This window comes from Lissotriton vulgaris, chromosome 11, assembly GCF_964263255.1.
Source record: "Lissotriton vulgaris chromosome 11, aLisVul1.2, whole genome shotgun sequence".
Taxonomy (NCBI): domain Eukaryota; kingdom Metazoa; phylum Chordata; class Amphibia; order Caudata; family Salamandridae; genus Lissotriton; species Lissotriton vulgaris.
Genome location: NC_141699.1, coordinates 956,248,227 through 956,320,315, shown reverse-complemented (window position 1 = coordinate 956,320,315; position 72,089 = coordinate 956,248,227).

Below are 72,089 nucleotides of genomic sequence, written 5' to 3'. Positions count from 1 at the left end.
ACTCCTAAATTCGTTTTTCATTATTGTGAGACCTGCCCCTCCCATAGGATAAAACTGGATATTCCTTAATATATTTAATACAACGTCATTTGCAATTTGGAGCAGGTACTGATGTCTTGTTTGGCATCTCTGGGTTAGTAATTAAAAGCCCCATTTAATGGTGAAGTCAGTTTTTTTTTACAATTTTGAAACTGTTGCTTTTAGAAAGTTGACACTTTTCTGCCCTTAGCCATTTTGTGCCTGCAGCACAAAGTCGTGCACTACCAGTGGAGGACCCTTGGAAGTGGTGCTGAAGGTGACCAGATAGCCTAAATCCAAAAGAGGGGACTTCAAAGGTTTTTGGCTAAAAACTGGTCTGATAACCAGGAAGCAATCAGGGCCAACATGCTGTCCTATCCGCCCGCTGTGCATCGATTGTCAGATTGAGTTTGTGGCTTCTCCCACTACGTTATTCTCTGTAGCAGCAAATCCTGTTCAGTGGTCCTTCCCCAAATGGGTATCAGGCCTCATGGACCTTGCTTGGGCCACAGCCATCTGCCTCGTCCCACTGGATATTTTCGATTTCCATTTCAGAGACTAAGTCTGAACGTAGAAACCTTCACCATGGCTTCGAACCAAGGCTATCCAACGGTGACGCTCCCTCCTCAGCCACTTCCTGCAGCCTTGCCCTGTTGAACTTTAAATTCTCAGTGCATTTTTCTCAAAAATTCTTCTAAGTCTAAAGGTAAGTGCTGACCAGGTCCAAACCACTTCTTGAATCTGTACCATGCTCCATTGCAGTCTGCTATATTTTTCAACTTTGACCCTGTCTCGCACAACTAGATGTCTGCGGTTGGTGCTATTTTTTACTAGAAACTGAAAAATTCATAACTCCAGTTCTACTGATTGGATTGTTGTCATTTTGGTTTCAAATACTTTATTAACATGTACTCTATATTTCTAAATTGGTGTGGGATTTTCTGTGTGATAGATTTTCACTGGATTGCTGTTTGTGTGCTGCATAAATATTTTACACATTACCTCCAAATTAAGCCTGACTGCTTTTTGTGCCAAGCTACCGAGCAATAAGCACAGAATAATGTATTGACTTTCTTGTGGTTCATCCTGCAATGGATTGTTGCTTTTTCGTGACCAGGGTTCACACCCCAGTCAACCAACAACCCAATTTCTCACAGCAACTAGATTTTCACTGGATTGCTGTTTGTGTGCTGCATAAATATTTTACACATTACCTCCAAATTAAGCCTGACTGCTTTTTGTGCCAAGCTACCGAGCAATAAGCACAGAATAATGTATTGACTTTCTTGTGGTTCATCCTGCAATGGATTGTTGCTTTTTCGTGACCAGGGTTCACACCCCAGTCAACCAACAACCCAATTTCTCACAGCAACTTTGGGCACAATAATTCAAACAAGCAAACAAAGACTGAAGAAATTTCAAGACCACAGAGATATCCTATAAAAAGGAACATTTTGTTGAAGGGGAAATAAAGGTCTGGTACCCTGTAATAACGTGAAAACTAAAGTATGTCCACCCATGGGGTGATCTGCAAGTAGAATATGACTGTCAGAAATTGCAGAGCAACAGAAAATCACTATCCTACAAGAAAGTCAGTCAGCCACTAAAAATGCTAGGACATTTAGAACAAATATTACATCTGCTGCATTGAGATCCAAATCTTGTTCTACATACCAGTGTGTACCTCTGCACTGAGCTGATCAGTATCTCCTGAGAGTTGAACAGGACCAGATTTCGTTGTTGAGACTAAGAGCTTGTTGAGAAAGTCCTGGCACTTGTTAACATCTCTGGGAGGTCCCCAGGCCACAAGATGCAGTTGATGTTGCGTTATCAATGGGTGGTGCTGTACTCCTAGGTCTCAGGCAGTGAGTCAGAAAAACTGGAGGGATGAAATGTTATTTACTAGACAACTCCAGGTGAAGTAGGAACCAACTCTAAGTTCTCCACAAGATAGACATTAAAATAATTTTTACTATCTGTTTCCTTTCTTGAAAGGCTGCTCTCAAGAGCAAGGAGAATAGAAGAAAAGCAAAATTCAAACCATTCCAATCCCGTAAAAAGGAAACGGCATCTGTTGGCACTGCCAACAGATTTGTTCTCCAATAGTAAAAAATGGTAATTGCAAGGTCAGGCGAAATGCAAAAAGCTCCATCTGACAAAGACCCTATTTCCCCATTATCTTGAAAGACTAGAATACATTTAGTTTTACATTTACTGTAAACCCAGAGGTCTGCCACTGTTCACTTGCTTGGAAAATGCATTACCAATGTTGTGAGTCAGACAGTGGTACCAAAAATCCTTGGCAATCTGTGCTTATAGACAAGACTTCATTGACCACAGTTCACATACTGCACTGACAAAACATTGTCTTTAAAAATATACAAGTGTGTCTGCGAGGAGAAATAACAAATCATAAAGGTTCCTTCCAGGAGCTCAAGGGAGTAGATCTGGAGAGAGAACTCTTTTTTGGACCATCTACCTCCCATTGTTACTTCTCCACAAATCCACCCCAGTTGAAGAAGCTGGCATCCAAGTCGATCAACATGTCTGAAACAAGACGGAAAATGGCCCTTCCATTCCATGCCTCCATATGATCAATCAACCAACAAAGTTCCTGGCACTCATCTGTTGAAAATTGCATCTGATCTGGGTATGAGAGACCCTTCTGTAAGAGGATGAATTTAAACCTCAGATGTCACAGTAGTATGATGGCCCTTGGAAAACTCTTGAGTGGAAGAGGCTAATAGACCTACCAGTCTGGCTGTCTAAGGGAGTGTCGTTTGCCAGAGCTTTGCAAATCTCTTTTCTGTTGGCCAGACCTTTTGAAGTGGTAAGGACAAGGAAGTTAAAATAAAGTATTTGGTAAACCACCGAAAAGAAATCTTGTTGGATGAATCTTTATATCATTTGTCTTGGTTGATAATAAACCCAAGTTCTGTAAAAGGGAGATTATGATGCCCAGCTAATGTTTGAGAAGAAGGGGCCTCTGGCCTGGTCGCCCCCTCGCTCCTCACCTCTCCTGCCACAGAAGCCTCCTGCTGCCTAGAACCTCGCGCCTCACCGCCGACGCCGATAGCAGCGCCCCAGCCGCCGCTGGGCCGCCCGCTCTGCCTGCTCGTGTTTTCCCGCCGCTTCCTGCCTGCGGCCCCGCCCCCATGCCAGTCGATTGGGCAACGCGATCCCGCCTCCCAGCTGACCCGCCCTCCCAGCTCCCTTCTTATGACGCCCCCTCAGCGACCGCGCAGCGGACGAGCGCAGCGGGAGCGCCGACTGAGCGCAGAAGGTGCGCCAAAGGTAAGCCCGTCTGCGCCCGTCCGCGCCTGGACCGCGCCCAGTGCCAGAACCCCTGGCCCTCGCAGACCCCAGCCCACCCGCCGGACGTACGACGCCGCCACCCTCAACGCACTCAACGCCGGCCGATTCCCGAGCTGCTACCGAGCCACCCCGAGACGCACCCACAGACCCTTCTGCTGCAACTCCTGCAAGTTCACCTGCATCCGGACCTGCACTACTCCACCACCTACCAAGACCAAGACGAGCAACAGCAGCAGCCACCTGAAATGCATCCTGCTCAACACCCGCTCCGTCCACAGGCACGCCATCGAGATCTGGAACCTGCTCGACAACACAGCCCCAGACGTCGCCTTCCTCACGGAAACCTGGATGAACGCCTCTTCAGCGCCCGACATCGCCATCGCCATCCCAGACGGCTACAAGATCATCCGAAGGGACCGCATCAACCACACCGGAGGAGGCATCGCCATCATCCACAGGAACACCATCCACATCACGACCAACACCGACGACACCCTCGCACCCGCCGAGCACCTGCACTTCCTGGTCCACATCAACCCCAAGACCACCCTCAGAGGCACCCTCATCTACAGACCCCCGGGACCACGCACACAATTCAGCGAAGACATCGCCGACTTCATCAGCCCGCACACCCTCTGCTCCGCTGACTACATCCTCCTCAGGGACCTCAACTTCCACCTGGAGAACAACAACGACCGCAACACCTCCACCCTGCTGGACAACCTCGCAAACCTGGGACTCAAGCAGCTGGTCACCACCCCCCACCCACTACGCCGGACACACACTCGACCCCGTCTTCTCATCCAGCAAGGACATCGCCTTTAGCCACGCCACCGGACTCCACTGGACGGACCACAGCTGCGTCCACTTCAGCTTCAGAAGGACCACGATCCACCACCACCAGCAACAGGTTGCACGCAGAAGCTGGAACAAAATCACAGCCAACCAGCTCGCGACCTCCCTGAGCATGAACCACCCCACCAGCACAACGAACCCAAGCCAGGCGGCCACCAACCTCACGAAGTGGATCAGCGACTGCGCAGACGACCTCGCCCCTCTGAGGACCCCGCCTAGCAGACCCGGCAGCAAGAAAGCCCCATGGTTCACCGACGAACTCAAAAGCTCCAAGAAGAACTGCCGAGCCCTCGAGAGAACCTGGCGCAAAGACCCAACTCCGGACAACATGGCTGCCCTTAAGCTCGCCACCCGAAAGGACCACCAACTCATCCACGCCACCAAGAAAACCGCATTCAAGAAACGACTGGACAACAACACACACAACAGCAAGGAACTCTTCAACATCGTCAAAGAGCTCTCCAACCCCAACGCCGGAAACAACGACATCACCCCTTCGCAAGACCTCTGCAACTCCCTCGCCTCCCACTTCCACAACAAGATCGTGGACATACACAACAGCTTCAGCACTCAACCGACACACGCCACGACCAAACCACCGCCCCCCACCACCACCCTCCGCGCCTGGACTCCGATCAGCACCGAAGACACCGTCCGCACGATGAACTCCATCCACTCTGGATCTCCGACCGACCCCTGCCCTCTCCACGTCTTCAACAAGGCCGACGCTGTCATCGCACCCCACCTGCGGGACATCATCAACACCTCCTTTGACACCGCTACCTTCCCGGAGAGCTGGAAGCACGCCGAACTCAGCGCCCTACTCAAGAAGCCATCAGCCGGCCCCACCGACCTCAAGAACTACTGCCCCATCTTGCTGCTCCCGTTTCCTGCAAAAGTCACCGAGAAGACTGTCAACAAGCAGCTAGCCGCCTTCCTCGAGACGAACGGATCCCTCGACCCCTCGCAGTCTGGCTTCCGGGCCAACCACAACACCGAGACCGCCCTGATCGCAGCCACCGATGACATCCGAGCACTACTTGACAACGGAGAAACAGCAGCCCTCATCCTCCTAGACCTCTCCGCGGCCTTCGACACTGTCTGCCACCGTACCCTAGTACAGCGCCTCAGCAACGTCGGAATCCAGGAGAAGGCACTGGAGTGGATCATCTCCTTCCTCGCCGGAAGGACACAGAGAGTCCGCCTCCCTCCGTTCAGATCTGAAGCCACCGAAGTCATCTGCGGCGTTCCCCAAGGCTCCTCGCTCAGCCCAACCCTCTTCAACGTCTACATGAGCCCCCTCGCGGACATCGCACGCCAGAACAACCTCAACATCATCTCCTACGCGGACGACACCCAGCTGATCCTCTACCTCACCAACGACCCCGCCACCGCCAGAGCCAACCTTCACGAAGGGATGAAAGAGGTAGCCGAATGGATGAAGAACAGCCGCCTGAAACTGAACTCGGACAAGACGGAAGTCCTCTTCCTGGGATCCTCACCCTCCGCCTGGGACGACTCCTGGTGGCCCCCCGCCCTAGGCAGAGCACCCAAACCAACAGACCACGCACGCAACCTGGGCTTCATCCTGGACTCCTCCCTCAGCATGACCAGACAAGTCAACGCCGTCTCCTCGTCGTGCTTCAACATCCTGCGCATGCTACGTAAGATCTTCTGGTGGATCCCCACCGAGACCAGGAAGACGGTCACCCAGGCCCTCGTCACCAGCCGTCTGGACTACGGCAACTCCTCCCTCTACGCCGGAACCACCGCCAAACTCCAGAAGAGACTCCAGCGGATCCAGAACGCCTCAGCACAACTCATCCTGGACATCCCCCGTCGCAGCCACATCTCCGGACACCTGAGAGACCTGCACTGGCTCCCGGTCAACAAGAGAATCACCTTCCGACTCCTAACCCACGCACACAAAGCCCTACACAACCAAGGCCCAGGATACCTCAACAGCCGCCTCAACTTCCACGCTCCCAAACGCCAGCTTCGATCGACCGGCCACGCCCTTGCCGCCGTCCCCCGCATCCGAAGAGCCACCACAGGGGGACGGTCCTTCTCCTACCTCGCCGCCAAGACATGGAACTCCCTCCCGACCCACCTCCGCCTGACCCAGGACCACCTCGCCTTCAGGAAGCAACTCAAGACCTGGCTGTTCGAGCAGTAGCGGACCCCCCTCCCCTAGCACCTTGAGACCCTCTGGGTGAGTAGCGCGCTATATAAATGCTTTGATTGATTGATTGATTGATTGATATTAAGTTATAAGCAGAATAAAGTCTAAAAATTGTATGACTGACTTCAGGAACTTGGTGAAACACCAAGAAGTGGAAGCGGTTCCAAGCGGTAGTGTCAAAAACGCGCAGGTTGTCTGTCTCCTTTGAAACTATATGAAATGTCAATGTGAATGAAACATTTAAATCACTAAATAGGCATCCTGGAGATGCCTTCTTTTAGAAGGCCTCTCAAAAGATGTATGTCTTCCATTTTGAAATGCTTGTAGTGGATCCAAGCGTTAAATTACTTGAGATTGATTACTAAAGGGAATACTCTGCATTTCTTGACCTCAAGGTAAATATAGCTAAAGAAACCAGTGTGATGAGGGGTACATGGTTGGAGTTTGAATTAGCAAAGGCATGTCAAGATATGTAAAGAGTTATTTCTGCATTGAAAGAGGGATCTGTTTGGGGGATTGGTCTGGATAGGGTTTGAATATAATTTGTAATGAAAGCAAATCACTATCTGAAGAATTCACACATCGTGTGTGATCTTTTCCCAGTTGTGAAGAATATAATGACAGATTCTCCATCCTAGTTCTAGATGGAAAGAAGTCTTTGTAGGTAACCTTAAAAGGCAGTATTGGATGACCCACTGCAAAGGCCTTTGCATGGGAAATGGCCCATGTAATCTCAGCTTCTTGAAGGGTAGAAAGGGGTTCCCCTTTAGTGGTTGTTACAAGAACCTAGAAGGCAAGGGTTTCATCTGAAGGGTGCATGTACTATAAGTGGCTGGCTAAATGCTCCCTGCCTTTGCCTACCCTAGTGAAAATTAGAAATTGGAAGACCTTTTGAGAATAGCATGGGCCTTTTAAAGACATGTAAACATGTGTGCAAATATTTATACCTCTTTCACAAGAGGATCCCAAAACCATAGGACACCCGCAAAAGTATACACTTCATTTGTTGCCAGTTTTCATAGTTTACGGTTTTTCCATAAGAGGATGGAATGTCAGCATTCTGAAGATAATACACAATTGGCATTGCCCAGAAGACAAATGACCATCTGGTCCCAACCTGACAGGATTTTTGGGTAAATTTGGCTGCCCTGATCCTTAATTGTGAAGGCCAAATCTCGGATTTTGAAAAGTGGGCTGACAAGTCTAGAAGTTTGCTTTGGAATACATCCCAAGACCTATCAATACCCTTTTTAGGATCTTGATAAACTTGCCCAAAATGGTGGTCAGCTTGGGATTAATGTTTGGAGTCATGGCCACTTGTCCTGAAGTGAGCGTCTAGGACATTCAGCACATAGTCTACTGCCAAGTTCTTTGGGAATGTTTCTGGAGTCTGCTCTTCACATATACAGCTGTTCTCTGTTATGGAAGTCACTCAAATGAGCGGGAAGAATGATCTCTTATATATAAAATGTATCTTGAAGCAGGGAGGGTAAAATCTAATCTTCTGCCTCTTTTGGACATGGGTAGGCAGGAAAAACATTATCACCTGAGACATCCAAGTCTACATCACCATCAAAGTTTTTCTTGACAGAAAGTACGCTATCTGCCCTATCTGCTTCATTTTCCTTCCATGGGGCTGGTGAGGCATTGGGCAATGTGTCCAAATATGCCCACTGTAGGTTTTCCATGGCACCTGTTTTAACCTGTGATTATTTGCCTCTTAGAGTGTTGTTTCATGAGCTCTCAGAAGGCATCTGGGGTGAGGGTTAGGTAAAAAGGATATAGGAGCTTTAATTTGTACATGTGTTTGTAATATTTGGTCTCAAACTTACCGATCAAAGCCAATAACTAAATTGGCGGGCATTATCTGTAGTTAAATCGACCAGACTGTTTAAGGGATTTCCCAGTGACATGGTTTTGAGGTAACTATTTGATCTGGCAATATCAATTAAAGTTCCCAAGTGTTAGTAAAATATCTCTTCCTTTTACGAATATGTAGGCCAACGAGCCACTGACTCAAACAAGACTATAAATGGAGGGTAGCATCCTTTGGTAAGGTACAATAGCTGGCATAGTTCCTAAAGCAATTGTTGCTACAGCAAAAACTGTATATCAATAATTTATTGCAACCTTTAATCAGGTCATCTCAATGTTCAATAAAGTATCCTTGTGTGAAGGGCTAATGTGGTCCTATGGAGGAGAGATAGAACTTGCCAAAAGCCTCTCCCAGAGGCTGGATTATTTCCAGTAAAGGTGGGTAGAGGCCGCATTGAATACCAGTACATTCCCTCTGGGATGGGAGATAGTCGGCAGGAGGCGGGATAAGGGCCATGCTGATGCAGCTTTCCTAGGACTATGGATCGTTATTGATACATTAAAGAACAAGTGGTTAAGCAGTACAGGCAGATCAAGACAACTGCTGTGGGGGACTAGGTGCTCCGGGACTGCTTGCCTGATGAGAGGTCAAAATGGCAACAAAGCACACACTTGAGGGAAGATTTTCACAATACCAGGCCAGACCATCGGGGACAATATCAAAATACCATTTTATTGCTGCTTCGATAGGGTCCATGTGCACTTAATGAGATTACAAATCCTGTTAAATGAAAAATATATACATAAGCCTGTAAATAATAACAATAAAAATGACATTAAAGAAAATGGTACTGAACATGGATGCCGAGCATCAAAGAAAAGGCATTTCTTAAGTTACTTCTGTTGTTTGTAAGTGTATGGAAGCTGTTATTGGCAATTGAATTGTAAGCTTTCATGGGACTTGACATTTTTCTTATAAATTTATGAATAGTGTCATCCCTTTTATCCATATGTGTTTATGTTACTGTAACATGACTGCTAATAATAAAAGCACAGAGGAGAATGCATTATCTGAAGCCTCTAGTCCTGTCATAAAATTCAGTTGTGAAATAAAATGTTAAAAGATGGCTTCTAAATGAGGGATGCACTGGAGCAGACAGCCAAACTACAATGCAGCAGAAATTTCTCTTGATTTGAAAGAGATACAATGATGGACTCTATGGGTTTTGAAGAACCACTGGTCACCCTGCTCCGCAGGTTACATACTGCCACAACGGTTCTGGTTAGATATGGCCGGGGTGGAGAGAAATCGAAACCTATATTATCCACTGAAGGTGTCCGACAAGGATGTATTTTAGCACCCTTTTTATTTCTGGTCTATACAAACGGCTTAGAAGGCTTCTTGTTAGAAACATCTGCTGATTTTCCAAAGATAAACGGAAGAAGAATCCCAATGTTGTCTTATGCAGATGACACTGTTTTAATGGCACTTACCCCCAATAGCATGCAGATTTCCCTGAATGCTTTTGATACATTTATGGGCAAACTAGAATTAGGTGTTAATTTTACTAAATCTTTTGCCATGGCATGTGGTCAAAAAAATGTTAGAACACGGAAATATGTGGTGAAGAACGCCACTATTGAGAAAGTGGATAACTTCTGTTATCTGGGTAAACTCTTTAACAAAAAATTGAGCTGGGAACCTTTGCTGATAGCACGGGTTCAGAAGGTTGCACAGTTAATTGAAGCTCTCTTCCGCTTTGCCAGCAAATTAGGCCAGCGACGTGTAGCAGAAATTACATCATTATATAAAGCCAAGTGTGTTTCTGCCTTGACCTATGGTGCAGGGGTTTGGGGTTCGTATAACTGTGAAAAAATACAAATTGTGGAAAACAAGTTTGTTAAACGCTTATTATCTGTCCCAATGGGCACATCTAATATATTTTGCCATGGAGAAGTCGGAATCGAGTTTGTAAGTGATATTATCCACGTTGCCCCTTTAACATTATGGGCTAAGATTTGGCAATCTGAAGAACTGAAACTAACAAAAGATATTATTCAAGATTGCCTTAAGCTTGATTATTACACCCAAATTCCGTGGCTACGATATGTTAGAGAGACTTTTAATAATATAGGTTTAGGTGAGATGTTTACAAATCCCGAACTGCTTGGTAGGGATGCCAAGGAGATTATTAAAAATGCTTTTAGTATTAGTTTAGGTTCTTTTAAGACAAATACCCATGTATCAACTGTACGGGGAAAACCAGTTCGCCAGTTCTATTTGTCATATATTACGAACACGCAATGGCGTTTTTATCTCACAAGATTTCGCCTTGGCACCTTACATTTTTTATTTGCTTTCCCAAAGCAGGGGGGTTGGTGGGAGAAGTTACCCTATTGCCCTTGTAACAATAGGGTTTCCCAAAATACTCTCCACCTTCTGCTTTTTTGCACTCTGTACAAAGTGCCAAGAAACACTTTCCTTAAACCATTATTAGAATAATTTGATACGTGTTATTATAAAGAAGCGTATGATCACTTGTTATCCTTGTCAACTGCACGTATTTGTAATGCCGTTTTAAACTTTATTAGATCAGCTTTGGTAATTAGAAACAGATATTGATGGATTTTGGTAAACATGTATTGTGATTTTATGGTTGATTAATTCTAATGTCTTTTTAAAATCGTCTATGTATACTTTTATGGTTTCTACATGAAATCGAAATAAAGTTTTTGAACCGAACCGAAAGAGATACAAACCTATGCACACAGAGCTTCCTCCATATACAACAGCTAGCAATGTTGACTTGTACCTTATTGTTACTGGAAGGTGGCATTTGTAAACTGTTTACCCACCTCTTGGCACTGAATAGATCATCAATATTCCAGTCCAACAGTTTTCCCCTACGGTTCCACCTTAGGTAGAGGCCTGTCGTATTCATATTAGCCTTGATTCTGACCCACTAGTAATAGTTCAGCCTGAGTTGCCAGACCATGTCCCCTTTAGATATGAACACCAGCAACTCCAGACCAGTGTCAGCCTAATGAGGTATGGCTTGAGTCATATGGCAGAGAGCCATGGACCCACATTTTTGCATACATCGTTTGTCACCCACTGTGCCACTCTAGACAGAGACCAGCATATGCAAATAGGGCTTCATTCTTCTCCAATAAAAACCCTCAAACCAGAACTGCCAAACCAATTCCCTTCCAGATGAGAGGCCAATTACCCTCGGATCAGTTTCAACCTACTTAGGCTATCTTAGTGAGGTATAGCTTGAGTCCAATGGCACCATGAAGAAGGACTCAAATTGTACCTTACTTACAAAGCCTAAATAGACCAAAACTGGTTTTGAGTTGCTTGTGTACCCATTCAGAGCGGACCTGACCTGCCAACTGAGGCTGGTGTGTACCTACTGGAGCAGGACCAAGACTAATTTTCACATGGCTGGTTCCTGGTTGAGGTAGCATGTTGAACAAAAAATAATGGACTGAATTGTGGCCAAGAGTAACTACCAGTGGTTGAGATAAATGTCAAGCGATGCGGGATGTTCCAAGATGCTGCGAGGCTGTGATGTGAGGTACTGCATTGGCATTGAGGATCCCTTTGATGAGGGCTTGCGATGCGAAGTCGGACTTCGGGGATTCACAATCGAGGCAATATGTTGGTTCCAAAGAACTGTAAGACTGCGATGTGGAGTCCAGCATCATTGTTGAGGCTGTCATCAATGGGGATGCAAGGGCCTACGCCACAGATGTATTGCACAGCAGCAGTTCTGAAGAGGCTGCAGTAGCGATGAGGGTCTTTGTGATGGGTCCAATCCACCAAGCAACATGCTTTGGTTCTGCTCTGAGTTACACCATGCAGCAGAGGAGATGCACCGGCTCTGATCCACGGAGGTTAGCAGAGCACCTTAAGCTCATTCACAAGGGTCCAGTACTGGGGTGGCATCACTTGGTAGGGTAGACTCAAAATTGGCTGAGTCCAGGTGCAGGTGCAAGGTTGTTAGTAGTCTGTTGTGTCCTTCAGGAAGCCTGCCAGCTAGGCCTTGAAGTCACTTAGGGGTTCTGGGTTCAAGAGACGCAGGTTCAATCCTTCTCACCAAGGCAAAAGGGCAGAAGTCCTACAGAGCAACAGTCATCAGATTTGGCAGTCTTTGAAGCAACACAGTAGTCCTTTTTCCTGGCAGAGTAGCCCCAGGTCCAGAAGTGAACTGAAGAGTTTGTCTCGGAGGTTCAATATTTATAACTAGTTGTGCCTATGAAGTGGGGAGAAACGTCTAGATGCAAGCCTTTGAAGTGCACACGTGCCCTGCCTTCCTGGCCTTCGCTCCAGACTAACTACAGGAGGTATGCAGCCCGTTGTGCGGAGGAAAGGCACAGCTATTCAAGTATAAGAGGGTCTGTGCCCAGCTCCTTCCTCCCATCCTGTTGGTGATAGCCCATCCAGGCATACCTAAGCTCCCTATTGTGTGTCGCTATCTAGGAGGAATAGAAAAGCCCAACTTTCAACTACATCTGGTCATGTGACCCAGAGAGAAGCTGCAGGCACTAAATGGTTAAAACAGGAATATGGCAACTTTCTAAAAGTGCCACTTTCAAAATTGTAATTTATAATCTGACTCCTCCATACGTTAGGATTTTCCATTACAATTTCAAAGACACCAAACATGAACTGGGTACCTGCTCCCATTTGAAAAGTACAGCTTATTAAATGTAACAAGTTAATTCCAATGTTATCCTATGACAGAGCTAGGCCTTGCAATAGTAAAAATCGAACTAAGAGTTTTTCACTACCAGGACATGTAAAACTTAAAAGTAAATGTCCTACGTTTTAAATACATTGCACCATGCCATCTGTGCTGTCCAGGCACTAACCTAGGGGTGACTTATATGTATTAAAAAGGAAGGTTTGGGCCAGGTAAAAGGTTTATTTTGCCATATCAAAATAGCAGCTCAAAACCACACCCACATGCTGCAATGGCAGGCTTGAGACATAATTGCAGTGCTACTTTAGTGGATGACCAAATCAGTGTTGCAGGCCCACTGGTAGCATTAAATGTACAGGCCCTGGGTATAGGTAGTGACACCTTACTAGGACCCTGCAGGTAAATTAAATATGAAAATTGGGTAGGAGACAATGTTACCATGTTTTAGGGAGTTAGCGCATGCTTTAGCGCTAATTAGCAGTGGTAATATGCTAGTCGTAATGCCGGCAAAAACGAGGTCAACGAAAATAAGGGGACATAGGCGAAATGTTTGGGGGAAGACCACCCTACGGCTGATAGGTCCAACACACAATTAATGAATCATTTTTTGTTAGCATAAAACCTATTATTATTGTGAATGCCTGCAATGATAGTATGATTAGAACCTAAAATCATGGCTACAAATGTAAGTTTTCAGGAACTGTCATCTGCTCCATATGTATGAAAGAAGTGTATAGACACCCTATACATTAATAGTTAAAATTATCCTCCCTTGTGGCAGTATTTTTTATAAGGGTGGAGGAATTGGAAACATTTGATGTATTTGGGTAAATGGCAAGTCACCGGATTGCTGCTGTTTATCACTTCATAGCACCTACATACTTAGGTGTCAGTTTTCTAGAGAAGGTCATTTCCAAATATTAATATATGGCCATACTGTTCTCCTACTGGGAAATCAGGTACTTTAAATTGATGCCAATCAGCATATTTCTTGTATTAATGACTGCCTATGTATAATTGCTTCAATAGTGCTCTATGCAAGGAACTGTGGGGTAGTGGATGAAACTCTAATATTAGGAGGCAATGCATCAGGTACTAGACATGAATAAAATCAAAGGGTGGTACAAAACAGGAATCTGTCATGGATTGGTGTGAATTGCTAGAGATAAGTTTTGCCATACTTAGTAGACCACAGTAGGTTTCTTGCTATTGTACGATAAAGAAATTAGCATGCTGCTGCATCATCTAATGTAAGCTCTATATTTTGATCTATTTTACGTACATAGAAGATAAGTGCCAGCAACCCACTGAACTCAAACCACAAAAAACAAGTGATATATCTGTCCAACCAGAGACAAAAAACAGTAACTAGACAAAGTAACCAAAACATTACTTCAAGAAAAGGATAAGCAAGAAGAGTGCCACTAAGCTGGCCACTAAAAAGGATCAAAAGACCATTGTCATTGGGAAACAATGGGACTGCAGTATCAAAGGGTTTTGCCTATTCTCTGTCTATGGGGAAATATATAAGGTACAATATCTCTGTAATGAAGGCATGAGAAAGCATTTAGAAATGTTTCCTCAAAATGGTTGATGGTAACAGCTGCAAATGGTATCAGAATTTATTGAAGCATTGGAATTTTGAGAGTTCCATTGAAAACAATAAAGTGTCTCACGGCCAATAATGGTAGGCAAAGGCCTTCTGCTCCAATATTCAAATGTTTGGCTTTTTGTTTATCTCTTTTTAATTTAGAACATTTTACCCTCGATGGGAAGATTTTGATTTTGAGGCTTCAACAACCAGTAAGCCCTTTGGTAACAGACTATAATGCTTTATTTTCCCAGCGTCTGCCACTGGTTCTTGTTGTTTGATTTACAGATTGACATAAAGGAAGATAGACAATGAAGTGTGCGACCATGAAATAGCAGGTTTTATGATCTATTGTGCCAATCTCTTATGCTATTAATAGTGATGCCACTCTAAATTACCCTTTGGTGTCCTCCTCATCTTCTCTCTGTTACAATTACCCTCAAACTTCCATCTCTATAGATTTCAGGGTTGGTGACTAGTGTCTGGAAAAACAAACACACAAAAAGTCACAAACATTTTTGAAACAGGAGAGGGGCATCACGTCACCTAACCCACGCTACCATTGGTCATGTTGTGAAAGTTCTGAAAAATTATCACATTTTCTTAGTGCAAGAAATGTATCCCAAGACCTTACGCTGTACTCCCATATTTACTGTAAATAGTGTGGTTTATTTCGCCTAGGTCCTGGGCATGTGAAAACTAAAGCTAGCTGTTTATATACCATATTAGAACATTAGAATGTAGAGCACTCCATTAAAGACAAGGGAGTGCTCTGTGCTTCTTCGGGCCGGTAAAAGGCCTGCAAAGCAACATTCCAATGTTTTCACAAAGGCCTCTCGGAGCTCGAGGGGATTTAAATCCCCCCTGCCTTTGAGAGGCCTTTGTTTTAATTGTTAGCACATTCTGCCCTCTAGTGGCAGAATGTTCTAATAGCCTTATAGATCTTGATTGCTGGGCTATACCGGCTATTAAAGTCCCGCTCCCTTGTTAAAGGCCCTCGCCTTCGGCTCAGGCCTTTAACGCTCGAGCAGGCCTTTAATAGCCCACTACGGCAGGCTATAAGGCTATATTAATCTTTTCAGCATCAAGATGAAATATGAAGCATTGCAAATGAGGCTCTAAACCTGCTAGTGTAAGATTTAATTGTATTATTATAGTTAGGCGTGCACTAATACATGTAATTGCAAGGAAAGCCAATCTAGATGCCCTTGGTTGAGTCCACTGGGGTGGCATTGTTCCTATTCCAGTGTGAGAGGACTTCAAGTAATAAAGCATGCCATGATAAGTTAAGGGTGAGGCAACTTCATAAAAATCTTTTGATGACCCTCTCCGAAGCAAATCCTAACTACTAATGGATGGCAGGGAGGTTAAGTAACCTCAAGTAATTTTGTGTATTATTGGTTTCTGTAGGGGGATATACTTGAGGTTGTACCTCCTACTCTCTGTGTGAGAATATGTTGTTTTTTTAATCCTATTTGAAATAAAAGCAATATTTTACATTTTTGATGCTGTGTTTTTTTAACACTTTGGTGAGTTCTCGGGACAGAGGCCATGTCGTTGCTGGAGAAATTCAGGATTCATGGATGGATTACTACTAGATTTTTTCTCTGAATTTCACTTTGGATAATTAGTTTTCTTTTTTGTGATTTTTTAAAAACATTGGGCCTCATTACGATGGCAATCGGTTTACTATCTGACAAGGAGTGGGAGGATCTGCCCGCCCTATTTGGATATGATCACCGTGCAGGCTGTCGGCAACATACCTTTCTCTATTGCAGATTGTGCTTCAGCCCGGAAAAGGGTAGCAGCACAAGCTGCAGTAGAAAAAGGCATGTGTACAAACTACAATGCACAACATGCCAGGCACCATGGGGTGCCTGGCACATGGTTCATGGATGTTTGGGGGGCAGCATATGTACCCCTTGGGTCATTGAGCAGTGGCCCAAGAAGAACAGGGGCTCTGCATGGGTCACCAAAGTCCCTTTCCAACAGCCTTTACATGGTGCTGGGACCACCATGTAAAGGCTGAGGGAAACGGACCTCATAATCCCTACGGCGGTGCCTGCACGGGCACCACCTCCATTGTAGAGATTACAGTCTGACTGCCGCCTCGACTGGCTCCTTGAGTCTGTAGGAGGCGGCGGCCTGTCCCTCCGACCGCTGTGGTCCACCAGACCAGATTGTAATGCAGCGGTCACAGCCACAAGCCTGCATCACTGACACACATGCACAGCTTTGAGGAAAATTAAATTTTGGCCATGTTGTGTTCCCTAGCGCGTACCCCACCGACTCCATGTACCAGCTTAAAGTGCATGTAACTTCCCTCCTGTGCCAGCTATGAAGACGCAAATACATTTGCGTCCACCGTTAACTTGTCCTCTTTCAGATGCACCATGAATGAATTATATGGTCCGTTCCTAAATATGCTATGCCAACGTCTTTTTGTAGTACACTTTTCGCTTTTTCCTGCTCTAGCCAGAGTAGGCCCTGAATTCCTGCCATCTGAACCTCTTTTGTGGCTCCTGGCTCTGCCCAGGCTACCTCTGTACTCATGAACTATGCCCTATATTCAGCGCGGCCCCTTGCGCTCAGCTCAAGCCTGTTTTCTGCCAAGACTGACTATAACCTTCGAGTTATCTGTTCCGTTCCCCGAGAATACATTCCTGCCTACTAGATCCTGTAAACATCCTCTCCAGCTGCAGAGCCAAAAGGCCGACCTGTCTTAATGCAAGTAATTCATAGCCTCCGTTGCCATGCTTCCATGGAAGGCCCCGTGCCCCCACGCTTCACATGTAGACATTCAGGCGCTCATACACGCATCCACGGTTAGCATAGAATAGCTTCTACCCTAGAGACCTTTCCGCCCAGATAGTATAGTTCCTAAACATCAGATATCAGATATGATAGAAGTACAAGTTGATCTGACATGCCAGACTTCTGTCTCTTTCCGTCAGTGTAAATGTCAAGACCCCTGCACCCCGTCAGTCACACGTCATGCAGCTGCGCGCGCATCCAAGCTTCCGATTTCTGCTGACATTGCAACATTCTGTTAGCACCACCCCTTGGTGCCTCCCACTTGCGTCACCTATCAGTGACGTTCCTAGCACACACCTCTAGTTCACGCCTAGTTTACGCCTCTTGATGATGTATTGGTACCACGTGTATACTGTTATCTTGTCTTCTCTCAGCTGTTACACCTCTCACATTGAAACTTATGATGTAAATCAAGTATATAAGCTATGTAATGTCAATAAACGTGAGCGCGCTCATCTATCCCTTCTGACACCCCTGTGGTGGTCAGAACATGATATCCTGATTCCTTTATGAGGAATAAAACCCTTAGAAACTCTAACACCACGGACTCTGTTTTCTTTCCTTCTGATTGAGTTATTATTGATTAAGTACTTACCTGCATAGAAATTAAGAGAGTAAATTAATTATTTACGTCATTTTGGCGCCCGAACAGGGACCCCTCCCCCACCTCACGCGCCGGAAGGTGCGTTGCAATCCGTGTCCCCTGCCATCAGTTAGACGGACAACACGTGTACTGGCAGGATTTCCTGCATCCCCCTCTGACACACGGAGGTGACGAAGACTGCGATCAGTGCCCAGACGAGGCGGTGAGGAGTGCGGAGGATCCCGACCAGAGCCCAGCCGAAAGAAGCAAGGTCCGAGGTGTGAAGAGGCCCACCAGTTTTCCGAAGTTTTCCGAAGTTTTCCGAAGTTTTTCCGAAGTTTTCCGAAGTTCCGAGTCGAGTCCAGTCGAGTTTTCCGAGGCCTTCTGTTTCCGTGCTTCCCGGTGAGTACCATTGCTGGGTCGTATCTAGACGGGTTTGGGTACGCAAGTCCGGTCTGCACTGTTTTTAGGCAGTGTATCTGTACTGTTTAGCAGTATATAAAGTATTCCGAATTTTTGCACTGTTACACCAGTGTATCCGTACCGTTGAGCGGTACATTCAGTGTAGGGGGTAGTTAGCTATGTCTTCAATGTTTTCATGTGATTAATGTCGTGGTATGAATGTGACTGTTTTACTGTGTATTATTGTATTTCTTGTATCAACTAGCAACTCGTATCAAGGAATAAAGATCTAGCGTTCAAGTAATAAATAAACAAGATGCCGTTCCTCAGCAAGTTAAAACAGATAGGAACTAGGAAAGGGTTATTAGAGGAAGAAATTCCTATCCCCCCTAGGGACACTCCAGGCAATTTTATGTATCAGAAGCACGGCATAGATGCCATATTATATCTAGATTTATGGGCCGATTACACCAAACACCTAGACGAGAGACACAGATGGCCTGTTACCGGAACGTGGGATGCCGAGTGCATCATGAGGGTAGAAGAAGCATTATGGAAAAAGAAAGCTAGGCAATCTCAGAAGGATGCCATAGAGTTTTGGCGTAAGGAATCACGTAAGCGTGCTGACAAAGCACTCCGTAGAGAAGACAGACTTAAAGAATCAGATAAAGAGCGAGAAAACGAATTAGTTACTGAAGGGATCCGAGTAAAAACAGAACAAATAGACCGCGCCCGAAATAATCTTGTAAACGGTATGTACCTCGCAGCAGATGGCCCATCCGAAATTGAATCAGAAATACCGAAAAACTTACCGACACCATTAGTTCCAACTAAAGTAATGCACAAGACTACTAAAGACATATTCCTGAATTCGTATCTAGAGGATGTAGCTCCAGCTTACACCAATCTGCCTGTTCGTGCCCTGCCTACTGACAGGGATGGGGGTGGCACTACGCCCCCAGATCCAGTTCCGCCGGTACCGCAACAGACCTCTCCCGCTCCGCCAGCTCCGCCACCCCCCGTACTTAAGACAGACCTACCGAAACCAGTACTACCTGATCTTACTAAAAGACAGATTCAAGTCCAGATACAGACTCCGCGGAGAGATAATGCCCAAGCATCCGCCTCAGGAGGTGCGACAGCGGGTCTACAGACCCCGCCACCGACACACAGATTACATTTAAAGGACACACAGAATCCTTCCCAGTCTCCCTATTCAGCCCGGCTAGACGCATTCAAAGATAGGATGTCATTCTGCAGATATGATCCAGTACCCGGAACAGACGATCTGATGGTCTTAGCATCACTACGCTTAAGATCTGCCACCGATAGCTTGCTATGCTATGTAGGAATGCAGGAAGCTCTCGACAGACTATACAAATTCATACAGACGGGGAAAGACCCCGACAGTGTTAAAGCTGCCATGTATAAACAGAAAGTTGACGTACAAAAACAGATTTTAAGATTCTTCATAAATTGTGTGATAAGAGAACGAGACAGGCCCGGGACAGATCAGAGTGAGTTAGACGCATTAAACAAGTGGGGCCAAAATATAGCAGACGCGAAACATGACAAGCTATCATGTATAGCCACTATATCCCAGAAAATTAGAAAGGCAGTATTAACTGCACATCAGGAAGAAACAGATAAAACCTCCTCCGGGGAGGAAGATGAAGATGAAACATCAGAAAAGTCTACAGATATAATAGCGTATGTAGGTAGGGGAAACTACCTTAGGAAAGGTGTCCGTCCGGAGAGCAAGAGAGTTCTTTTCTCCGCTTTAACAAATCCGAATTCTTCAGAACATCAGTTCCAGGAAACTGATAAAAGGCTTCGAGATCGAGTAGGGTATCATATACTCAATTCTATGGATGAACAGGAACTAGCCCGGTCCGCCGTGTTGTGGGCCGAAAACGCAGACATATATAATGATGACACGTTAGTGCAGACATTCTTGAACCTTTCCCCAGAAGAGCAGAAAATAGCAGGCGTATACATGATTCAGCACCTCCTCATCAAGTTCAGAAACCATCATTCTGATCCAGGTCCCTTACACGAAACATTAGAAGCACTAATTATGGATAGATGGAGAGGTTTTAGTACCAAATTAATACAAATAATTCTAGAACAACGACGTAAGTATAACACTTTCCTGAGCTCTGAATATGTTCCCGCCCCACCTCCAGAAAGAAAAATGTACCACATGCAATGCGGTAGTGGCATTGAAAGTCAGAATCCCTTACGTGAAGTACATCCAGTTATGGGTGCGGACCAACGTCTGAAACGTGTGTATGTTCACACACCACTGACTAAGTTAGAACTATTAGAAATGAAGAAATTAGTTCCATGCCATGATAAAGACCCTGCAGGTTTTCACAGAGAGCTTAAAGACATGTTACTGATGGGAGATTACACGTATGATGATATTATGAAAATGTTGAAAGTACTGTTGCCCACGGGCATTTACGAGAAATTAAAGGAGAAGGATTGGGAAGTGGGAGAGTCAAAGATAGCATGGGCAGAGATAGAAGACGAAGAAAAGAAACGAGTCCCAGGGTTAGGCCTTGGGGATCTGACTAAAGCATTACCAGGTTTAATAGTACAGGTTCTGCCAAGATTATTGACAACTAGAAAGGAAGATTGGGACGCAATCTCGTCCTGCAAACAGAAACAAGATGAAGATACTAGTGACTTTTATTCAAGATTCGAGAAATGTTTCATTATCAATAGTGGTCTAAAAACAAGTAGCGAGTCATATCCACACCTTTTTGTAACAAAATTAGTAGAGAACGCCCTACCACTGGTTAAAAATAGAGTGTACAAGGTTGAAAGTACTTGGCAGGCAAATACGCCATCACAGATGTTACAAATGTTACAATATCACCAGAATAGAATTAGGGAAGAACAAGAGCAGGAACAGAAACGTATGAAAGACACGAAAATGAAAATGTTAGTGGCTCAGACAATTCCAGCCGAGGGTCATAGAAAAGGTGGGGCTCAGACAAATCATTCTGCTGCTCCCGTTAAAGGGACATGTAATTATTGCAAACAGCCAGGTCACTACGTACATGAATGTCCAGTCCTGAAACATAACATCGAGACAGGTAAAACTAAAGAAAGACCGCGTCCGCCTAGACATGAACAGGGTCATCAACAGACCTCACAGAACGAACAGCCAATGCAGAATACACAGCCTATGCATGATCAGTCCCATACCGTACAGACAGTAGCAGTACCGCAGCCACAGCATGCTCAGACACAGCCCGCTGCTGCAACTAGAGAAGTCTCACAACAGATGTACCAGTATGCCCAGTCGGCATATCCGGACTATCAGCGTTACACATGAAACAGCCTAGGGAGGGAAAGTGATTTGCCTCTTATTGAAATTCCTGTAGATCAAGAAGGTCCTTATGTACATAGTCACGTATTAGGAAAAGACAGAAAGTTTTTAATTGACACAGGGGCAAGTCGCACTACTATAAGTCATAATGAAGTTCCAGGGGCACCCCTCTCAGGCTCACAGAATGTTTCCCTTGGTTTTTCAGGACAGCCCATTGTAAATGAAGTATCAGAACCAGTACCACTAGCTGTGGGTCCATTATCTCGAGTTACAGACTTGTTACTTACGAAATCATGTCCCGAAAATCTGTTAGGAATTAAAACACTGAAGGCTCTAGGAGCTATAATTTGCTGTTCCCCGGAGGGAGTCAGACTCTTTCTACGAGATTTCAAAGGTCATTATGTTCTACGTGACTTTGATGTTAGATTGAAAAATGTACCAGATCACTTATGGGCAAAAGGCCCAGCTGATGTAGGTTGTATGCATATCACACCATACCGTGTTACACTCAAGACAGGTGTTGTTCTACCCAGAATCAGGCAATACAAGTTACCACACGATGCTGTAGTGGCCTTACTGAAAATAATTGAAGAGCTTATCGCCCAAGGAGTGGTCGTAGAGACCGACTCCAATATCTGTAATTCGCCTATCATTCCAATTCTTAAACGTACAGACCGCAATGCACCGCCAGTATACCGGTTGGTGATTGATCTTCGAGAACTGAACAAATGCATTGTACCACAGTATCCTGTGGTCCCCGATATCTCTTCCCTGTTAACTGCTATTGATTCAGAAGCAACGTTCTTTACTGTAATCGATCTCAAGAACGCTTTCTTCAGTGTACCCATAGACCCGGAGAGCCAATATCTCTTCGGATTCAGTTTAAATGGACGAAGTTTCAAATTTTCCCGCGCACCTCAAGGATTTACAGAAAGCCCCAGCATCTATAGTCAAGCACTGAAAAGACAACTAGATTGTATCCAAATGCCAGTTAATACAGCTTTACTACAGTACGTCGATGATCTACTGATCACCGCACGAAGTGAGCCCGAATGTGAACAAGCATCTCTGATAGTTTTGCATTTTCTGGCCGACAAGGGACACAAGGTGTCTCCTTCGAAGCTACAATTCTGTGTTCAGCAAGTTGTGTACTTGGGTCACTTGCTGTCCAAAGTGGGGAGACAGCTCACTCCCGATCGCATTCAGTTAATTGTAAACATGCCCCGACCCCAGTCACAAAAAGAAGTGCGGGCCTTCATAGGCCTCACCTCGTACTGCAGACAATGGATTCCTCAATATGCATTTCTAGCTAAACCACTCATCCAGTTAACGACACAGGAGGCAGCGACTTCGACTGTCCTCCCTTGGACTCAGGAACACACACAAGCCTTTGAGGAATTAAAGAAAGCTTTATGCCAAGCGCCAGTTTTAGCGACACCATGTTACAACAAACCGTTTACACTTTTTGTTACAGAACGTGATGGTACAGCGTTGTCTGTCCTCACTCAAGATCAAGCAGGTTCACATAAGCCTTGCGCTTATTTTTCAAGCACATTGGATTCAGTAGCACAGGCACTCCCTGCATGCTTAAAGTCAGTAGCAGCAACAGCATTAGCAATCAGACAAAGCGATTCAATTGTTTTAGGTCATCAGTTAACAGTACAAGTTCCACATTCTGTAGAGGTTCTGTTAAACAGAACCCAGACTCAACACTTGACTATAGCACGATTGACAGGTTACGAATTAACACTATTCCAGCCACACATAGAAATCAGACGCTGCAGTATCTTGAACCCAGCAACATTGTTACCTACAGTTATGACAGATCCAGCCCCACATGATTGTATAGAGATTATTAATGCAGTAACAAAGCCCAGACGAGATTTAACAGATGTTCCACTGACAAATCCAGACCTGACACTTTATGTGGATGGTTCATGCATGAGAACAAGTACAGGAGAATTAGTGGCCGCATATGCCGTGACCACTGAAACCGAAGTTAAAGAAACACATCGTATTGATACACTGTCTGCTCAAGCGGCAGAGCTCATCGCTCTGACCCGAGCCTGTATTCTAGCAAAGAACAGAAATGTTAACATATACACAGATTCCCGTTATGCGTTTGGAGTCGTACACGACTTCGGCATGCTCTGGCAGGAACGAGGTTTCCTGACCTCTCATGGTACCAAAATACAGCATGGTCCTCTCATTCAAGCACTATTAGAAGCAATACATCTGCCTTCAGCCATATCAGTCATGAAGTGTAAAGCACATACTAAAGCCACAGATTCTGTTTCCCAGGGTAACGACCTGGCAGATCAAACTGCAAAGCATACAGCACTGACTCACACTCAGACAACTGACACGATAAAGACAACAGATCCGACAAACTGCATGACAGTCAGAGATCCCACACTAGATGTTATTGACATTCAGACACATGCTACTGCAGACGAAATAAAGAAATGGATCGAACTAGGAGGGATCCAGACAGATCAAGGTTGGATGACGAAGGGGAAATCTACATGGTTTCTCCCCGACTCTATGGTTCAAGTCATGATAAATACAGCACATAGTCCTGCCCACCTGGGAGAGAAAGCCATGCTAGACAGTTTGCAAAATCTCTGGAACAATAAACACTTACGAGCAGCCGCAAAGCAGAAAGTGCGTACTTGCATGATCTGTTGTCAGTTCAATCCAGGTAAAAGCGTCCCTGTAGAGCAAGGTGGATTTCATCCTCCCGATCACCCTTTTGAAGTCCTCCAGATGGATTATATCCAGATGGACCGTTGTCGAGGATTTAAATATGTTCTCGTAGTTGTCTGTGCTCTGTCCCGCTGGACCGAAGCATACCCAGTCCCAGATTACACTGCTCCGACCACTGCCAAACAGTTGGTTCGTGAATTTTTCCCACGGTACGGCTTGCCTCGTGTTGTGTACTCAGATAACGGTCAGCCATTCTCGTCTGCCCTTATGAAAGAAGTTTCCTTGTTATTGGGATACCAGTGGAAGTTCCATTGTGTCCGACATCCAGAAGCAGCAGGCCTTGTAGAAAGGCATAATCAGACATTAAAGATTCGCCTTGCCAAAATATGTCAGGAAAAGGGGGTCGACTGGATAGTCGCCCTGCCAGTGGCACTATTCTATATGAGAATGGTCGCCCATTCGAGATCAGGGCTATCTCCGTACGAAGTGGTCTTTGGAAGACCACCGAATATGTGGGGGACGCCCATTCCGAAAAAGATAACCGATGTTGATTCTAATATGTTGACAGATTACCTTGCCTCCTTGATGTCTGCACTCCAATCATGTTGTTCACAGGTTGCCGCTGCCTTCCCTGACAACACCGATGTGAAGGAGCATGATGTCCGTCCCGGTGACGTTGTTTTAGTCCGGAACTTCGACAGGAAAAGTCCGTTGGAGCCCCGCTGGAAGTCTCCGAAGACCGTTCTACTAACAACAAGGACCGCCGTCAAGTTGGAAGGAAGAAAGGGGTGGGTCCACCTAAGCCATATCAAAACATTCCCAGGACTAAAACCGGAACAAGACACACCCACCCCCACCAAAGACTGTGATCCCAAAGACTTTTCCGAATGCAAACGAGAAAAAACTCCTCAAGAACAATATCGTATGAAGTTGCGATCTAGCAAGTCAGACAGTTTAATTGTTTAAGTCCTCCCCTAGGTGAATCGGTTAAATAGTTTCTGACATGTATCCCCTAGATCGAGTTAGAGAGAGAGAGGAAAAGAAAAGAACATATTGCAAATCACTTCGTAGTCACTGCATAGTGACACTAATAATTATGTTTATTATAAGTATATTAATAATTGTTGCTAGCATCTTATTACCCATATACTACCCTATTTTCAAGCGTGAACAATCTGCTTACAATGTCTCTGCTGAACACACTTTTAGTGAGTTACCTCCTCATGAGCTTTCCTACAGACTTGCGCTGCGCAATAATACATTCATTAGTATGTTACATCATTCTCATCAAACTAACAATGCTACAAACTGCTGGATATGTGGCCGACTCCCTCCCTACCAGAACTACAAGGGAGCGCTGCCTCTCTTTCCGTATCCGTTCACTCACAATGGCTCCTGCGGAGCATGGTTTAAGATAATTAATTCTTTAGATCCCGACACTGCTGTTTTCGATGGGGGTTGGGTTTGGGGAAACCTGAACTTGGTCCTACTAGACGTCTGTTACCCGGATAAGGAGGGACTCCCCATTAGAATAGGAACTGATCTAGAAAATGAAGTATATGGATTAGGTAATTATACAATTAGCCTTATGATTCTTACTGTCGAATCCGAAGCTGCACCAGTTCTACCTATTATGTCAGTACTGCCAGTCACTGGTGAATTATGTATCAAGAAGAAAGGTTCAGTACATTTAGGTCATAGTAAATGCACTACTGTGGTCGAATTCAGTGATGATGGAAAGTCATCTTTCAAAGCTATCAGTCATTCTTACTTTGTGTGTGGTCATACCGCATACATTCGTCTACCTCCAGATTGGGATGGTACCTGCTACATTGCATTCCTTCTGCCACCCGTTTTCCTAGCTCCTTCTGATTACCATAGAAATAGCAATCTAGTAAAGAATAGACCCAGAAGAGATGCCCCCCTTGTCGACTACACGGAAACGGCATGGGAACAGTACACTGATTTTAATAAAGGATTCTTTTTCTTCTTAGGTCCTGTCCAGAATAGTAAATTAATACGCAGATTAACTAGAACACTTGAAGCCGTAGTAAATGAAACTACCTCCGCCTTAGGTAACTTAACAGAGGAGCAGTCCGCTATGCGGGTTGTTGTCCTTCAGAATCGTCTTGTAATTGACGTCATCTTGGCAGATAGAGGTGGAGCCTGTAAGGTCATCGGGTCAAGCTGCTGTGTTTTCATTCCACAAAATGCACCCTCTGTATATCAAGCTATCACCCGTCTTCATAAAATTGCAAATCAGATACATCAGAATCCAGGCACCTGGACTTGGTCCGGTTGGTTCTGGACAACGTTAACAGCTTGGGGATGGAAGATCCTATCCTTCCTAGGCATTGGCCTAGTCCTAGTATTCAGTTGCTGCCTGTGCCTACAGTGTGGGCCAGCGATCTGTGGACTGTGTGCCACATCATGTATTGGACATTCCAGTTTCCACTCAAAACGTAACCGAAAGAAAGAAGAACAAATGATGTTACAAGAACAGACTGATCGATTCATGAGGATCGATATTTCATGAAGGGTCCGTAGGGAACAAGGAGGGAATGAGGAAAATTAAATTTTGGCCATGTTGTGTTCCCTAGCGCGTACCCCACCGACTCCATGTACCAGCTTAAAGTGCATGTAACTTCCCTCCTGTGCCAGCTATGAAGACGCAAATACATTTGCGTCCACCGTTAACTTGTCCTCTTTCAGATGCACCATGAATGAATTATATGGTCCGTTCCTAAATATGCTATGCCAACGTCTTTTTGTAGTACACTTTTCGCTTTTTCCTGCTCTAGCCAGAGTAGGCCCTGAATTCCTGCCATCTGAACCTCTTTTGTGGCTCCTGGCTCTGCCCAGGCTACCTCTGTACTCATGAACTATGCCCTATATTCAGCGCGGCCCCTTGCGCTCAGCTCAAGCCTGTTTTCTGCCAAGACTGACTATAACCTTCGAGTTATCTGTTCCGTTCCCCGAGAATACATTCCTGCCTACTAGATCCTGTAAACATCCTCTCCAGCTGCAGAGCCAAAAGGCTGACCTGTCTTAATGCAAGTAATTCATAGCCTCCGTTGCCATGCTTCCATGGAAGGCCCCGTGCCCCCACGCTTCACATGTAGACATTCAGGCGCTCATACACGCATCCACGGTTAGCATAGAATAGCTTCTACCCTAGAGACCTTTCCGCCCAGATAGTATAGTTCCTAAACATCAGATATCAGATATGATAGAAGTACAAGTTGATCTGACATGCCAGACTTCTGTCTCTTTCCGTCAGTGTAAATGTCAAGACCCCTGCACCCCGTCAGTCACACGTCATGCAGCTGCGCGCGCATCCAAGCTTCCGATTTCTGCTGACATTGCAACATTCTGTTAGCACCACCCCTTGGTGCCTCCCACTTGCGTCACCTATCAGTGACGTTCCTAGCACACACCTCTAGTTCACGCCTAGTTTACGCCTCTTGATGATGTATTGGTACCACGTGTATACTGTTATCTTGTCTTCTCTCAGCTGTTACGCCTCTCACATTGAAACTTATGATGTAAATCAAGTATATAAGCTATGTAATGTCAATAAACGTGAGCGCGCTCATCTATCCCTTCTGACACCCCTGTGGTGGTCAGAACATGATATCCTGATTCCTTTATGAGGAATAAAACCCTTAGAAACTCTAACACCACGGACTCTGTTTTCTTTCCTTCTGATTGAGTTATTATTGATTAAGTACTTACCTGCATAGAAATTAAGAGAGTAAATTAATTATTTACGTCAGCTTGCACCTGTCTCTCAGTGTAAAAATGTACATGATGCATGCATCTGCAGCATTCTGTATTGAATTTTGTGAAAGACTGCAATGGATAGCATGTCGGTATGTGCTTTAAAAAATAAGGGCATTATGTATTATGTGATTTTGTTCCCTTTAAGTTATTACATTCTATATTATTATGTACTGATAATAATGAGTTGGTTTTTAGTGCAGCAAATGCATTTTAAAATGCAATGGAAATGAGGGTTATAAATGTTCTTATACACTTCGCTTTTTGTACAGAATAATGCGAATTGTGAACAAAGGTTCATGTTTCATTCATGGATTCAGTGCTCTGAGTCTGACATATCCGCATCTTGGTCTACTGTACCCTGCTTGATAAAATATGTTTTGACCGCATGGTCTGTTTCCCAGTGATCAAACTTTTGTCCATTCTGTGCTCTGCAAATCCTCAGAGGACAGCATGTTATGAAATAAGTCTGCTGATGCTATTTTCTCATTATTTGATGTAATTCCTGGTTCACACTACAGGAATGTCATTGACATGACAATGGAAGAAGAAATGTTATGGAGCATCCTTCAAAAATGATTGTTTCCTGAGACAAGGCATTGGTAAACAGCATAAAAATGAATGGCATGTCTGACTAAAACCCAAATATGGGTTATACCTTTACCAGCTGTCCTGTGGTCATTGGGCTCAAGTATAATATGTTTTTGCTGTACTTTCTTGCACTATTTCTATTTTGAGTAAGTGTCCATAAACAATGATTACCCAGGATTCTGTTTCAGTATGTTTTGTCAAATGTACCTCCATTTTTCTTCTTAGTATATGTTATTATGTTGAAATTCACTGCTATGATGGAGCAACAGATGATAGAGAAACTGGTTACCCACTGTTGCTATGTCACAAATGCCTTCCAGGCCAGGCTGACAGGTACCTCTGAGAGTCTGTCTGCGAAGCACTGCTTTATTGCTTTGACTGAAAGCGGAAAGACCGCATTGAAGGCAGGAAAGTTGGTGGGGGTTGGTTAAGAATGGCAGATAAGGGGGCGTGGCTTGGATGCCGAGGAGGTAGGCAGCGTGAGCTCGGAGCTCCGTGCCCGATCCCGGAAAATATCCTGAAAATCCATTCGAACCCCGAGATAAAGGGCATAATCCGGTACCGGACGGTACTGCGGAGGGTCCGGGACCCGCGGAGGACGACACCGAGCATTCCCGCAGCAGTATCGTGACTTCGAAAGCTGAACTCGGCCGAGAAGTCTCGGACCCCAAAATGGCGGCGATGGCATGAGATCGCTGGTGACGGAGACATCTGCCCGGAGACCCACTGAAGATCGTTCCGGATACGCAAGAGGTGCTGGCGGCCGCGTCGCGCCTCTCCCCCGGCACTGGCAGAACTTTGGGCACACCCTTGGGCGGTGGTTGAGGACCGTCCCCTGACTGGGGCGACAACGGAGCGACAGTGACTCGGAGACGAGAACCCCGGATCTCAGGTGCAACTGGCGCTGGCCGAGCCACGACTGCTCGGTGCTTCCTGCCTCTTGGTGATACTTCTGGACCTCAGGACCCGACCGGAGGAAGGTGCCCGGCGACGCTTGGAGGGCGACCAGGAACATATTCTGAGGACCACCGCCCATCCCGGCCCAGATGGGGAAACCGAAGGGGAAGGGAGATGGTGCGACCGACACTGAGGCGGCGGAAGGAGCGGAGAGAGACCAGGCGGCGTTACAACGGATGCAGGATCGTATCCTGGAAGCCATCGCCACCACAAAGGATGCCCTGCAGCAAGATATAGCTCAGGTGGCGACGGGCTTGGGCCTCCTGAAGGCCGACCACGACAAACTGAAGGACAGGGTGAAATCCGTGGAGACCACGGTTAAGGATTTAGCCCCGGCCCAGGCAACGGTGAAGGCCCAGATGGCCGACGTGATGGACCGTCTGAAGGTACTGGAAAGGAGGGCCGAGGATGCAGAAAACAGGAATAGGCGCAACAACGTACGCCTAGTGGGCCTGCCGGAGAAAATTGAAGGCGACGACATGGTGGGCTACTTGGATAACTGGCTGCGGACGGAGGTGGCACCTGAAGGTCTGTCCCCCTTCTTCTCCCTGGAACGAGCGCATAGAGTTCCGGCGCGTCCGCCAGCCTTGGGCCTTCCTCCTCGCCCGGTGGTGTTCAAGTTGCTCCATTACCGGGACAGAGACTGGCTTTTGCAGAGGGCGAGAGAGGCGGGGCCCTTCCAAGTTGAAAACAACAGAGTCACCATGTTCCCGGACTACACGTTTGAGACTCAGCGGCTTCGGGCAAACTTCTTGTCCCTCAAGCGTGAGCTCCGCCAGGAAGGTATCAAGTACTCCCTGTTGTTTCCTGCCAAACTACGAGTGGTGGTGGACGAAAAGTCTTTATTCTTCACGACTTCCGCGGAAGCATGGGACTGGTGGGACACTTATAAGGCAGGAACGGACGGTGCCAAGGTCAGGGAGGAAGAGGCCAGGGCGGAGAGGCCGATCAGACAGTCCCAACGGATCAGGAAGAATCGCAGGAGGACCGGGAAACCCTCGATGTCACAGACGGAGGCGGAGAGGCAGGCGGCCCTACAGGCGGTGGTGGACTTATCTAGAGCCGCCAGGACTCAATCTGGGAAGGGCACGGACTCGGAGGCCCCGGGAACGGGCTCAGAGACAGGACAATCGGAGTTTGGTGGAGCCCGGGGCCCTATTGTGACGCCGCAGACCTCGGGAGAGATACTGGAGGCGTGCTGAACTGGTTTGGCGGAATGGACTCGCTGGTTGGCCACCGGGGCGATGGACCCACAGCAGTGGAAAGACATTGATTGAGGTTTTGGGGAACTGTGATGTGGGGATTGTGGGGTGGAGCACGCGGGGCTGATTTGTTGGAGGTCTTATAGCATTGAGCCGCGCCTTACTGGCCCCTAAGGTCATCGCAGTGGGGACTGCGAATATTACCACCTTTCCTTGAGGGGTGGTCGGGAGTGTTGGTTTGGATGGGGGTACTTCCAGTTGCGGGGGGGCCTGTCCTGGGGGGGTGGGTGTTGTGGGCCGTTGGGGTTGTTCGAGGGGTTGTAGTTGTTGGAGGGGTTTGGCTTCCTGTTTGGAGTGGGTGGGGGGGAGGGCCCGTGGTCGCGGGACTTAGGCGAACGCTGTTCTTTGTTGTATGGTCCGGTTGTGTAGGGGGGAATGGCTAGCACTGGAGCATTGAAATGTGTTACCTGGAATGTGCGGGGCATGCAATCCATGACGCGCAGACATAAGGTTCAGGCATACCTCAAGCGTAGGGGGGTTCACATAGCGTTCCTGCAGGAGACGCACCTAAATAAGCAGGAAGGGGCGGCTCTACAAAGGCGCTGGAGGGGGCAGTTATTCTACACGACGTTTTCGGCATTTGCGAGGGGGACATTGATTTGGATACGGGCGGGGGTCCCCTTCCAAGTCTCGAAATCGTCGATAGACCCAGAGGGCAGATATGTGGCTGTGGAAGGAAGGCTGAGAGGCAGGATGATATCGCTATGCAATGTGTATGCTCCTAATGTAGACCTGCCCGCTTTCTTATCTAACGTTTCGGGTAAATTGGCGGGTTACTTGGCAGGGCCGGTCCTCCTGGGGGGGGACTTCAACTCGGTTGAGGATGTACTACTAGATAGGTCCCATCCCCCGCTTCGCGCATCCCCAGCACATAGGATCGCCAAGCGTAGATTAGAGTGGCAGGAGAGCTGGGCCCTCACGGATGCATGGAGGGTGTTGCACCCCACCACTAGGGATTACTCCTTTCACTCGCACCTGCATGATTTACATGTGAGACTGGATGCGTTTCTTTGTTCGGAATGTGTGCTCCCTGCGGTGGGTGGGGCGGAATACTTGGCAAGGACGATATCGGACCACAACCCCTTGTTGATGTCTCTGGAATGGATGGTGACTGTTAACAGCGTACCGACATGGCGCCTGCAACCTGACACCCTGGACGACTTGTTGTTCAGGGAGGCCCTGAGTGACCGTATTGAGAGATATTTTGAAGAGAACAGTGGCTCGGCCTCCACGAGGGCGGTTGAATGGGATGCTTTCAAGGTGGTGGTGCGGGGACACTGTATTGGGCACACGGCAGGGGCACGGAAGACTTTGTTGGATGACCTAGATAAGGCTGAGACGCGGCTGAGGGATCTTGAGAAGAGGCGCCCAAATCACCCAGAATTGCAGGAGGGGCTTAGCGGGGCGCGGGAGGGGCTGGCGGTAGAGCTAGAGCGGCTGCGTAGCTTCGACCACAAGGCGTACGTGACGAGGGCGCATGCGGAAGGTGATAAGGCGGGGGCGATGTTGGCTTGGCTTGCTAATCCTATCCGGGGGGGAGGGCCGATCATGAGGGTCCAGGTGCCAGGGGAGGAGCCTTGCCACTCCCAACCCGGGATCCTGAACAAGTTCCGAGCCTATTATGAAGGGCTCTATCTGAGTGGTGATACTGGAGGGACGGAGGAGCTTGAGGAGTTCTTGGATGGGCTGGAGTTGCCGCGAGTGGAGGACTCGGAGGCAGAGGAGTTAGGGCGGCCCATCTCCCTTGGAGAAATATGTTGCGCTGTAAAACAGATGGCTAGGAACAAGACCCCGGGCCTTGACGGTCTCCCGATCGAATTTTATGGCAAATACCTGGAGCATCTTGCTCCGCGGCTGCGCGAGGTATATAATGAGGCGCAGGAGAAGGGCCGACTCCCGGGCTCCATGTGCGAGGCCCTTATGATCCCACTCTTAAAGCCGGGCAGGGAGGGTACGGCGCTGTCCTCGTACCGTCCGTTGTCTATGTTGACGACGGATTACAAAATCCTCAGTAAGATTCTAGCCAACAGATTGCTAGTGCATATGACGAGCCTGGTTCATGGTGACCAGTGCGGTTTTATACCGACACGCAACACCACTCATAACATCCGCAGACTCACGAGACTGATGGGTGTGGACTGGCCAGACACCACCTCCCCCTTTGTCCTGTCCATCGACATTGAAAAGGCGTTTGACAGCCTCGAATGGGGATACCTGTATGAGGTGATGCGTCGCTTTGGACTGGGAGACGGTTACATACAGTGGACCAAGGTCCTCTATACTGGGGCGGTAGCAAGGGTCCGGGTGGGTGCGCTGATCTCGAGACAATACCCGATCAGGCGTGGCACTAGACAGGGTTGTTCCCTATCCCCGCTACTGTTTGCGTTAGCAATGGAACCCTTCGCTGCGGTAGCCAGACTGGGCCGCCACTACGCAGGTTTGCCTTTTAGGGGGAGGCCACACATCATCTCCCTTTATGCGGATGACCTGTTAATGTTTTTGGCTGATGCCGGCGCTGAACTCCAGGGGGCACGGAGGCTACTGGAGCAGTTCGGTAGGTTATCGGGCCTGAGGGTCAACTGGCCCAAATCCTGTCTGTTCCCCCTGAGGCCGGGAGAGCCGTGCCCACTCACTGCTCAGGAACTCCGGTGGGAACCGCGCTGCCTACATTATCTAGGGGTTTATGTTTACCACACCCCATCCGACCTGCTAGATGGCAACGTAACTCGTTGTATTAACGCTCTGCGTGGATCTATGGACTTCTGGGCGACTCTACCGCTATCTCTGGCTGGTAGAATTTCCCTGCTGAAAATGATAGCCCTGCCCAGGCTTTTGTACTATTTTAGGACACTGCCGGTATGGATCCCGAGTTCGATTTTCAAACGCCTGAGGTCACTGATCATAATGTTCCTGTGGGGCACGGGCAGGAGACGCATAGCGCTCGACACGCTGTTGCGCCCCAAAGATGAGGGAGGTATGGCAGTGCCGGACTTCGAAGGATATTACCTCGCTGCCCAGCTGCAGACTTTTACCCAGGAGGTGGCGAGAGTATATAGAGGTCCCGAGGATGCGAGAATCGAAGGCACCCCGCGACACGTTCTGGCGTATATCACGCTGCACCAGAAACTCCGAGTGGGAGACCTGACGGTCGAGGAGCAGACTTTCCGTCTGTGCTGGGACCGGGCCCGTAAGCGGGCGGGTGTCCGCCTTATGTACGCCCCCGAAATACCGCTGGGAATGATCACTGCCCTCCCACATGGAGGTGACTGGTCGCGCTTGCTCGGGTGGGAGGAGGCAGGAGTACACGTGCTGGGTGACCTCTACGAAGATGGGGTGTTGCTGCCGTTTCGGGACCTACAAGAGAGATTTGACCTACCGAGGGGTGACTATCTGCTGCACGCGGCAGTCACAGGCGCCATGCGAGCCCATTGGGGGGAAGGGCAGCAGGAACCAGGTACCTCAATGGCATGCCAATACGCCATGATGGCGGCGGGAACCTTTAAGGCCGTCACGTGCTTGTACTCGAGAATGCAGCGGGAGGCCCTGCAACCTTTGGCAGCCCTGAAGGCCAAGTGGGAGTTGGACCTCCAGGTGGAGATACCAGACACGACCTGGGGCCAACTGCTGAGGAGGGCGCGGAAGAGCTCGAGGAACGCCAGGTTCCAACTGATCCACTTTTATGTTGTCCACAGGGCGTACCTCACGCCCGGGAAAATCCAACAATACTTTGGGGCGGCCGACGCTGCTTGCCCCAGATGTGGTACAGTGGGGGCGGATCTATGTCATATGCTGTGGGATTGCCCCTCTCTGGGCGACTATTGGCAGGAAGTTGGGCGGGCCCTTAACGAGGCGACGGATAGAGATATTCAGTATACTAAGGCAGTTGGCATCCTTCACTGGTTCCCACATACACCCAGAAATACGATGTCAAGTAAATTTATAGATTTAGGGCTTATATTGGCCAAGCGGGAGATCACACGAAATTGGAAGTCCAGAGTGGGGCCCACGTATAAGAGATGGTATGGGGAGTGTCTGCGGTGGGCCGCGTGTGATAGCACCCTGCGATACCAGATGGCCTGGAGGTCGAATGACGAGAAAGCACTGGAAAGGGCGACTGCATGGGAGGTGATGGTGCAGGCGCTCAGGGATGTGGGCGATGAGGAGCAGGAAGGTGAGAGCGAACTAGCAGGAGCAGACCCTAACACTATACAGGTGAACACGCCGTAGCGATTGTTTGCTTCCTCCTGCAACACACCAGGCACTGACACATGGTTACTCAAGCGCAGCGCGACCACGGGGGAGGGTGGGTAGGAAGCTGATTTGGAGGGATGTTGGGGCACCAAAATTTGAGGAGGGGGAGGGGCGTAAACCACAAAAGCATTCCAGGGTTATGGGCACAATAAAGCGGTCAGACAATGTAAGAAGCACGAGACCAAGACGGAAGATGAAACGGCCCGCATCACAAGCGGGGAGAGCCCCCGGGAAGGAAGACGTAACATTCCTCAATCGAATTGGTCCATGTTTATACTGATGTTGATGAATCTCTTGTCTGTATTTTTATATTGGTGATGCAATAAAAATGATGTTAAAAAAAAAAAAAAGAATGGCAGATAATGTATGTTTCATATTTGGAACGGGAAGGAGAGGCCATATTATATATGCCTCTCCCATAACCCCTTTGCCTCAGATTTGCAGTTAAAATCAGGGGCAGATGATTTTGGAATCCAAACAACATACAATTAGACAGTGATATCTGTGAGTTATGGGCATTTTTTTCACCTGCGGTTTCTGAGTGGCATCATAGAAAACTCTAACTACACTATTGCTGTCTATTTGTTGTCACTCATTGAAAAACATCCTTGTAAGTCACAGTGACCCTTTGAAAATTCTATATATATTGTTATATACTTTTATCTTCCACATTCAAGATTAGGCATCCCTTAGATATACCCAGGACATAATGTCAGTGATGAGTCAGTTAAAGAACAATCCGTTCTCTACTGTCCCAAGGGCACATTTGCAACAAACCCGCAGTCATCCCATTGATTAACTTCTGTTGTTGTGCAGGGTCAAAGATGCCAAGCCTTATACTGCATAAGATAGATAGATAGATAGATAGATAGATAGATAGATAGATAGATAGATAGATAGATAGATAGATAGATAGATAGATAGAAATAGTATTTTGCAACACACTTTCAAATCATATACTTTTAGTCCCTCCTTGGATAGAGCAATATGTATGGCTTCAGATTTCTAAATGGTTGTGTGGTTTGTCTGGGGCCGAGAGTCATGATATTTCAAGCAGAGCTCATTGGAAGAAAGAGAAAAAAGTATGTCTGCAGGCTCCAAGGAGCCTGTCCTGCTTGAAAGAACACCAACACAAGTTGATATAGATAATGTCAAGAAATCTTCACCAGGAGTTCTTCAGGTGTGTATAAATAGGAGGTATCCCCGACTAAAGTTCCTAAATCGGGATCGCTATACTGTTTGAAAAGACGAAAATTTAGGAACATGTGTGACAGGTGGACTCATACTGACAACAGGTAGTACTGAATATGGATTAACAATTCACGCTGTAACATATAGTCAAAAGATTCTTTATTATTATTTATATTATATTGTCATGAATCTAACCTACTTACATTCATTGGTTTAGATCCAGCAATTATACTCTTATTGTGCACATTGTGCTTTTTGTGTGTCACAATACATTACAGTTTATATATACAATTAATTAATAGATCATAAGGGATGTATGACGTTACAATGCATGCTTTTACCACGCATGCCTTTACAACGCGGTTTTTACATCGCAAACCTTTACAACGCAGAGAGCTTTTGGGTGCTGGATAGTGAATAGTTTAATTTACTATTCCAACTCCAGTCCCCGTGGACACTAGGCAAGGTGTTGGATAGTAAATTAAACTCATTCCCTACCTAGAGTGCCCCCCAGCGCAATGCGTTGTAATGGTTTGCGTTGTAAAAGTTGCGTCGTAAAGGCACTGCGTTGTAAAAGTTGCATTGTAAAGGATGTTTCCCGATAATAAGATACAAAAATACAAAAATTACTAATTATTGTTCAAAAACATGGCTAGAAATTGGTTATGATTGCTACGCGCGTTCTGCTATCAGCTTTCATCAGGAAGCCATGATGTGTATTCCAAATGTACCAATCTAGTATTGCAGCCGCAATACGTAGAGGGGGACTCTAGATTCACCTTGTAGTTTGTGCGATTGGCGAGTAGTTTGTTCAATCTAAAGCGCAGAATGATAACCATGCGCTGGTGCTATGGTAGCTGTCATTTAAAGCTTGCCGCATATATCGGGCTTGTAAGTATGTTGATTTACTTTATTCCTCTATGTTCTATGGAACTTAACGGCACAACAATATGTGGTGTCATAGGATTCTCCGTATTAATTCATGTGGGATAGAGCATCGTGATTATTGCTTAGTGTGTGGAGGCTCTATCTTTAGTCCCTTGTTCTGGTCTATAGCTGGGAAAGGCACATCTTAGATTATGCTTGGCAGCATTATCCAATAAGGGGATCTGGTCACGGACTCCCGGGCGCCTTGACGAGTTGTCGGAAGCTGGCTGGTTAAGTAACATATGTGGCAGAGGAACAATAGATTTCACGTTAAAACCAGATTGAGCACACATGGATCAAGACACAGCATATTAGCAGAGCAATATTTGAATGACAATAGTGACAGTCAAACAATAGTGATGAATCTGATAACTCAGACAAGTAAAACGACAGCAAACACGCTAAGATATTTCAGAGAATTAAACAAGCAGACAGCCAGTATTGAATGTTTGGCAAGCATACACTGAAGAAAAAGACAACTTGTGAAGATGCGCATCTTGAGAACAGTTGAGCCTAGTAAAGCAGTATATTAGTAGGTATGACAATATGATGTAATGTAGGGAGTACAAAGATGGAGTACACAAAGTAGAATAGGAAATGCATTCCACTGGTTACCAATAGTCATAGATGCAAGGATACATGTATCTTATTAATCATGTCATAGAGCTCTACATATGCCTCAGTACAAGCCTTAATGAGGCAGTTTATGGCTTTATAATATTATCAATCATTATCAATTAGTGAAGGTGTGTAAGAACATCTTCACCAATGTAACAGTACAGTGTGGAAACCCTAAGGCTTCAGGGCTCCATATTAGTTCCCACTATATTTAGTTTGTATGTTGCCCTTCAGAGCTTCATTTTTGGGAGGACAGGAATGTCAATTCACAAGTGTGTGGTTTCTATTGATTACTACTCTACTTGCTTAAAAACTGAATTTCACCTCTTTGCCCATAAATACTAGAAGAGATGCAACAGTGCCATAATTGATTAAATCAAGTTAGATAGATTTCCTCATTCATGCTAAGAGTGTTAGGAAATACACTCAACTAACAATAGCTCTTAACATGCACATTAACAGAATTACAAAATCTCACTTGCTCGGCTGAAAAATGTGAAAAATGGGCTAGTCATCGCCTAACATGGTTTTTGCAACACTGTCTTCCTTATGTGCCTCAATCATCTCTTGCCACAATCCAGTCCTTCTCTACTCTGCACCATAGCACGGCCTTACACAAAAATGTAATGATTTCTCCATCTTAAAGAAACTACATTTTTGTTGTCATAGAGAGAAGTGAAGATTACATTAAAGATTGACAGCCTATATTCTAAAGTAAAAAAAAAAGAGGTGCAGTGAAAGAGGCATCGGATCAAATTCTTCACAATCATTTAAATATCTAAATTGTGAATGTTCCAAGCATTGACCAAAAATGTCCTTAGTGAAATTACCTTCTTTTGGACCAACAAAATTTACTTTGGACCTGTCATTCCAGAAACAGTTAAAAGCTCAGCATTGAGCATGGACTTAAATGACTGTACTTCAGATTTAATCCAAAATCTACTCTGCAAAGTTATATTCCAATGTTACTGTTTCTTGAATAATCTCCTTCTCAGAGTGTTGTACAATAGACTAATACCTTATGGTGCAGAATTGCTATATAAAACCCTATAAAAATTAAAAACATTGGCAAGATCATTCACAATTAAAAACGAATCAAGTCCCAAAAATTGACTCTGGGTGCAAAGACTACACCCCAGGTAGAGTCTTGACAGACACCATTTCAACTGTGGAGGTGAAACCCAGTTCAACTACCCCTGACATATTATTTATATAGAGTATCATTGCTTTTCATTAAAGATGACTTGCTGAATTTGGGGTTTTCTTGTTTTTTTTTTTACATGAATTGCATATTCAAAATAATAGCCTACATTTAAATGTATTAGTACCTAATTGTTATTTATTTGCTGAATGGGTAAATTACTGCCTTACATTCTAAGGTTTTTCTTTACCTCAAAGATATCTATATATCCATCCACTTCTATCTATCTATCTATCTATCTATCTATCTATCTATCTATCTATCTATCTATCTATCTATCTATCTATCTATCTATCTATCTATCTATCTATCTATCTATCTATCTATCTATCTATCTATCTATCTATCTATCTATCTATCTATCTATCTATCTATCTGTCTGTCTGTCTGTCTGTCAGTCAGTCGGGGTTTATCTGCACCTCTACTATACCGGGGTTTATCTGCACCTCTACTATACATTGGTTAGACCCTCTGGTACTTTTGTGTTATTATTGTACTGCTAGGGAATGTATCCAGAGCATGGTCTGTAAATATTCCCTTGGGTCCCCACCTGATCGTTGTGTTGTAGTCAGTCAGTCAGTCAGTCAGTCAGTCAGTCCGTCCGTCCGTCCGTCCGTCCGTCCGTCCGTCCGTCCGTCCGTCCGTCCGTCCGTCTGTCTGTCTGTCTGTCTGTCTATCTATCTATCTATCTATCTATCTATCTATCTATCTATCTATCTATCTATCTATCTATCTATCTATCTATCTATCTATCTATCTATCTATCTATCTATCTATCTATCTATCTATCTATCTATCTATCTATCTATCTATCTATCTGTCTGTCTGTCTGTCTGTCTGTCAGTCAGTCGGGGTTTATCTGCACCTCTACTATACCGGGGTTTATCTGCACCTCTACTATACATTGGTTAGACCCTCTGGTACTTTTGTGTTATTATTGTACTGCTAGGGAATGTATCCAGAGCATGGTCTGTAAATATTCCCTTGGGTCCCCACCTGATCGTTGTGTTGTAGTCAGTCAGTCAGTCAGTCAGTCAGTCAGTCAGTCAGTCAGTCAGTCCGTCCGTCCGTCCGTCCGTCCGTCCGTCCGTCCGTCCGTCTGTCTGTCTGTCTGTCTGTCTGTCTGTCTGTCTGTCTGTCTATCTATCTATCTATCTATCTATCTATCTATCTATCTATCTATCTATCTATCTATCTATCTATCTATCTATCTATCTATCTATCTATCTATCTATCTATCTATCTATCTATCTATCTATCTATCTATCTATCCATCTATCTCTTACAATTCAAGGTTAAACTAGACAAACTTAAAAAATTCTAAATTTAGTTTTAACTTTTGTTTGCAATTTATCCACCACCCTCAAATTATTATGAGTAGCGCACCTCGTTACACACTCTTTTCAGCTTGCTAACCAGAAAACACTAACTATAATGCACCACTCTACCATGCAGTGTTATGAAAAATTATATAATCCGAGAAGTTCTAAGTGATGTAGTATGCAAGGGTATATAAAATTAGTTCTAGTTAATGTAGTATGGCTAGTAAGGTGACAAGACTATCTTCGGAGGTGCGTTACTTATAGTAATTTGAAGGTGGTGCCTAAATTATAATAAATTAAAGTTATATTTATAACTTTACAATTTTTTATGTTTATGCATTTTAAATTGGGATTAAATAGAAAGAATACACAAGGTATTTCTAATCGTAAAATATCCTTTACCTTTGATTTTTCATTGTATATTCAAGTTTTTTATATTTTGTAATACAACTGTTTTTCAAATCTCAGTGTGGAGTGTCATTCTTGGATTGTCGTAAAGTGGAGTGCAGTGCAGAACAGTGAAGGAGAGTTTCCTAGCGTCTGATGTTGTCGAGTGGAGTATGGTTGAGTGAAATACAGTGGCGTAGAGTAGAGTGAAGTGATGTAGCATAGAGTGAAGTAGTAAAGTGTTATACAGTGGAGTGGAGTGGAGTGGCGTGGCGTGGCGTGTCATGTCATTAAGTATCGTAGAGTAGAGCGACATGTTGTACATGTAGTGTTGTGTAGGACAGTAGAGTTTAGTGTTGTACAGTAGAGTAATGCAGACTGGAGTGTTGTAAAATGGAGTGTGGTGGAGTGGACTGTCATTGAGTAGAGTGTCGTAGCATAGTATAGAGTGTAGCAGTTTTGTAGAGTGTAGTGAGATAGAGTGGAGTTCAGTGGAGTAGAGTGTCATACAGTTCATTGTTGTTGAGTGCAGTGTCATGCAGTAGAGTGTCAGAGAGCCTCGTACAGTGTAATGTTGCACAGTGGAGTATCATTCTTTGTGAGAACCCTACACATGGTAGAGGGGTCAGTTATAGTTAGTGTTGTCTGGTTAGCAAGATGAAAACAGTGCGTAATGAGGTGCTCTGCTTACAATAATTTAAGGTGGTGGACAAATTGTATATGAAAGTTATAACTATGCATTTTTTAAATTTTATAAAATTTGTGTAGTTTAAGCTTAGCTTGTATAGAGAAAACATACTTTCCTAATTATAACAAAGCTTCAATCTTTGGTTTTTCCATTGAATTTCAGTGTTTTTAAAAATGTTGTTTTAATAAATGTGTCTTTCAAATCGTAGAGTCCAGTGTTACGAGTGGAGAGGTGCTATGTGGAGTATCGAACAGTACAGAGAAGGAGAGTGTTGTAAAGTCTATTGTAACAGAGTTGAGCAGAGTATTGCTGATTGGAATAGAGTGGAGTAGAGTGAAGTGGTGTATTGTAGAGTGTAGTAAAGTGCTATATAGGGTAGTGGCATGGTAAATCATATGGTGGAGTCCATTATTGTAGACGGGAGCAGCGAGTTGTACAGTGGACTGGCATGTCTAACAGTTGATTATGGTGTTGTAGACTGTCATAGAGTGGAGTAGGGTGAGGTAGAGTGTTGTTGAGTGAAGTAGTGTCAAGTGGGGTGTCGTAGAGTACAGTGGCGGAGAGTGTCATAGAGTGAAGTGCCGTGTCATATAGTGGAGTGGCATATCATAGAGAGAAGTTGAGAGGCGTGTCAACGAGTGTCATACAGCGCAGTAAAGTGGCGTAGAAAGGATGAACATAGAGTGGAGTAGAGTGTCATAGAGTGTTGTACAGTGTTGTAGAGTGGAGTTGCACAAAGTGGAGTACAGTGTCAGACAGTAGAGCGGTGAAGAGCAGAGTATTTGACAGTGGTGTAGAGTGGTATAAAGTGCAGTAGAGTACACTGGAGTGGGTTAGTATAGAGTGGAGTAAAGTATCATAGAGTGGGGTGGCATGTTGCAGACTATAGTGGCATGCAGTGGAGTAGAGTTGCGTAGCATACAGTAAAGAAAAGTGTCATAAATTGGAGCACTGTGTTGTATAGTAGAGTATTGTGGCATGTCGTACAGTATTGGGAAGTGATAAAGACTAGAGTAGCATACCATCTAGTTAAGTTTGCTTTGGGTGGTATACAGTACAGCAGAGTGTTGTAGAGTGGTAGAGTGGATTGGCATACAGTGTTTAAAGTACAATGACATAGAGTGCCTTAGAGCAGAGTGGCGTACAGTGGAGTAGTAGAGTAGAGTGAAGTACTGTGTCATAGAGTGGAGTGGAGTAAAGTGGGGAGCAATGCCATACAAATAGTTGCCTACAGTGTCATATAGTGGACTAGATCATCAAAGATTGACTTAGAGTGAAGTAGAGTGTTGTACAGTGACATACATTATGGTACAGTGTTGTACCGTGGAGTGTATGGGTATAGACAGGAGTAAAGTGTCAGGGAGTGGCACACAGTGCAGTAGAGTATTGAAGAGTGGAGTTGCATAGATTGCAGAAGTGTGTCAAACAGTGGAGCTTGTGGATTGTTGTATAGTAGCATTGAGTAAGGTAAAGTCTTGTACAGTGGAGTAGAGTTGAGTAGAGAGGCATAACGTAGTGTGGAGTAAAGCACATTAGAGTGTATTGGAGTATTGGTGTTACATAGAGTGGAGTCTAGTGGTGTAGCATATGTAGTAAACTGTTACAAATTGGAGTGGGGTCTTGCACAGTAGAGGGAAGTGCTGTGTCATATAGAAAAGTGTTGTACCATGGGATAAAGTGTTGTACATTGGAGAGTATAGGCAAAGAGTGGAGTATTGAGTAGAACAGTGGAGTGTACAGGGATAAACTGGAGTAGAATGTCATAGAGTGGCGTGGTGCACATTAGAGTGGCATAGAGCGGATTACCATAAAGTGAAGTAACTTACTGTGGATTAGTGTACAGTGGAATACAGTGGAGTGTTGAAGAGTGGAGGGCATAAAGTAGAATAGCGTAGAATGGAGTGGTGTACATTAGAGTGGCATAGAACGGAATAGGGTACAGTGGATTAGCATAGAGTGGGGTGGGGTACATTTAAGTGGCATAGCATAGAGTTGAGGAAACTAATATGAATTGGAGTGACGTCTCATACAGCATAGTGGAATGCTTTGTCATACAGTGTTTGAAAATGTAGAGTGGTGTTCTATAGAGTGGAGGAGAGTACACTGGAATGGCATAGAGTGGAGTAGCATACAGTGGGGTGGCATAAAGTAGAATAGCGAAGAGTGGAGTGGCGAAGACTGGAATAGCATATAGTCAAGTAGCATACAGTGGAGTGACGTACAGTGTAGTAGCATAGACTGGAGTGGCATAGAGTGTAATAGCATATAGTTTAGTAGCGTAGAGTGAAGTGGTGTACAGGGAAGTGTTATAGATTGTAGTGATGTTTTGTGGGGTTGGGTAGAGTGTCATAGACTACAGTGGAGTGGGGTACAGTGCAGTGGGTAGAATGGAATACCATACAATAGAGTGGCAAAGATTGAAGTTGATTACAGTGTAATATGTTAGAGTGGAGTGGCGTACAGCGGAATAGCATAGAGTAAAGTGAAGTGGAGTGGCATAGAGTAGAATAGCATAGAGTGATACAGCGTAGTGTGGAGTGGCATACAATGGAATGGTGTAGACTAGTGTGGCATGCAGTAGAGTGGGGTAGAGTGAATAGCATATAGTGAAATGGCGTAGGGTGGAGTGGCTTTCAATGAACGAGCGTAGAAAGGAGTAGTGTACACTGGAGTGGCATAGGGTGGAGCAGCATATAATGAGTGGAGTGGCATAAAGTGGAATAGCATAGAGTGGAGTAAAGTATAATGCAGTGACCTACAGTGAAGTGGTGTAGACTGGAGTGGCATACATTGAAGTGGGGAAGAGTGGAATAGCATGCAGTGTAGTGGCATACATTGAAATAGCACATAGTGGAGTGTAGTACAATAGTATATACTGGAGTAGTGCCTAGCGAAGTGGCATACAGTTGAGAGGTGTACACTGAAGTGACATGGAGATGTGTATAGTGCAATAGCGTAGGGTGGAGTGCTGTAGAGTGGAGTGTTTTACATTGGAGTGGAGTGGAGTGCAACAGTGTATAGTGGAGTAGTGTACAGTGGAGGGGTGTAGGCTGGAGTGGTACACTGTGGAATTGTGTAAAGTGTAATAGCATACAGTGCAGTGGTGTACATTGGAGTGGAATCCAATGGGGTAGCATAGAATGGAGTAGTATAGGGTAGGGTGACATACAAAGGAATAGCATAAAGTGGTGTGGCATACAGTGGAATAGTGTAGTTTTGTATAGTGTATAGTTGAGTAGCATCTGGAGAGTGGCATACAGTGGAATGACATAAGCTGGAGTGGTGTAGAGTGGAGGTGTGTACAGAGTAAAAGTGTAGAGTTTAGTGGTATACAGTAGAGTTCCATACATTGTAATAGGGTAGGGTGGAGTGGTAAAGAGTGGAGTCTTGCAGTGGAGAGGCATAGAGTAGAGTGCAATAGAATGGAATAGTGTATAGTGGAGTGGCGTACAGTTGTGTGGCAAACGGATACTCGTGAAATTCAGCAGCAATGTAGATTATGGTGTGTAGAGTAATAAAAAAACTGTGAATTGTGCTATCTTGCATTTCTCTATATTTACCGATCAGCACAGGCCCATGCACAGTGGCTTTGTATTGCTTTGTAAATCTGACTTAAATATTGTGTTGCCAACTCAACACCATGTGTTATGCACGGGTACTGCAGTCTGATAAAAGAGCTTGGCCTTAGATATATTTTGAAACATGGCATAATGCTGTAACTTTGCAGTATACAAGGTTACATGGCGATGACAAGCCAGGATATAATTGGGTAATGGCTGTTGTCAAAGAATGGAAAGGCAGCCATATTGTTTAACGTTCACTTTGGCTGTGTTCAGTGTTAGGGCCTTAGATATAGGTAAGTAGTAGGTCCCTACCCTACCTATTTGTACTTTATTAAAGTGGTGTTAGGTAGGGTAATGTATTTATATATTTTTACATCTTTTCTAAAATGTTTACTGCCATATATCACAATAGTTTCATGAAATTTTGTGAACTTCCGCAAAAGTACAGTGGAGACAGATATCTCTATATTTAAATGCCTCATAACTTAAAAAATACTTTACCTAATTTACTGCAGTACCTAAAGAGCATCATCTATGCCCTATAATCTATAACCCCCGCCAAATTTAATGTAAATCCTTTCATCCGTTTTTGCGCTACGTCAAATACAATAGTCTATGGAAAATGCATTGGTGGAAAAATGTGTTTTGGGATGCCTCTTTTATCTTTGCACTCCCTTAACGATTCACCACAAACATTTACATCATCTCGAAATGCAGAAACTGTTATAGGTCTAGATAGTTTTGCAGTGATTCGTAAAATGGGTGGAAAGTTATTGGGGAGCAGATTAAATGTGATTTATTTCTTTTTATCTATAGTATTTGTTTATTGGTTTACATAATTATGAGGCCATTATTGTGTCTGTTAGTTGTTCATGTAGTAATTCTGAAACTTTACATATGCTGTCTAGTTTATTTTTTGGGCTTCCTTTTTTTTCTAGTGGCTAATTATCATATCCTCCAAATAGTAGTTTGTGTATCTCACTGCTAGGTCACTTTTTCAATTTGCTGCCCAGGGGTTCATAAGGAAGATGCTTTTTGTTTGCCTTGTTGGGCATGGTTTTATTTTGTGAGCCAGATAAAATGCAAAGAAAACTTATGCAGGTTAAGATGCGATCTATTACTTATGAATTTGCTTACAGGTGCAAGTTATACTTACATGAGATAACTATAACTGATGAATTTCAGTTGTTTTTGTTTAAAATGTTACTTTGTCACTGACATTTTCCCCTAACAATAACGCCATTTTGACCTTTGTTTTTTCAGGGCACTTCTAATTTTGTTTTCAATGTAAAGTAAGATATATATACAATTCCTTATTATGGCGCTACTTTAACCTTTGTTTTTTTCAGTGAATTTCTAATGTTTTTTTTATGTTAAGTAACAATTACTACAACACATGAAGCCAACCCCATACTGTGTTCAGCCTTCGGTGCTACAGTGGCCAAGGTATGCCCAGATGTGGGTCCCTTGCTCCTGTGCCACGGCATTTAAGCTAATCTGGTTGATATGGGGCGAGACCCCAAAACCAGTTCCAGGATGATTGTTTCTGGTCCAGGGAAGACTTGGCCTGGCATTTTGAGCTGGACTGTTCCCATGAGGAGAAGGGTCAAGACTGATTTGCATATGGCTGTGTCCAAACTGGGGTGGCTATAGTGAGCAAAAGATTGATGGATTCAACCCCTTGACTGGAGGTGAGAGCTTGAAAAGTTTCAGCACTCCATCCATCATCTTGTTCTGTTTACTATGTTTGCCCTAGGTGGCCAAGGGTGTGCCCAGACATGGTTCCCTTGCTTTCAGTGCTACTGGATTCAAGCTAACCCGGCTGTTGAGGGGTGAAACCCCTAAACCGGTCCCAGGATGCTTGTTTCTCATCCAGGAATGACCTGGCCTGGAACTTCAAGCTGGACTGTTCCCATGAGGAGCAGGTTCAAGACTGATTTGCATATGGCTGGGTCCAAACTGGGGTGGCACAGTGAGCAAAATAATGATGGATTCCAACCAAATTTCCTAGTTGAAACATTTCAGCACTCCGTCCATCATCTTGTTGTGTTTGCTATGTTTGTCCTAAGTGGCCAAGGGTATGCCCAGATGTGGGTCCCTTGCTTGCTGTGCCACTGGATTCAAGCTAGTCTGGCTGATGAGGGGTGATACCCTGAAACCGGTCCCAGGATGCTTGTTTCTGGTCCAGGAAAGACCTAGCCTGACAATTCGGGCTGGACTGTTCCAGTGAGGAGCAGGGTGCATACTGATTTGCATATGGCAGGGTCAAAACTGGGGTGGCATAGTGAGCAAATGAACAATGGATTTAACCCAGATCTCCTGACTGGGGGTGAGTGGTTGAAACATTTCAGCACTCCGTCCATCATCTTGTTGTGTTTGCTATGTTTGCCTTAAGTGGCCAAGGGTATGCCCAGATGTGGGTCCCTTGCTTCCTGTGCCACTGGATTCAAGCTAGTCTGGCTGATGAGGGGTGATACCCTGAAACCGGTCCCAGGATGCTTGTTTCTGGTCCAGGAAAGACCTAGCCTGACAATTCGGGCTGGACTGTTCCCGTGAGGAGCAGGGTGCATACTGATTTGCATATGGCAGGGTCAAAACTGGGGTGGCATAGTGAGCAAATGAACAATGGATTTAACCCAGATCTCCTGACTGGGGGTGAGTGGTTGAAAAGTTTCAGCTCTCAAACCATCATCTTGTTGTGTTTGCGTACAGCCTTCGGGGCTGGCCCTATCCCATGGAAAGAATGAACTACTTAGTCCCCCTCCCTTCCTTCATACAGACAGGGGAAACAGTGCTATGCTCCTGCCCGGCGGGACCACACACGAAATGCTGTGGGCCATGGGGCTCCCCCGTGGGTCCTGAACAATTAAATAAGCAGAGGGTCTCTCAGGCAGTACATAGATTACCCCCCCTATTACCATACCTAACTATTACATCACTTTATCCTTTCATTTTTTCGGAGATTTCTTTTACATAAAGGAAGATCTTTTTACCATACCTAACTATAATACAACTTTAACCTTTGTTTATTTCAGTGAATTTCTGGTGTTTTATTTATCATGTCGAGCTAACTCCTCCACTGGCCTGGCTCCGTGCCCATCCCTGCCATGGGCTGTCAACCCATATTGTGGGCAGAAAACCTCCATTGTGCACTGCCTTTTATATCTCCAACATATATGTAGATTCAATCTTACAATCCACTGCAATAACAGCTCTGCCATGTTATATTATAAATAATATACGACTAATATTTATTTGCATTCAAAGGTATCCAATATTTAGACTTGCCAATAATGGCAAAGACATGGATAGATAAACACACTAGATCTCATTATCTACATTTCATATTACCTGAATATCCAATGCCCACTTTTAACAGAAATATATGTGTCAGACATATAACATCAATATGAGTATGCCATCATTTGCAAAATTCCAAGTGCTAATGTTGAAGATAAGTTTTCTCTGACTAACCTCAAATTATCCAGACTAGTGAAAGATGTGACTACTTTATGCTAGGTATATTATCTTGTTTTCAGAGATAATAATGAAAGCAATACACTACTTTCCTTGAACATTACAACTCAATAGCAGCACTGCTATCCCAATGGTCACATTTTTATAATTATTAATTATTTATTAAAGCTATTAAAGGTTCTTTATGCAATTATTTTATTTTTTTATTTTTTAAAATAGTTTTATTGACATCATGAGGAAAACAGAATATAGTTTATAAATACATACAAAAATAAATCAGTACCTAGCTAGAATAAGCAAGATTATAAATTAAATTATAAAACAGCACAGATATAAAATAAGAAAAAGAAAATTACCTTTTAGATTAATGATCCCCAGATTCTTTTCACTTTCAGCTTAGATTGGATTCCCCTTGTTTGAGCCAGGGCGTGTTCCATACTATATATTTCCTTAACCAAACTCCACCACTCCGAAACTGTCGGTGGGTTTTGTTGAATCCAGACCCATGCTATTGTAAGTCTGACACAGGTAATTAGGATGTTCATTAAATCAAACTGTAGCCCAATCCCAGTAGACGTACCTACAAGCACATCTGAAGATGTTAATGTGATTGGGCGTGCAAGCTTCTGAGAGAGAATGGAAAGGGGCGACCACTCGGTCCCCCCGAACGTATGGTCGGGTGCCCCGATCCTCCCGGGAAACCATTTTGGGCGGGGGGCGTGTCTCGGCTGGTGTGCCCGAAGCGGCGTAGCCGGGGCGCGCCTTTTTCCCGCCCAAGAGGGGTTGTCCTAGACACCTACACCGATGGCCACGCCCAGTAGGCGTACCTGGGGCCGGTACACGCCCTCCCGAAGAAGAATAAAGAGAGCGGGAATCCGAAGAAGCGTCCTCTTGTTCCTGTGCTTGGAAGGCTGCACCCACTCGTTGCTCGTGAGCCCTCGACGGAACAAGGAGCCATTTTTGACCCACCCACCAGCCCCTTATGGCAATGTTGGTTTTGCAATAAAGTTTTGCTCTGATAACATCTTTTTTCCCTCCGTATAGCAGGAGAATGAATGTCTAGATTGACGATGTGACTTTTGTCTGTCTGTTTTTTCTTTTAGGAGTAAACAGTTTGATACAATTAGGTAGGCTGATATTTTCTTCCTTAGTAGGTGAACAAATGTCGTATTTATTTTTTGGTCGGGCGGTAAGGTCATGATCGGTGAGCAGTAATTTCAAGGTCCCTAGAGGGGGGGCGCCACCCACTATGGATGGGAGCGCCCGGGGGGAGGCGGCCATTGGCCCCTCCCACTGGGAGGCGGCACCCACTAAGGATGGGTCGCCTAAGGGGAGACGGCCATAGGCCCCTCCCAGGGGAGGAGGCGGCTATATGCCCCTCCTACGAATTTCCCGGGGCCCGGATATCCGCGACGGCGGATGTGATAGAGAGTGTGGGTGTGGGGGGGGAGTCCACGCTGTCCTTCCTACAGATACCTCACACGGGTGCTCGGACGACCTTTAAGATGGCGTCGAGCGGAAAAAGGGGCCCCCAACAAGACAAGGGAAATTACAGTTGGCAATGAGGGTACAGTCCTCTGCGCGGCCGCCACTCACACTGTGAGGGCGAGAGTTTTTGGTAGTAGGGATCTGACACCGGTTAAGACCTTGCCGTTGGCCCTTAATGCTAGGATGTACAATTTTAATTTAGAAAGTATGCATTTGCAGGATGTTAGACTCGGCTAGGATACCTTTGTATTAGAGATTTGTTAAGGTTAGCCAAATAACATGTCTTCATCGAAATGTAATAAATGAAAATTGTACATGATTATGAAACTTTTATTTAATGTTTTAATTTTGTTTCATATTTTAATAAATACGGCCGGGACGGTGACTCCCTCCCGCCTTCCAAAAGTTCAGAACTGCGTCCGTCTTCCCATCCTTGGGGATTGTGTTGGGAGGGGGTGACGGGCATTCCGGCCATACTTTAATAACTCCCTCCGAAAATTAGGTTAACTGTTGGCATGTAAAGAACATATGGTTCAGATCCGCTGTTCTTTGGTCACATTTTGGACACTTAGAACGATCACTACTACTGTTGTTAGATGCCCATTTCGATATTCTTTCTGGTGTATAGTAAAGCTGGCATATAGTTTTAAATTGTTGTAACTTAAGACTTGAAAAGTGCACAGAACGGCTTATGCTATTTAGGGATGAAGCTATTGTTTTTGGCAACACATCAATTTCAAGTTTCCTACTCCACTTCTCTGCTAACTTCGAACAGTCATCAGTTCTAAAACCAATAAGAGTTTTATATCCAATACTGATCAATGACTTGCCTGTTTCCATATATATATATATATACAATTCCATAAGTCAGAGTCAGAAATAGTCGTAAGGCATAGCTTGCGTACAAAGTAATCCCGGATCTGGTAATACTTATGCAATTAATTTGAATTAAATAAATTATTCTAAAAAATAACTGTACATGTATTTTGGAATGAGGAAAATAAATAAAATATTATAACATCTCATTTATTTCGACATTATTTTTCATTTTTTGACCTTAAAATAATGTTATTTATATTTTAAAAAAATGTAAATACATTTATTTATTTTGACATTATTTCCTAAGTTTTAAGTCCTTACTGCCTTTATTTCTATGAAAGAGTGTTGCTGTACCAGTGAATTGCCTTGTGTGGTGCTGGACTTATTTAGGGTCTGAACTAGTCTACATTTACTACTGTTTTGGGTCCTTCTTGGCTGTAGTAATTTTAGAAGTGCAGTTTGTAAATAGCAAGGATCTTATTCTTTTCTAGGTTGATGTATGTCATTTCCAACCCCCTACCCTAGCCCTTTCTAAACTTCTCCTTACTCCTACCAAATACCATTTAATAGTAAGTATTCTTCATTTCCCAGCCACTTGGCCGTCCTTCCCACATTTACACCACTGTTGAGGCACACTTGTAGTTTCTGAATAGCATTTTGTAGGACATTGCTATTTGAGAGGCTGATATTACTTTAGGGAAGGGAGGCCCACATCTCACAGGTACTCACACTTAACCTCACATTCCCGCTCATTCTTTTTTTTTTTTCTTTTTTAAAAACCTTTATTGATAAACATGGATATTCAACAGCAATCATACAGCCGCATAGGGTCGGCTGCCAACATTCCAAGGATCATAACAGGATGAATGAGTTACACAGCACTTCAGCCGATAACCCTAGGGCCCGACGGCAATTAAACAAACATGTCATAGCCATACAATATTCACAGGAAAAATAAGGTCTTTGATTTTTATGTTTTTGAAAAGCAACAAACCAATAAATAGAAGAAAAATAACTGAGGAGGCTAAACGCAATGCTGATACACAAGTTATCCTTCTGGGGAGGGAGTACCACATCTACAACCGTTACATAGTAACAAGTGAAGTTGAAAGCTATAGGAAGAGCAGACAGGAGAGGGAAAGGGGAAAAAGAGCAAGCCAGCAATAAATGAACAAACATCCAGACTAGAAGGAACATCACGCTAAGGGGAGTGCAACACCTCCGGTGTAGGCACAAAACGGGGAGTACAAATTTCACCAAGATACTGGTTCCACTGATTCCACACCCTCCCCCACTTCTTGGGCCTGCCCCGAGCAATGCAGACTGTTTTTTCACGAAACATGCACCAGTCCATGTTTCTAGACCAGGCCGACAGACTGGGTGCCTTTGACGATCCCCACAGTTGCGCAATGTCACACTTGGCGACCATATTACCCAATGTGGCCCACTGCGTCTGAGCTACATTATAGTCATTGGGCTCCCACACATTTAGTAGACACCTTCGGGCCTCAGGCAAAAGCGAAACACCCGTCACCTCTGCCATAACACCATGCACACGATTCCAGAAAGACACCACCGCCGGACACTCCCACAAAATATGAAGGAATGTACCCACCATTCCACACCCGCGCCTACACAAGCCATCGGAAGCATACCCCATACGTAACAAGCGAGGACCCGTCATGTACACTCGGTGAATGATTTTCAATTGCACTAATCTCAGACGGGCCGGGATCGCCACCTCCTTCGGGGAGGATATCGCCGCCTGCCAATCCTCATCATCAAGTTCCAGTCCATCGCTGGTCCAGCCCGTACGGAGCTGTAGAAGAAGGTCCGCTCGGTCATTGATCAGTTTTTTAAACATAAGGGAGATCGTACTGTCCGGGACATGGCCATCGAGCACTCTGTCCTCCAGGGGCAAGGATTCCGGAACGAGCGTGCCGGTTGGAAAAACAGAGGAAAGGGCATGTCGGACCTGTAGGTACCGAAAGTATTCTCGATTGCTAAGCTTGTATTCAAGTTGCAGCTCCTCAAAAGACTTCATCTTGTCCTTCCGCAAAAGGTCCCCCACCCTACTAATACCAATGAGGTCCCATTTTTCGAAACCCTTGGAGGTCCACAAATTGCCTAACCTCTCGGCAGCGTAGAGTGGAGTCGCTCGAGTGAAAGTGTCCGACCAGCCCATAGCAGCATTAGCATTGTACCAGACCCGCACCGCAACCTTGGTGGGCCCGTCAACGCTGCATCCAACCGTTTGGAGTAAAGCACCCTGTTATAGTCCCCGCCCGGAAGCAACCATTTGTCCATAGCAAAAGCCGGGTTAGAAGCTGGGCCATACATCGCATGATTGATTGAGCTCAGTTGCGAGGCCCAGTAATATCGTCTGATATCAGGTAACGCTATACCGCCATCATACCAAGGCAGCGTGAGCTTAGCCAAGGCAATCCGGGGATGTCCAGCAATTTTCTTTGGAGGCACTCGATCTCGTGGAAGTAGCTGGAAGGCACTAGATCTGGAGTGTTTTGAAGCGCATATAAAAATCTGGGAAGGGACATCATTTTAAATAAAGCTGCTCTGCCCACCAGGGACGGCGGCAGTCTGCTCCAAGCTTTCGCGTCCGCTCTTAGGTGAAGAAGCGGGGGGAGCAAGTTGCGCTGATACCTGACTGCTGGATCACGCGAAAGATAGATACCTAAATACTTGAACCCGGTGGGCGAAATTTGTATTGGGCAATTGCGCGGTACGAGTGGTGTGTCGTCAGTGAGCGAGTAGACACAAGACTTACCCCAGTTGATGACTAGTCCAGAGTTCCTCCCAAAAGAACTAAGGAGATCAAACAATACCCCCAGGGATTTCCGAGGGGAGGTGAAGTAAAGGAGAATGTCGTCCGCATAAAGTGAGATGCGATCTTCAAAACAGGGAGTCCATCTGAAACCCCTGAGTGACGGCTCCCATCGCAACCAAGCGGCCAAGAACTCCACAGGCAGGGCAAAAAGCAGCAGAGACAGAGGGCACCCCTGTCGCGTACCCCTCCCGAGGACAAAGGGAGCCGACACTCGACCGTTAACGACCACCTGGGCTAGGGGCTCTTCATAGAGTAGCCGGACCCATCCAATTAAAACCGGTCCGAAGCCGAACTTCGCCAAAGCAGCCCATAGGTAGGGCCATTCCACTGTGTCAAATGCCATAGTGGCATCCAAAGAAACCATAATGGCCGGCTCACGTAGCGTCTCCGCCCTCGCAAGCACGCCATGAAGACGGCGTAAATTCAACGCGGTGTTGCGGGACGGAATAAAGCCAGACTGGTCCGGGTGTACCAGATCCCCGATCACTTTAATCAGACGGTTAGCTAACAGTTTCGCCAGAATTTTAGGCTCCACATTAAGAAGTTAAATAGGTCTGTAGGAGGTACACAATTCACTGGGTTTACCCTCTTTATGTATCACCACAATAGACGCTAAACGCTGGTCACGGGGAAGCGAACCCCTCTCCCTGGACTCCAAGAACATCGAGCAAAGATACAACGCCATTTTGTTCGGACACAACTTGTACAGCTCGATGGGCATGCCGTTCGGGGGCGTGGCTTTTCCTGAACGGATGGAGCGAATAGGGAGCGCTACTTCATCGGTGGAGAAGTCCGCCTCCATTAGCTCCCTGTCAGATTCCGACAAGCAAGGCAAAGCGATATCCCTAAGCAAAAGATGGGAGTCCTCTTCCGGCCGGTCCGAGACCGGCGCATACACTGTTCGGAAGTGGCGAGCAAACTCCTCCACGATCTCCAACGGATCCGTCACACTTACACCATCCACTCGCTCAACCACCGGCACCACCCGACTCAGTCTCTCTCTCTTGTCCAGCCAAGCTATCAACTTTCCCGCCTTGTCGCCCACATCATACAAACGGCCCTGTTGCTCTCGACTCATGGTTTTCGCAGCATTCGTAACCAGGGCTTTATAATCTGACTGCTTCAGCTGCAAAACATGCACCTTATCACGCGTGACCCCAGACTCAAGATCCATCTCCAAAGCTACAATATCAGACTCCAGCTGCTCAACCTCTCCATTGTGGCGCTTCTTAGAGCTGGCGACCAGCGATAGCGTCTGACCCCATATAACAGTTTTAAAGGCCTCCCATAGGGACACAGACGAAGACACTGATCCCACATTTTCAACAAAGTAATGATCAATGGCTTTGATCACCCCGGCCCTGGTCTCTGGAACACGGAGATGCCAGGGATTGATTGGGGCGACCCGGCCCCCTACGTCTAAATGGAGATCTATATGGATCCATAGCGGGGAGTGATCCGAAATGCCTCTAGGCAAATGTCAGGCCTCTCTCACCGTTGTAGCCTGGGCTGTGGGTACAAGAATATAGTAAAGGCTACCAAAGCTCCCATGGGCCCCAGAGTGGAAAGTGTATTGAGCCCGCCCTGGGTGAAGCATCCGCCAACAATCCACCATACCAAACGTTTCCAAGAAACCACCCAGGCAGGACTGCGACGGTGTAAGAACCCTGGGAGGATGGCGATCCTCCAGGCCATTAACCACGAGTTGAAGTCCCCTCCAACCACCAGAATCCCTTCAGGAAGCCTCAACACCAGTTTCCCCAGGTCGACAAACGTGGTGGCCTGTAAACCCGGGGGGACATATATCGAGAGGATGGCGATCGCTCTCCCCTCCCACCTACCAACAATGGCCGCATATCTTCCCCTATCATCCAATATCATATCATCAATCTCCAAGGGAAGGGAACTACGGATCATGACACCAGCCCCTCTGGAGCCCAAAGTGAATCCCGAGTGTGCCACCAACCGGTAGCCCCTTCGGTTCATTGCATGGAACGTGTTCCCCACCAAGTGTGTTTCTTGCAGTAGTACAATATCGGGGGAATGGCGTTTTACATATTGGAGTACAATTCCCCGCTTTATTTTGTCCCCCAAGCCGTTGACATTCCAACTCAGGACTCTCAGCCCCCTACCCCCATCCCAAAAAAAGTAGCAGGGTCTCCGAAACCCCATGAAGGAAACATGGATTAAGCCATAGAACAGTACGTAGCCTCAAAAACAATGCAAACAGTAAAAAGGAACCCCCCTCCCCCAAAATACCCAGAACAACAACCCCCCACCCTGCACACCTGCGATAAAATCAGAAAACCACCCCAATTTGCAGTGTGCCTGTCGCCCTACCCAAGAAAACTAGTCTACAGGTAGAAAAGGAAACACCCCCGGAGGAGGAAAAGTCCCGAACTCCCCGCCGCCCCAGGGTTTGCTTTTAAGAGTGTCATTGACCGCAGCACGGTACGATGGAAACACACGCCGGTGTCTCTACTCCTCCTGGTCCCGTTGGCTGCCTTCCGCGCCTCTGGAGTGTTCCGCATTGTCCCGTGGCATAGATAGTGCGTCCAACCAGTCACTGACCACCTCTGGCATATCAAAGAACAGCACCCGCTCATTATGTTCGATGCGCAATCGGGCAGGGAAAAGCATAGCATACTTCATGCCCAGGTCTCTTAGTCTCCGCTTCACCCCAGAAAATCCCAATCTCTGTTTCTGCACCGATGGAGTAAAGTCAGGGTAGAAGTTGATGGACGCATTCTCGAATTTGGTGGGGCCGCTAGTTCTCGAGGCCTGCAAAATGGCGTCTCTGTCTCTATAGTTGAAGATCCTCGCAATGATGGGTCGCGGTGTAGCCCCCTACTTGCGCCTGCCGCCCGGAACTCTGTGGGCACGTCACACCGCAAAAATGTTACTCAGGCCCTTAGGGGCGAGGTGTTTGAGGAACAGATCTTCAACGAGTAGGTCAGTCGATTGATCGGCTGAGGACTCCGGAACTCCGACGATGCGGACATTATTGCGCCTAGCGCGACTTTCAAAATCCTCAAGCCGGCGGGCAAATTGGTCACTCGAGGTCCGAAGAGTCCGGATCTCAGTCTGGAGATCGGAGACATCGAAGTGAGACTGGCTGTTTTGACGTCCAATGACTTGACTCTCTCGTTAGTCTTGGCCAAGTCCGCCCTAATCAAGCCTACATCCACTGCCACCGTGTCGATCTTGGCTGCCAAGGTTTCATATTGTTGGCCCATCGATGATTGTGTACTCGCAATGGCGCCCATCACGTCTCGAAGAGTTGGCTCCTCCGGCTCAGGGGGGCCACCACCAAGGTCCTCAGGAGTTTTGCCAATCCCGCTAGGCGAGCCCCTTATTGTGCGCAAATCTGTCCATAATGGTGGTCTGAGTTATGCCACCACGAGTCGTGTTCTTGAGGGACCGCTTGTCGCTCTCAGACTTGCCCGCCATGGTGGGCCGAGCGCCCCTCAGGGGCTTTTGGGACCTGGTGAAAATGGCTCCCCACGAGGAAAAACAACGAGAAACCGAAGTGCAGGGCGCCGGTGAAGAGGAGTCAAGCGAGTGCGCCCACAGGCCAGCTTGATCAATATGCAGCCGCCTCCCGACTTTCGTAGCCAGGAAAAGCAAAACCGAAAGTAGACCCTGGGTAGTCGTATCCTTCCATACGCCGTTGTTGTTCAACTACTTTCGGGGTGTTCCGGATGCCCAAGTCCCGGGATGAGTCACGGTGTAGGCCTTCTGGCGTCAGGAAGGAGTAATCCGGGTGTCCGGCATCCGATTCGAAGTTTGAAAAAGGCCGTTCAGATCAGGAGAGTCACAGCTACAAGAACCCGTCGTCAAAAACAGGATTTGTGCCAGGATAGACGGTGGAGGCGGCGAGGGTTTCGGGAGCTCACAGCTCACGCGACCATCTTGGATGTGCGCTAAGCTCCTCCCTCCTTCCCGCTCATTCTTGGCATAGGAATCTATGAGCATGACCGGGTATGTCAGATATGTTTTTCTCCATGTGACAGTCAAGTGCCCAAGAACAAAAAGAGATTGAATCTTTTTGCTTGGTAAGCAGCAGCCAAACCATTTGGCTGGAGTTCAGCTTGGATTTGCAATGTCACATTTATGTACCAGAGGGGCAAATAAAAACATGCGTGCATTTAGGCCATTGTTCAGATATTGCAACAACTATATTTCGTAGCAGGCACTGTGCATGCATATTTAACTTTGTCTGAAAATGTGGCTTTCTAACATATTTTCCTAGACATGCTCATAGTTTTCAGAGCTGCTGGGAACATTTGGGATCCTGAATATACCAGCTCCTTAGAACTTCCTTTGTTTAATGAGAAACCCTTGAGGCAAAGCAGGTGAGTAATCTTTGGTGTAGTTTAATTACTCAACATGTCCAAGATGGCCATCAAGATTAGCTGCAATCTCAGAAAATCCAGCGGTACATGGCTAAAATACAGTGCTGTTGCAATTAAGAGGACAGAAGGTGCTGTGAGGTTTAAAAAAAACACTTTTTTTATGAATATTGCTTATGGCTGGCACACTGTAGCCCAGCAGGTGCTGGGGACTGGGACTTCACAAAAATATTGCCCTCTATGAGACCAAGGGTTTACATACCAGTCTCAGGTTGGGGTGTTTTGGAAGCATGACAGTACCCTCTCCCTTAATATGGCCCCCAAAGCAATGGGTAGGGGTCATGGTTTGGTTGGGTAGTGGGAATTAAATGAACCCAGCAGGAGAGGAGCTTGTTGTATATTAAGCAAAGGCTCCCAGGACCTTTCCTCAGGTACACATCCCTCCCTGTACACTAAATATTAGAGGTTTCTATGAACTCTCTTGGAATCTAGGAGCACTCAACCTCCTACTCCTTCTGCCATCTATTCCAACAGGTGGTGGTGGTGTATTGGTCCTGGTAACAGGGTGATATTGCTTAAGCAGTGATACATGGAATACAGGGTGAACTTTAAGGCAGAGGGCAATGTTATTTTTATGGCCACTGGGTTTAACAAAGCTTAGATGGTAAAGGGACAGATACAATGTTTTTTCTTGCCCTTTAAAGCCACATTTTGAGTGGAAAGCCATACTTGATCACCTACAGCATACGCTGGTTCTTGTTTGGAAAGACAAACAGCTGTTACTTTTTGGGTCTCTTTGGCAGAAGCTTTTTGGAAACGGGCCTTGCGCACTATGTTTCATAAATGGCTATGATATTCATGGGCAATTGTGACTATTGTTGTTGCCTTCTCCTCCCAAAAGGTAATTTTTGGGTGGTAAACTTGAGTACAGTTAAACGGGGCATACCCAGGGAAGCATGATCTGAGTTGCTGTATGCAAACTCAATAGCTCATAATACTGTAGACCAATCCCCTTCACAATCAAGTAACAGACACCATAGGTATTGTTCCATGATCTGATTTGCCCTTTTGGTTAAACCATTTGTTTGGTAATGGTAACTTGAGGACAACCACATATCCGTTGTTAATGACTAACACAAAGCATTCTAAAATTGGGACACAAATTGCGTTCATCAATTCATTTTAAGAATGGAGGGTAATCCATGTAGGCGCACATCACTTGACAAAAAGACAGAGGCCAGTTGTGGGGCTGTGGGAGTTTCTTTAAGGGTACAAAATGTGCCATTCTAGATAAATGATGTACTACTGTTAACACAGTGGTGTAACTAGTTTTGGTTGCTGGTAATTTCACCATAAAATACAGGGAGACATGTTCAAAGTACTTATGTATGTCTTCGGACATGGATGACTACCAGAAATGTCTTTGTACCTTTTAGGATATTTTAAGAAAACCAGGATGTGCAATTAACAATGTATCATGACTTAGTTTTATAGCTGTCTTTTGTAAGTCCTGACTTGGTATAAAGTGTAGAAATTCATCTTGGTATGTTAACGACGGATAGTCTTACAACCATTGCTCTGGAGCCTTTTTTCTATGTAGTTTCACTTTGTCCAGAAAGTTTGAAGTACAAACACCAGCTTGAAAACATTTCGCTGGAAAAATTGTTTTTTATTCTTCTTGATTTTCAGATTGTTCTACTTTGCGAATGCGTGAACGTACATCAGCTCTGGCATTTTCTTTGTCTGGGCGATAGGTTTTTATGAAATTGTAGTCGCTAAAAAATAAAGTCCATTACAATTGACGTGCTGGTAAAGCACAAACAGATCGTAAACATTGTGGTTCCTGTGGTCAGAATCTACAGTGACAGGATATCTGGCCTCTAACAAGTGGTAGCCCCATTCCTCAAAACTGCTTTTTTGACCAATAATTTGCAGTCAGTAATTGGGTGATTTTTGCTCTGCGAGTAACAATTTTGAAAATGGTATTTAATTGAGTGCATGTGACCAGTATCTTTGTGTCTTTAGGAAAGGATCCCTTCCAGTGAGAATTGTGAAGCATGTGTTTCCACTCTAAACAGAACGGTTGGATCAGGATGTATCAGCACTGGTGCTGTACTGAATTTTAACTTTAACTCTTGGAAATGCCTTTGAAGCTGCTCAATGCCATTTGAACTTGACTCCTTTGCACAGCAAATTAGTGATGGGAGTCTCAATGCTGGAGAACTGATGTATGAATCTGCAGTGAAAATGGGCAATGCCAAGGAAGCTCTGAATTTGCTTGGTAGTGGCTGGATTAGGCCAGTTAGCAACTACCTCAACCTTTTTTGGTTCCATACATACTCCCTCAGGACTGACAATATACCCCAGAACCTCTAGCAGTGTGGTATGAAAAACACTTTTTCTAGTTTGACATATTGAGAATATTTTTTGAAGTTGTTGCAGAATAGCTTGCACTTGCTGTATATATTTCTGATATGGATTTGACTAAATGAGGATGTTGTTGATATTTACCAAGCAACAAACATCAATGAAGTCCCTTAATACATGATCTATGAAGAATTGGAAGGCTGCAGGGGCATTGTAGAGCCTGAAAAGCATGATTTGGTTTTAGTATAGATACAAACATTTTTGAAATGCAGTCTTCCATTCATCACCCTTTTGAACATGTACCAACTGGTATGCCCCTGGCAGGTCCAACTTAGTATAGATCAAAGCATGTTTCCCTTGGTCTAGCAAGGTGGGAATCAAAGGCAATGGTTACCTGTTCTCTAGTATAAATTCATTTAAAGCGTGGTAATCTATACATGATTGAAGTTCTCCCTCTTTTTTGGGTACAAAACAATAGGGGCAAAGAAGCTGGTGACTTTGAATGTCTAATAAAGCCATTGGTCAAATAAACATAGGTGTTCATTTTCCTTTACAGTAAGTCAATACATTCTGCTACATGGCAGTTTTGATTAGGGTATTAGTTCAATCCTGCAGTCAAAGTCCCTTTGTGGTGGTAATGTGTTGGCTTGTTGCTTATAAAATACACTGACTAAGTCTGAGTAAACTTCTGGTAAACCATCCAGTGCTAGTGTGCTATTAATCTGTCTAGGGAAAACGTGACCCTGAACAGTCTGATTTTTGATACTTTCAGAACAGCAATTCTCATCACATGTGCGTAAGTGAAATAGAAGGGTTATTTTTTCCCAATCTATTGAAGAGTTATGTTTGGTTAACTATGAGAGTTCTACAATTAGGCGGATATGAGGCGCATTAATAATATTAAAGTGAATGTGTTCTATGTGGGAGTTGTAACAAACCAGGAGTAGTTGTTTGGTGCTAGATTGAATCTGTCCTGAGGTTAGTTCTTTGCCGTCCACTGCAACTAACTCTGGTTTATCTTTTGATACAGTCTGAATACCTATAGAGTTGAGAAAACGAGTGTCTATATTATCCCCAGTAGCTCCAAAATCAATTAGAGCTTCTACCATCCAGGAGTGGTTGGACTCTGACCGCAAGCTGACAATTTTGACCACAAAAACTAAAATATACAAATATGTTAAAAAACATCTACATATCAAGAATAATAAGTTTCATCACATATACGCAGTTATACTATAATAAATAGTATTGCACAACTTGAGATTTAAAACACCACAACACTGGAGCGGCACAGCTGGGGCAACTCCCTTGATGCTAACCTAATAACTTAAAAACTCAAAAAAGGGCCTGCACTGTTATAAGGAAAGGGCAGGGCTTCACCTCGGATTAAAATTGAGATATAACAAAAGCCTTAAAATCAAGTTATCACAAACCATCATTTTTACTGATATTTAAGGCCCAGGCAATATAGCTGATCACTGAATAACAGGTAGATTCCCTGTCTAGACACTGTAAAAATAGAAGGCCATCTTTATAAGATAAAATACCTTGTGATGGCAAAATGGGGTGCAAGAAACCTATTCTCAGAATACTGTACATTTGCAAAAGATCATGAAATGGGTGGTTGATTGTAGTGGGAAAAAAGAGTCACGTCGGCAGCGGGAAAGAAAGGAAGACAAGCAACTTCTTAGCGGGAAAGCAAATAGAAAGTGTACTGTGCATAATCTAAGGTGTGTGAGGTAGAATCTGTATTCTGGGTGTGTGATCCATAAAAAATATGATTCCACACAATCGGTGTTTGAGATCGGTAGAGGGAGACACTCCTCGATACCATAGAGAGGGCGGGCAGGGCTGAGCTCCAGCCGATCGGGATCACCTTTTAATGGCGGCAGCAGTGCGGACGTGCAGCTGAGAGGAGGCACTATCTGTGTCACTATATGTGAAACTATCTGTGCCAATACTCTGTTTGGGGGTTAGCACGCCACTTTTACCTCCCGCTATTACCCACTTATTACCCACTTTTACCTTCTTCTTCTTTTAAACAATTGGGCATTCAGGGCGCTATTATTGTTAGTTATTATTGTGAACCCACTGTGGAATTAACCAATGTTGTGTTGAATTTGACTGACACACCAGAAAACTGGACCAAATGCCTTGAGTCCACCACTCCGTCTCTAACAATGGACATCAACGAGGCACACAAACAGTGGGTAGACTAGATCAACTCTTCAGCAGACCACTATTTTCAGAAACCCAGAAAATCAGCATCACACAACCCCAAAAGAGCTGCCTGGTTTAACAACCAGCTTTCAATTAAAAAAAAAGAAGGGCAAGAAACTCGAAAGGAACTGGAGGAAAACCTTTGCCCCAGAACTCAAGTTAATATACAAAGGAGCCATTAGACAATATCATGATGAAATTAAACTAGCACGGGCAAACTTTTGAAGAGAGAATAAACAAGGTTTAAAACTCCCCCAAGGAACTTTTTAAAATCGTGAAGTCGCTCACCACTACCGATCAAGACGTTCATCTGCCTCACTCATCTAAGGATTGATGTAACAAGCTAACCTATTTCTTCAACAATAAAGTTGAAAACATCATCAACTCACTACACATGAGCTCAGCTTCTTAGCCCGGACCCATCCAGCCCACCCTGTTCTACAATATTGGATTCTTTCCAGTTAATTGACAAAGAGCTAATTAGAGTATTATTAGGGAAAATTAAGTCTGGCTCTACACTTGATCCCGCTTCTCCTCACATCTTACTCCATGGTGGAGATCCCATCCTTTATTCGATGGCTGACCTCCTTTTGCTATCACTAAGCAGAGGGACAGTTCCTAAAATGTGGAAACACACCATTGTGAAGCTGCTACTAAAGAAACCCCAACTGGATCCATTGGTACTGGGGAATTTCCGCCCCATCTCATTACTAGCTATCCTAGGTAAAGTGCTAGAAAAGCATGTTAATAACATAATTTCACAGTTAGTGGAGAAAAACAACATTTTGCATCAATTATAAATGGTGTTTCGTCCAGGACACAGTACAGAATCAGCCCTCCTAATCATGACCGACAAACTAAAAATATTACTAGACCAATGGGGCTCCGCCACCATTATCTTACTATACCTAAGTGCAGCTTTTGATACCGTGGACCACAGCATTCTAATTCAGAGACTAGGCAACATTGGGATCCAGGGCCAAGCCAAAAAATGGCTTACCTCTTTCTTCAGTGAAAGGTTGTTTCAATGCATGGAATCTGCTAATCTTTCCGATACCTTCCCAGCACCCGATAGAGTACCACAGGGTTCAGCCCCTAGTCCGACCCTGTTTAATGTTTATTTAACTCCTTTGGAACAAATTGTTCAGGAATTTGGACTCACCATTGTGTCTTATGCTGATGCTACACAACTGGTAGTCTCAGTATCGGAGGAAATGAACTCTAATCATCTTCCGCTGGTACCATGCCTGGAATAAATAGCCATTTGGATAGCTAACTCCAATTTAAATGTTAACGGCGATAAAACAGACCGGATTTTCTTGGGCAAATACCCAGGCCATGGTCTAAGATCTTCTGCCCAGAGGAATGGGGTGCCCCCCCATTCCAAAGTCTTCCATACAACACCTGGGCATGTGGCTGGACCACAACCTCTCGATGGAAACTCAAGCCACTAAACTTGCTGCAGTTTGCTTTGACATTCTGCGAATGATCTGTAAGATCATGAGTCTAATCCCAGAATAGGCATGCAGAACGGTGGTCTAGGCTTTAGTGGCCTCAAGACTGGACCACGGTAATTCCATGTATCTGGGCTCACCCAAATATGTGATCAACAGGCTGCAAGTAGTCCAGAATGCCGCAGCCAGGATGCTTCTGAAGATTCCTAGACAGGAGTCACTATACCCTAGTTACAAACCCTGCACTGGCTCCCAATCCAATCCAGGGTCAGGTTCAAAGCCCTATGTCTAGCTCACAGAGCCATGTGGAATACAGGTCCAGCCCTGTTAAAAACAATGGTTATCCCCTATGTCCCCAATAGATCTCTCAGGTCCTCATCGGACCTCTCCATGAACACCTTAAGGTTAAAGAGAGCTAGATGCAGAGGTAGATCCTTCTCATACCTTGCTCCAAAACTCTGGAATTCCATGACCAAGGAATTGAGACTGACCAAAGATGAAAGAGGCTTTAGGAAAAAACTTAAGACGTGGCTGTTTCCCTAAAGTTCTCTTCTTCAAACTGTTGCCTTCTCTTGGTATCGCTGGAAAGCCCCTGGGTAGCCATGCGCTTTACAAATGCCATAAATAAATACATAAATAAAAATGAATAGATGGCGGACGATGTTATCCATGGCTCACGATCTAGCTATTCTAACTTCGATTTGGGACTTGTAAAATAAAAGCTTTTTAACCCCCTTGGAGTTGGTATCAATACGGAAGACTGAGTAAAAGTAGTCAGGCCTACCGATGTCTTGAAAGGCTTGCTTAACATAAGTGAGCCAAGGAATTGAGGCCATATTATCTAGCCTGATGCAGTCCTCCGGGACCAAGCAAGAGAAACTGGTCTTAGCAGAGGATCCTATTTTTAACTGCAAGAGTGCAATTCTTACATTATCCTCCAGATATTGGATGCCCAATTCTGTGTGCACGATATAGCTTGCATTGGTTTTGGGAACAGTTAACAGCTTTCACTAAAATGTATTTTCTAGTGTTTTCAGACTTCTTGAATTAACATAACCCTACACTCTTGTCCCATATGTCCCCATTGGGAGGCATTTGCTTTTATACAGCAAGTCACCTCTTTAATGGGCTTATGGCCTAATGTGCCTGCAAACCCAAATGCTGCCTCAGAGCCCCCTGCAAATTTCTGTGTGCTTTGAGTGAATAAATTATTCCATTTTAGATTAGCCTTGAATAAAATACCTAAATAATTCAAAATGGGGGCCTTGGCTTTCAAAATCCCTTGTGTAAGCAATTTTATTGTACGAGTATTATAAGGGCTGCAAGTCATGATGGAAGACTTTTGGTTGTTCACCTTTAAGCCAAAGTTACCCATGAAATTGTTGAAGGAAACGAGCAAGATTTGAAGGGCATTTGCAGTTCTGCGATTAAAAGGACGGGAACTTGAGGCCTGGAAGAAACCGACTGTCATTGTGTAAATGTAAATGTAAATGTAAATGTAAATGTATAGGCATTTATATAGCGCACTACTTACCCGGAGGGTCCCAAGGCGCTTCGACCGCTGCGAAACCCTTCCTGGCTTCCCTGAGAGATGGTCCCTTAATGGGTATCTCCAGGGTGAGACCAGGCATCCCCGGCGGTCTGGTGGGGCCGTTAGTGAAGATGAGGCAAGCTAATGCCCAGAGTTGCCGAGTGTGATCGCTGATCAGAGTGGGCACCGAGGCGAGAGAATTATCGAGTCCGCTGACCCTGGTCCAGAAACCTGCCCGCCGGGAATCGAACCCTGGTCCCGGGCCGTCCTCTGCTCTCGGGTCTGCCGCCTCTAACCAGTGAGCCACACTACTTCATTGGTTAGAGGCGGCAGACCCGCGAAGCTATGGAGGTTGATGAGCATGGAGAGAATGGCAGACATCTTCCTGGGCAACTTTAAGAACTTTATGTTTCGATGGGGACCTTTGGTCCGATTTCTATCGCGAGGTTTGCCGTCTGCGGTCTGCCCATCAGCCCTGCGAGCCCTTCACCTTTTCCAGATTTAAGTAGGCTGTGTGATAGTGCGACTGTGAGTGAGAATGTATGTTGGCGCCACCACCTTGGGGGGAGGGGGAGTACGGGGAGGCGGGTTGGGGGGGAGTGGGGGGGGTGTTTTGTACTTGTTGCGGCACTGCAAAGCTGCTGGAAGATCTTGCTTACCCGGGGGCTCCCGAGACCCGTGCATTTTGCTAGATTGACTTTCCCCTTGGAGGAGGCAGCAGAGGCATTCGGAAACGTATGATTGTCAGTTCCTAGACTATTGCTGGCTCTCCTTGCATCCAGGACTGCCCAGTTGCTGGAGAACATCACTGCAGATGCATCTGTCTGTGACTCTTCCCAAATCCTGCATGTGTAATACTGCAATATTGCCGCCTGTTTTCTTATCTCCTTTTCTCTCTATGTTTCCTTCTTTCTATTTACTATGCAATAAATACAAATTTTACAAAAAAAAGGACGGGAACTGAATGGCACCGACCTTAGGGAAATCTTTACCTGTTTTTACAAGCACTAAATCAAGGGCATTGATGTAAAAAAAAGTACAAATGGAGCTAACATGCATCTCTGCCTTACACCTCAGTTTGACTAGATGGAGTGGGTACAGTATACGTTTTGATCAAGGCGCACACTGATGGTAGTTTCCTAATGCAATCACTTAAGCAGGTCTATCAGGGATCCTTCAATTCCCAACTTCTCCATCAGATCCCAAAGCTTCGCCCTGTTCATCAAGTCAAGGGCACTAGAGAGGGCAATGAATGGCATTAGTAAAAAGTCTCTCAGGGCTTCGACGTATTTACCCATTATCAAGAGTAGATTTAAAAATTATTCCACTGTGTTCAAGCTTGGTCTGAATCCTTTTTGCAAGACCAAGTGAAATGTGTTAGTCTTGGCCCAATCTTCCAGATTCTCAAGAATTACTATTATCTTAGCAGAAGTGTCCAGCAGTAAAATGCGGCGATAGCAGGCCAGAGGTTTCTGTCTTTTTTTTTAAGATAGTCACTATTTTTGACTCCCTCCCTGATTTCATAGAGACTCCCTTGATTCCTGCACAAAATACTTAAAATACTTTCGTCAGTAGAGAGGACCAGAAAGTAGGGTTGTATCTAAATAGATCTTGGCCTGGTGCTTTCCCTACTATGATCTTAAAATGGCCTTAGCAACATCAGAAACATCAACGAAATCACTTAGTTATGTTTCTTTGAGCTGATTAAGGGTGGAGGGTCTGAGGGTTTTGGGTTGGCAATTGGCTGGTTATTTGGGTCAAAGAGAATTGTAAAATTAGATACTCAATCTTTAGTCTGGATATGGCAGATAAGTCTTGGTTGAAGGCCTTTCGAAAAAGAGAGCAATTAACAACTTCCCAGAATACTCAAATGATAATAGGAGGGACAGAAAGGTGCCTTAGAGATCGAACTTAAGGATAACCCCGGTAGGTTGACCTTGTCTCCTTCCGAGTAGTGTAGTTTTCCGACAGATCAATCAATCAATAAAAAATTTGTAAAGCTTGGCAAATCACCCATGAGGGTGTCGAGGTGCTGGGGATGCTGGCTATTGCATGGTGGATTGATCATTCAAACATCCAGGTCTTTAGTTCTTTCCTGAATTGATGAAGTGATGGTGTGGCCCTGAGGTGCAGGGGGAGGTTGTATCATGCCCTGGCAGTCAGGTACGAAAAGGAGCGTCCTTCGCTGTTGGGTTGACAGATCTGCAGGGTGTCTGTGAGGAACAAGGAAGTGGATCAGTGGTATCTGGTCAGTTGGTGGAAGTTCTGGCATTTGTTCATGAATGCAAGGCCTTGAAAGTGTGGGTCAGCATCTTGAACTGGTATCTCCTCTGAATCGGGAGCCATTGTATTTTTTTGAGATAGAGTGTGATGTCGGTCTTTCAGGGGAGGTCAAGTATGAGTGTTGCTGCTCAGTTTTGAATTTTTTGGAGTCTCTTTAGAGGGCGTGCAGCGATACCTACACAGAGTGTGTTTACATAGTCCAGTCCGCGGTGATGAGGGCCTGTGTGACAGTCCTTCTGGTGTTGATTGGGAGCCAAGTGAAAATCTTGCAGAGCTTGCACAGGGTGTGAAAGCAGGCTGATGAGATTGTGGTGGCTTTTTTCTTCATGGATAGCTTGCTATCCAGGATGATGCTGAGGTTGCAAACATGGTCTGTGAGGTGGGCTGACTTCCTTGGGCCACCATGCGCTGTTCCATGGCGAGGTGTTGTTCCTAAAGATGAGGACTTCCGTCTTGTCCGTGTTGAGCCTGAGACAGTTATCCTTCATGCAGTCTGCAACATTCATCATGCATCTCTGGAAGTTGGCTTTAGTGGTGGAGGGGTCTTCTGATAGTGAGACGATGAGCTGTGAGTTGTCAGCGTAGGAGATGATTTTGATCCCATGAGATCTGAAAGTGCTAACCAAGGGGGTCCTATAGATGTTAAAGAGGGTGGTGCTGAGGGATAATCATTGGGGGACTCTGTAGATGATCTTCTTGGGTTCAGGGAATGGTGGGAGGCGATTGAGTCTGTTGATCAGGATGTGATGTAAGACGGTTTCAAATACGGTGGACAGGTCCAAGTGGAGGAGGGCTGCCATTTCTCCACTATCCAGGAGGGCTCTGAAGTCATTGGTGGCTGCGATCAGGGTTGTCTCAGTGCTGTGGTTATCTCCAAATCCAGATTGGGGTGGTCCAGGCCATTGTGGTCTTCTAGGTGTTGGGTGCGTTGCTGGTTTATTGCTTTCTCGAAAACTTTTGCTGGATAGGGGAGCAGATAGATAGGCCGGCAAAAGTCAGCTTCAACAGGAAGCTCTAATAGATAAAGCAAAGCAGGTGCTCGAGTTGAAGGTCAAATTAAGTTACACAATCATTAATCACCCCAAGTTTATCTATTAGAGCTTCCTGTTGAAGCTGACTTTTGTAACTATTTTAGAATGGCTCTGGCAGCTTGCCGGCGCCATTCTAAAAGAGTTACAAAAGTTAGCTTGAACTTTTGACCCAATCCGTTCCGCTCACGGATTTTGCAGGAAATTCGCGAATCTCGCGGATTGCGAATTTGCAGAAAATCCGCAAAATCCGCGAGTGGAACGGATTTTCCGCCCATACTTAGTTGTTATTTAACGAGAGGCCTCACTTCAGCATGTTTCCAGTCCTCTGGCAAGAAGGTAGGGGTCGGTGGGTGCTTCCCAGTGCACGAAGTTCATGATGGAGACTGTGTCTTGAGTGGAAAGGAGGTCCTAGTATGAGTCGATGTTCAGGATTGGTGTTCGTGGGTGTGAGCTGGTAGATACTGTTGGTAGCGGAGGGCTGGCATTCAAAGTTGATGGCTAAGATCTTGTCGAGGATGAAATCAGCAAGGTTGTCGCACAGTTCCTGGGAGGGTGTGATGTCATCTTTGATGGCTGTGGGATTGGTGAACTCCTTCATGATGGCAGAGTTCCTTGCTGTGATGTGTGCTGGGTTCAATGTGGTCTGCCTGTTGCATTTGGTGGTGTGCAGTTCCTCAGTGAACCCTGGCTGTCTTGGTAGGGGCTATTGTGTTGGCACAATCTGTGATCCACTGGGAGAGGATTTTGCTGCTTGTTCTGTGTCATGTGTAGATTCTGAGAGGGGGATTCAGAGAGCGTTCTTCCACTGGTCTTCAGATACTTTTTTTCAGTCTCTGCGCATGGGTCTGGGGGACATGGTGCCGGAGTGGGTGGGTTTTAAGACTGTGAAGTGGGCACTGTAGTGGTCAGACCAGGTGAGTTGTGTTACATGGTTGTACCTGACTCTGTCACTGCAGGGGAAGATGAGATTGAGCATTGGTACTGCAATGTGAGTGGGGTTGGTGACCAACTGCTTGATACCAATATTGCTCATGTTCTCCAGGAGATGCTGCCTTATTGAATCTCTCGAGGTAAAACAGGTGATAAGTTTTGGGCACAGTTTAAATAGTCAACTCTGCCCAGTATAGTCTGCCAGCTTTGCAACGCTTTTGCAAGTTCTCTGCAAATCCCATGATACATACCTAAAACACAGCGCGGTTACCATTAGGAGGGCAGAAGGTTCCTCGAGGTCTGAAAATACACCTTTCTATGCAGATTGGGTATGGTTGGCACCATTTAGTCCAGCAGGTGCTGGGGGGCTGAGATTTCCACAAAATAATTTGCAATCTACCAGACCAAGGGATGACATAATGGTCTGAGGTTGGAGTGCTAGGGATGCGTGACAAAACAATTATATTACATTTTCATTGAATGTATTTCAAGCTACGCCATTCAGCCTATCTGACACACCAACACATTTGGTATTTCTTCAATTAAATCTTATATGACTTAGTGAAGATTTATTGTTTACATTCACAATACACTGATGTCCCTGTGGAAATAACATCATACCTCTGCAGGATTACTAAAGGCCAGTTTTACATATCCACGGTGCATTATTGAGGTTTTGTTATCACTGCTATATAGAGTTGAGTATTTTAAAACCTTAGAATTTGTGTTATTGAATAAGTGTTTATCACTGAAGAATAAGTTATTGCTCTATTATATAACTTTGTTTATCGCAAGAAGAGGTTAACATCAAATGTTAATTCAACTTTATATAGTTGAATTTCATATAGGTGAATGTGGTTTTAGAGCAATCTACTCCTGGACATGTGTTTAGCTTCCAGTGCTCTCTGCTGTTCGAATATTTTACGATTAATTCATATACAACATTTCACAATTTGTGAGTTTAGCCACTGATTTTTAACACAAAGCAGTGCCCTTTAGGTGATTGAAAGAGGTTATTTTCCTTCTTTGAAGCACAGCAATACAGCATCTGTGGTTGTACATCAAATGCAGTGGGTTGAGGCCTTTATTGTTTAAGCTATATTGTCTAGTTGAGGTATCACTGATAGAATTCTGTTAAGAACAATGCAAAAATTGCAGACATTTAGTAAAAGAGTTGATGTGCGACCCGTGGAAGGGGGCAGTTAAATGGAAGTGAGTGGAGATTGCCAGGTGCAAGTGGAGTTCCTTGGTATTGACCTTGGAGGAAATTAGTCCTAACTAATTTGAAGTCCTTCATTTTAGATGCTCTCCAGGTAGTCTTTAGCTTTTTAATTGCCAGGATCATTAGGGTCATTGATGAAACTAAATGTGTTTGCTATATGTATGTTATCATAAGTTGTAGTTCACAAATGTATTTGGCTGTGGTAGCATGTAGGTGTTTAATTGAGTTTGGAGGACCATGCCAATGTCACGAAATAGTTCCAAGACTCCCACATACACTTTCTGGTGGAATAGGGAAACAACAACCAATAGTGTTTCATCGACCATATCACTGTAGTTTCTCAGATATAGAAAGTAATGTGGTTGCATAAAAGATACGACAGATGAGGTGTTCATTCCTCCCTAAGGACTAGAACTTTCTGGATGTGTGGGACAATCTAAACTGTGAATTAACCCTTACTCTGTTTTCTTCCTTGTTTATCCACACACTCCACATGTTACAGTATCGCGGGCCAGCTATGATGTCTGGAAGACCAAAAAACAGTACCTTTAGAATTGCATGGCATCGGGGACCTCGCGATGAGCTCCGAAGAGCTGACGTCGGCAGGCTTTGGTTCTGGAGGTCGGTGCAGGAGGTGTTGGGCCCTTGTAGTCGCATGTGTTGTGGATGGAACTCCTTGCAGTTGAAGACGGAAGTGCCGGCATCAGCGGGCGTTGAGGCTGTTGTGCGAAGTGCAGTGGTGCAGCAGTATCCAGCGGAGTCGGTGAGACCAGGGCTGTGGTGCAAAGTGGGACGAGGGACGTGCTTGTCGCTTGGCTGACAGGTCACGATGCAGGCAGCAGCAGTATAGTCGTTGAAGCGCTATAGTCGGCTGATGAACTGGAGTCGATGGCGCTGATGTTGGTGGGTCAAGAATGCGGTGTGGGAGGGGTGGTGCTTCGTGTAACTTATGAGCGGTTCCCCCACACCAAGGTGCAGGCAGCGGCATCGATGTTGGCAAGG